Source organism: Camellia sinensis, chromosome 10, assembly GCF_055761805.1.
Source record: "Camellia sinensis isolate YWXY chromosome 10, ASM5576180v1, whole genome shotgun sequence".
In the NCBI taxonomy this organism is placed as follows: domain Eukaryota; kingdom Viridiplantae; phylum Streptophyta; class Magnoliopsida; order Ericales; family Theaceae; genus Camellia; species Camellia sinensis.
In genome coordinates this window covers 16,830,819-16,902,907 of record NC_138970.1, presented here as the reverse complement: position 1 = coordinate 16,902,907, position 72,089 = coordinate 16,830,819, and the positions used below count along the sequence as shown (strand labels likewise).

Here is a 72,089-nt window from a genome sequence, read left to right as displayed (position 1 = left end):
CAAAGGCCCTTGTTTTGAAGAAGCGAATAGCCTTGGCCCCTTATCTTTTAGGCCATGTCTATAGAGCCTGCTCCCAATTCTGTAAGAAACCTCTTGATATCAAGCAAGGAGGTCCCCTCTGGGTGCTTCGACTCTGGCTCTTTGCTTACTTCACTGATTTGCATCCCAAGTGCTTGAAGTTCTTAGTTCAAGACCCTAGCACTTATGGAGAAAAGTATGCTAGAATTGCCCTTTATCCTACTTCTTTCGCCTACTATCTTATTTTTTTTTTACCAGCTTCTTGTTTCTCCAGCTGCCACCTTTACCCCTTCGATGCCAATAAAGAACCGACTTGGCCAAGGACATTCTTGGCTAATAGATAGTGTTACATCCCATCGCACAAAGATATGTAGGCTTCTATTTTGTTACCAAGGGAACTTTTTATTGGCACTTTAAACCCTTGAGCTTATAAATTCATATCTGAGGTATATTGCCCCTCTCAGTTTGCCAGGCAATTTGGGCTTACCCAAGGAATTCCCATTCCACTCTGCAGTCTCTCGAATATCCATCTTACAGCCAGAGACCTGAGAGTATCCAAATCTAAACTAGAGGAGGCAACATTTAAACTGTTGAAAGATTTGAGTGAGTTTAAATTTACCCCATTCCTTCCCTCTGGCTCATTTTTAAAAAGATTTCAAAATTGGTGAACAGCCAACATTGAAGTGCATCTAGCAATACATCCTCATGATTTACTAATAGGGCTAGGTGTGCTTTCTAAGGCTAAACCAAAAGAAGCCGGGACCATCCCCTCTCTTTCTACAGCTACCAAGACTATTCCTGCAATCTCATTCCTTCATTCCAGAGTCACCAGAGTTGCTTTGAAAAAGGGTATGCATTTTTAGGTTTCCTTTCTTTTAGAATTTTCTGTTTGTTTTCTTCATATTCATACTACTTGGTGTAGGGTCTCCACAAGAAGAATCTCCCAAGAGAGCTGAAGCTCTGGCTATTCTCAAAGACAAACACCAGTAGAGAAAGAAAAGAAAACTAATACTCACTCATGAGGAGTCTGAGTCTCAGATTAAAGAGAAAGAGACAAAAAAAAGAGCAGGAAATACCACTGTAGAGAAAAAAGAGAAAGAAGATAACTGTCTCTCCTTCTGATTTGGTCGAAGACCCTACTCATGAAGCAGTTGCCAAAACAGTGGAGAAGGAACACTCTAAAGAAATAATTGTTTTCTAGAGAGCTGAAAAAAGGCAGTAGTAACAACTACTAAGGGATGAAGCTGCTGCTGCTGATACAATCTAAAGGGAAACTGCAAGAAGGCAACACAATGCTGAGCATTATTTCCTTCATAGTTCTCCCATCATTGCCACCACTTCTAAAACCAATAATTTCCTTTCGTGTCTCTACTTTCCTTTCTCAAATTCTTGATATTGAGACTTAACATTACTTTCTATTTCTTCTTTTGCAGCAACAACTACTCTGTCTTCTCCTTCAATAAAGACTTCTTCAATTTCATCTGAAGTTGAAAGATCTCAAAATGTGGAGCCAATTCAAATAATACTCCCACTCTCTGGTCCTACATTTTTCATACCTTTCTTGAGGCAAAGTATTCCTGCATCCCTATCTTTTGACTTAACTCTATACTTTCCTCATTTATCTTTCAACTCTACTCAATATGCTCTCCCTTTAAGCCTTACTGTTCCTTCATCTTCTGAGGAAATTCCTACTATTACTTCAGCTATTACTTCATCTCCGGTGATAGCTGATTCCCGTATATAAGACACTGGTAGCTCACCAATTCCTTGTCCATTATCTCTACCTAGCTCCAGTTCTTCTTCTCTTGACCTACTGGTAGCTAAGACTATAGATACTGGTAGGGATTCTTCATCTTCTCCTCCTATTCATATGCAGCCATCTCTTTCTCATATCAGAGCCTTTTCTATGCCAACCATGTCAACAGAAGAAGTTGACATTTTTGAAGCTAGACTAGCTAGCCTTTTTGATGTGTCTTCCACCACTTCAATAGCTAGCAATGAAATTGAGCCATTAGTCCTAGCTGATTCTCTCTTAGAAATTTTTGAGAGCTCTTCCTCCACTAGTAAGACTTCCCTGCCTACATTGGACTTGGACAGTTGTTTGGAATTGCTGACATCTTTCTCGAGGATCCCTTTTAAAGCTTTGTAAAGGCCTATTATCAAGAATGGCTTCCTCCAGTGCTGCAAAGTTGCTGAGCAATCCAGCATGACTATTTCAAGCAGCAGCCACCATTGACTTTTACATCAACATCTGCCATGTCGCCAAGGCTGCAGAAGAGAAATTACTGAGAGATCAGAGTTTTGTTTCCAAAATACATTCTGAAGTGCCAGAATTGAAAGAGCAACATTCCTCTATCTCCCAATTTCGAGCTCAACTATTGGAGAAGAAAACTCAGCTTGAAGAAGAGTTGTCAACAGTCAACCAAGCTTTAGATCGAACTACCACCAAGCTACAAATCACTAACCAAGGACTGGCTGATCGAAAGCAGAAAATGACTACAGCCATTCAGTTGTTCCTATCTCTTAAGAGTAGAGAGTCTATTGTAAAGGAACAACTGAAACATTGTATTGACTTTTGGGTCAATCCATGGCTGCATGTATTCAACTCATTATGAAATAAAATCCTTATTTATCATTTGAGTGTTTTCATGTTCTTTTCATTTAGCACATATTATATTCCTTGTGTTTCCCACACGGTTGGATAATAAGGCTTCAAATATCTGCCATTAATCTTTTTGGGATGTATATATCCACTCAAAATTTTCAAATGATATGCTCCTGAAGGCAAGACTCTATGAACTTGATATGGTCCTTCCCAGTTAAGTGACCATTTGCCAAATTTGTGGCTTTAATCCTTATTGGGAGTATTGTCTTCCATACCAAATCACCTTCATCAAAGCTAATGTGCTTGACTTTCTTATTATAGTTTTTGGCTGCTTTCTTCTTTTGGAAAAGAATACTATTTAATGCTAGAATTCTAGCTTTATCCACGTTCTCTAATTCCAAGCACATACTCTGATGGTACTGCTCAGGAACTAACTGATCCTGACTTCTCACCCTTAAGGACTTGATGTTAATTTCTATAGGTAACACTGCATCATGCCCATATACTAAGGCATAAGGAGTAACTCATGTACTTGATCTTGGAGAAGTCCTATAAGCCCATAATACATCCAACAGTAAGTTATGTTAATCCTTGGGATTGTCTTCCATAACTTTCTGTATTCCTTTCTTCAAAGATTTATTGGATGATTCTACCTGACCATTAGCTTGTGCATAATAGGGGGTAGAATTAATAAGACTAATTCCAAATTCTGTCACAAAAGACTTTACCATTTTCCCATCAAATACAGTCCCATTATCAATAGTTATAGTCTGTGGAATGCCAAATCTGTGGATCAGATCTTTAATGAATCCAATAACTTCGCTCTGATCTACAGCCTTATACGGCTTAGCTTCGACCCACTTAGTGAAGTAATCTGTGGCCACTAAGATGAAACAATGACGCTTCGAAGATGGTGGGTGCATTTTCACTATTATATCCATAGCCCATCCTCTAAACGGCCAAGGCTTCACAACCGCATGCAGATTAGTTATAGGTATATGCCTTATTGTTCCATGCTTTTGGCATACCTGGCAACCTCTACAATATTCTATGCAATCTTTAAGGATGGTTGGTCAATAGTAGGAATGTCTTCGAAGCAGCCATCTCATCTTCACACCAAGCTGATGAGCACCACAGATGCCGTTATGAACCTCAGCCATGGCTGTCAATGCTTCATTTGGACCTAAACATTCCAATAATAACCCATCTGCCCCTTTTTGTAGAGAACATTGCCATACATTATGTATTGCATAGATTGCAATTTGATTTTCCTGCTGGCTTTCGAAGATGGGCCAGCTAGATACTATATTATTGGATGCCTCCAATCTTGTTCTTGTAAGTCATTATGATTGACTTCTAAGACCACATTCCTTTTATTTAAAGGTGGCATTACCTTTTGATAAGTTGTTTGGCTTATGTTCATTTAAGTGTTACCCCTTATTTTGAAATTCAAAGCTTTCTAAGCTATATCATTAGCTTTATTATTCAAAAATCTTGGGACATAAGTTACATTTGCTATCTAAAATTGAGAAAGCAAATGTAATGCAACAATATAGTATGACAAGATGCTTATACATTGATATTTGAAAATTCCTTTCACCTGGTTAACCACCAATTGAGAATCTCCAAATATATCAACTGCATGAGCTTGTAATCCAATAAGTATTTCCAGTCCCATTATTAAAGCTTCATATTCAGCTTGATTATTGGAACAAGTAATTCCATCCACTCTGAAACCATGTGTGGTTTCTACCCCTTGTGGTGACTTAATCACCACACCAATTCTAGTTAGATCATTGGCTTTTGATCCATCGAACCACATTTGCCACGGTTCAACACTAACCATACCAAGTTCCATTATCTCTTGGCTTTCTGTTTGACATGGATGGTTTGCCAAGAAATTAGCTAAAACTTGTCCTTTTACTGCCTTTTAGGAAACATATTCTAGATGAAATTCTGATAAAGCTAGTATCCATTTGTCAATTTTTTCTCTCAACATAAGTCTAGATAACATATATTTAACCAAATCTGTGGTTGCAATTACCAAGACAGTTGTAAGCAAAAGATAGTATCTTAATTTCATTGCAGCAAAATACAATGCAAGACACAGCTTTTCTACAACTGAATATTTACATTCACAAGAATTTAGAAGCTTACTAAGGTAATAAATTACTTGCTCTTTGCCTTCTTCATTGTCTTGGGCTAAGAAAACTCCCAGTGAATCTTCTGTTGTAGCTATATACAACTTCAAGGGCTTATCACCCTTTGGTGGCATCAGCACTGGAGGGTTGGCCAAGTAGGCTTTGATTCCTTTGAAAGCAGTTTGATGCTCTGCTGTCCACATAAATTTCTCTTCATCTTTTAACCTTAATAAGGAAGAAAATACTTTAGTTTTTCCTCCAGTATTAGAAATAAATCTTCGAAGAAAATTAACTTGTCCAAGGAATTTTTGTACGTCTTTCTTACTTGATGGAGGTTTGGCTTCAATGATAGCTTTGGCTTTGTTCTGATCAATCTGTATTCCCTTCTTGTGTACTACTTAGCCCAAGAAGTTTCCAGCTGATACGCCAAAAACACATTTGAGAGGGTTAAGTTTCAACTTGAACTTTCTCATTCTTTCAAAAGCTGCTTCCAAGTGAAACAAATGTTCCTCCATGGATTGGGACTTTACCATAATGTCATCAATATAACACTTTAAATATCCTCCAATGAGGTCATGAAAGATACTGTTCATAGCCCTTTGATATGTAGCCCCAGTATTCTTCAGACCAAATGGCATTTTCACCCATTTGAAGGTGCCAATGTTCCCAAGACATCATGAATGCTGTCTTGTGGACATCCTCTTCTGCAATGCAGATTTGGTTGTAACCAGAATGCCCATCCATCATTGATAAAATTTTGTGCCCTGCCGAACTATCCACCAATAAATCTACTATGGGCATAAGATACTCATCTTTTGGAGTTGCTAAATTCAGATTTCTGAAATCAATACATACCCTCATTTTACCATTATTCTGAACTACAGGCACAATATTGGCTAGCCATTCAACATACCTGGCTATCCTAATAAAGCCTGCCTAAAGGAGCCTAAGAATTTCCTCTTTGACTTTTTGAATCACTTCAGGACTCATCCTTCTTGGTTTTTGCTTGTATGGCTTAGAATTAGGCCTCATAGGGAGCCTATGTTCTACTAATGACCTATCCAATCCTAGTAGTTCATTATAAGACCATGCAAAACAATCTTTATATCTTTTTAAAACCACCAACAACTGGTCCCTGTTAAGAGTATTTAACCAAGCACTTATATAGGCGGGCTGCTGTATAGAACCTTCTCCTAAGTTCACTTCTTCCAAAGGGTCTTGCATTTGAGAACTTACTGATGCTTATTTTTTTATTTCTTCTGTCTTCGAAGCAATCTCCTTGCTTTGTCTTGCTCCCAGTTTCTTTGATTCAACTTCTTTGCCCTTTTCCTCATAGACAAAGTCTGTCCATAAGGTTTCAATGTCCAATGCACAGTATTTATACAAGGCCACAACCCTGACCTGTTGCTGCTTCTGCTTATAGCCAATTACCATGGCTTTTTTCTCTTCCTCTTGCACCCTCTGGACTATTGATTTTATGTCCAATACTAAGAACTTAATTAAAGCCAAAGATCTGGCCTCTTGAGTTCCATCTTTTTGCCTACAACTAGGCATCATTGTCATCCTCGGTGACAAATTCTTCATCAACACTTTCCTAGACTAAGTGCTTCAGGTGTGCTAATTCCTCATCAGCCGTCACTTCGGCTAATCCATCAGGTTTTCTCAGTATACTGAGTGGTGTCACTCCTTCAGTATACAATTTCGCCTCTGCAAAATCTGCACAAGCTATGAAGGGTTGAGGGTCTGCATTGATCTCCTTTGTCTCTCCATTGCACAAGGCTGTCATTATCTTCTGATGTAGAGAGGAAGGCACACATTTGCTGGTGTGAATCCAGTCTCTACCAAGTAGAGCATTATACTTAGCATTGCTGTCGATAACGAAGAATGCCGTCATGCAGTTCCTGGTTCCCACACTCAGGTTGATGGGCAAAATGCCTTGAGCCATCTGTTTGTCTCCAATGAAACCAGTAATGGTTGTGCTGGTTCGGATTAATCTGGGGTTCCTCTTTCCTAGTTTCTTCAAAGAAGATTTCGGAAGTAGGTTTACTGCTGCCCCATTATCCACCAATACTCGGTTCATCTATATCCCATCGAAGAAGGCCTTGATATACAAGGGTTTGACATACTGTGTCATGGATGTCGTAGGATACTCAAAAGGGTATGAGAGGTTAATACTCACCTCTTCGTCACTTTCGTCTCCAATTTCCATTGGTGTGGCCACTTCGGATTCGTCTTGCACCATACTGACTTGTGAGTCTTCACTAGAAATTGGAATTGGGTTAATCTCCTAACCTTCTTGGTTTTCATCTTTAGCTTGGAATTCCTGTGGTAGTATATGCACCATATTCACTAATATTGGAGGAATCGAGCCAAATTGGACGACTGGTTGTACCTGCTTCTCTTCTTGGCCAACATGTTCAATTACTTCAGAAACATCTTCCATGTTGTATTCTGGCACTTCAGTACTAGTAACTTTCTTCGAATGGTCTGTTTCTGTTAGTTTTTTGACCAAAAATGTCTGTTCAGCCATAAAGGCTTCGAACATTTTCTCCTCAACCATCTCCTTCCTTTGGCCTAGGCCAACTTCTTCCTCTGTCTCACTATCGCTTTCCATCAAAGCCCTTTCTAATCCTGCTAAACTGGATATTTTTTTGGCTTTTAGTTCGGAGTGAACTTTGGCCAATTGCTCTCTGCTATAACTCCTTTTGTCTTGAAGAGTCGATTTTGGACTATGATCTAACTTTGGACTCTTTATTTCCTTTGTCTGGCCCTTTGACTAGACCAATGAAGAGCTTTCTCCACTTTCTTTCAGATCTTTCCGGTACTGAGTATGCTTTTGCTGGATCTTCCTCCTTTGGGATCTAGAAATCACTAGGACCATGTTTGGTTCCTTTGTTTTTGGATACTTTAGTAACACCTAATTATTTGGAGCCACCAAAGGAGGTTTGACCATCCTACCCTGGTCTCCAACAACATTTCTTTGGGTAGGTATTTCCTTAGGTTTGTTCTGCATAACAAACCAATCTGGAGCCCCACGTATCCATGAACCCACTAACTCAGTTGTCAAACTGTCTCTTTCTTCCTTTGAAGCCAATTTCGAAGCTACCTGTGAAGGCCACTGCTTGGCCCTAACTCCTTATTTTGGGCCTAATCCAGGCCTTCCATGAAGGTGGCCACTTTCCATCTTGTGTGAAGCTGGTCTAGGGGGGCAATCTCTGGCTTTGATCCCATAACTTGAGCCACTTCAGGTCTCCTTTCAGGATGATTGCCATCCATTCTGTAATAGTTGGGTCGTCTGAACTCATGTAAAGGTCTCTTGCCCTTTGAGTGCACTCTAATGGTTGCTGCCTAGGACCAGTTGGATGTGGCCTTTTGTTATAGGCACTGGTTGGTTTAGGACGCCTTTGTACATCCTTGTAATAGTACTTCCCATCAATCGGAAACCCTTTCAACCACTTGTAGCTCAACCTGCACCTAGGACACATTCTTTGCATAACAAATGCCTCTAAAGAATCATCATCCAATACCTCCTCATCAGAGTTTTCCCTCTGGTCTGCAAAGCCATGTCCAACAGTTGGTGAACTTCTAGCATCTTTCTTAATAGTAGTCTGGCTGGCAACATGCATTTGCACATTGACCTCTCCCAATTTCTTCAAGGATAAGTTCTGAAAGTCTAGCACAACAACATTGGCTGCAACTTCTCCAACTTTTGGGAATGGATTAGTGTCAATCCCCATAGCCTTTTCTGCTTTAGCTAGGAATTTTAAACTCCCCTTTCGAATTTGTTCTTGGATCCTGTCCCGAAAAGCAATAAAGTTTTTAGTTGAGTAAGACCAAGAATTATGTCATTTACAATACACTTTTCCTTTAAGTTCCTTTGGAGACAAAATTTTGACTCATTTTGGTAACTTCAGGAAATTTTCCACAAGAAAATGATCAAAAATGTCATCTGCCTTTGTTAAATCAAAAGAGTATTTCCTATGAGGTCTTTCTTTTTAAACTGTTGGTCTATTGTTGTGTCTTTATGAATTAATGCCTCACAGATCACATGTTCTTTTCTTACAATCTCTGCTGCATCAATCTCATAATTAAGATCTCTATAATACGTCTTGTATGATACATTACTTCGATCTTGTTCTTCCTTTAGTAATGCTTCATACCTAGACACCTTATAGGTTAGTTCCACTAAGTCTCTAAACTCAGTTGAGTCAAACTTCTTTCGAAGCCTAAAGTCTAAACTATTTTGAGCCAATCTCATGAATTCAGGCTCTAGTAAGATGATCCTATATTTGTTTCAAGCTTTTTTGAATCTGGCAATAAACTGAGCAGCCTTCTCATCAGGCCTTTGACTCAATCTTGCCAAGTCTGCCATGGAAACATCTAGCTCCGTTTGGAAGAATTGGACATGAAATGCCTCCTCCATTTGTTGCCAAGTGTGGATAAAGCCAAGTGTAAGGTTAATATACCATACAAAGGCTGTCCTAGTTAGAGAATTTGGGAACAGTCTTAACTTTATGTAATCATTATTGGTAAATTCACTACATTGAGCGGCGAACCAAACAATATGCTCTGATGTTGACTGGCTTCCATTCCCATAAAAAGAGCAAAGTCTGATATCCTAAACCTTCTTGGGTATCATGTACCCTATCTACCCACTCTGGATATGGTTTCCGGTACACAGGAGTTTGAACCCCTCGAGCCATCGGTCCATACATCTCTCTGACAATATCAGCAATTTTGTCCCTAGGAACCATATTTTGTGCTTGTTAAACCATTGCTGGAGGAACAAACACAGGATTTGGCGGACAACCTTGTGCCTGAGGTCCTCTTGGTCCATAGGGCGGTATATTTGGGATTGGTTGTCTCTGTGGTGCTGGCTGCTGTTGAGGATATGGATAACCCCCCTAAGCCTGTCTTGAGAAAGGACCTGCGAAAGGTGTTGGAACAGGTGTTGTGTCTCTTCCAGTCGCAGAAAACCCCTCTAACCCCCCGAGTACAAATTCGAACAAAGGATTAATGAACCCCCTTGTGCCAAGTATGGCTTCGAACATGGGATTTGGGAGTATCCTTATGCCATTTTCTTGTGTTGGCCCGGATCCATCAATTTGCATGGTTTTATTATTAAGTAATGAGGTATTTTGATTTGTCACAGGCCTCGAAAGAGGCTAATACCAAGACTGAGGTGAAGGTCTTTCATAGTTTTGGTTACTAGTTTGACCATTAGTATGTCCATTACTTTGCATAGGCTGTTTATCTTTAGCCAATCTTTGCCGAGGGATATTTGAAATTTCTTCTATGTGCCTTGTGTTAGTTGGTTAATGAGTATTCATTCGATCCAAAAAGGATGTTGCCCATCTTTCCATTGTGTTTATTAACTGCTGTCCCATGGCATCTTCTAGGCCTCCCCATGGATTTATTGGTTGAGTAGATGGAATAATGGATGGTTCAATTCCTTGGCCTCGTCCAATACTTTGAACATATGGTAATTGCTCCGAAGTGTTGGTCTGTTCGACCATGGGTTCCGATAAAATAGGTACGTCCACAGAATGTGTTATCACATTACCTCTAGATTAGGTATTTCTACCTCTCCTTCCACGCCTTTTTCCAAGCATTCATTTTCTCCTTGTCTCCTACGTCTAGCCATTTCAATTAGTCCCACTGGGCGTGCCAAAAATATAAGTTGGGTTTTTGACTTTCGAAGGTTATTATTATAATTTTAAGCGTGCCAGCAAGGATCAATCAGTCCTTACAGAAGATTAATTGCCAACCAATTATCAGACGATCGTTTTTTAGTTCTTTCAGTCTCAATGAAGAGGACTTTTACTGGTGGTTTTGTTTAGGAGAATTAAGCAAATAACGATTAAATGAAGAATAATTGTAGCATTTCATTAAGTAAAAATGAAAGACTTACAAAATTTCAATTCATCCTCATAGAGATTTACAGCAACAAGCTACTTAAAACTACTCCTATGAACGAAGTGCAGTACAGGAATTTGAAGTACAGAAATGTAAAGAAGAAGAAATGTAAAAACTGAAAGGAAAATAAAGTAGATAAAACTGATTTTTTGGATCTGAGTCTGCGGTTTCTTTCTGGGGCATTCTCTGCTATTTATACTTCTTAATAATAATCGTCGAAATGAGCTTCCAACCGTCGAATCATCCCTCCATGATTACTGATCATGTTTCCTCACAGTTGGCTCCACTACGCCATGTCTGCAGTTAGGTTTCCCTCATGATTTTAAATTTAAATATATGAGTAACCATTAAAGCCACATCATCTTGCATCTCTTTGTTGATCCAGTGCTACGCAGATCTACAATAACCAATACTAACTGCCACGTGTATGATTACGATTGAAGATTTGAATTGTCTTCTCGTATTGCCCTCATCCTGCCACGTATTGGACTCTGATTAGTCTGTACAAAATATGCAGCCAACAGAGACCAAATTATTTTGCTCCTAAAAGTTTATTTATCTATGACATTTTCAAAATTTTGTTGCTAAAACTCTTATTTTTTACTTTTCGGGAGGACCTTTTAACGACTATCTTCATGATGATGAAAATAGGTCCCTAAATGTCTTTTGTAATAAAATTTTCACTTTTAGAGACTAAAACATCTAGTCTCTGAAACTCTTATATATTGTAATGACTCTTTAATTAGGGCATGAGCAAGTGTATATCTATTCCAATATATAAAACTTATAACTCAATAAGATTTTGTCACAGTTTTTTCATTCTCAATTTGTCTTGCAACTAGTCCATTTTTTTTATTTTAAATTTTTGGAAAAATTATTCACACACACAAATCTCAGAATTTGACCCTTACAAAAAAATAAATTTTTAATTTTTAATTCTATCAATTTAAATTCTAAATTTTAATTTATTTTCAATTTAAATCATCTATCTATTTCCGTTAAGTAAAATCAAAAGAAAGCTCAACGTAAAATTGTAGTTTAGATATTTTATGTACATTCATATTGAGTTTAATGATTAAAATATTATTTTTGTTTTTTATCAATTTTACTTAATGAAAATAGGCTAATGGTTTAAACTAAAAATAAATATAAAAAAAAACTAATTTAGATTAGTAAAATTAAAACTCAAAATTTATTTGGTTACAAAATTTAAAATTTGAGTTTGAGGTTTTTTCTTTCTCTATCTCTATATATTTTTTTGTCAACCAATAAAATAATTGTATGCCTGTCACATCAATGACCTAGAAGGCCATGTGCATGGCTTGGCTATGAGTCAAAAAGAAAGTGAAAAAAATGAAAAAGAGGGGAAGTTTGATAATCGAAACACCACACATATGTACAAAAAGGCAACCAAACCGCATGCATGTGAACCGAATGAATAATTGGGTTTGGGATTTGCTTCTTCCTTCACCTTTCTCTCCTCTTCTCTCGTCCCATCCACAACCCACCACACCACCATGTGCCTTCACTCATTGCTTCTTTGCCCTTTTTTCTTTTCCTTTCTAATTGTTTCTACTTTTGTTTGAATTCACATATTTTACTCAGAAATTTGCTCATGAAATTATAATTGTTTTGACTTGTCTTGTGCTCATCTCCATTTGAGATCATCGAACTTACAATTATTTAAAATTTAAAAATAATACCTTATTTGGTTAAATTTACAATTTAAAAATAATACCTTATTTGGTTAAATTTACAATGATTTTTTGAAAATTGATTTTTTAATGTTTTTTTTAGTGATTTTTTTTAAAAATATTTTAAGTAATTTTTCTTTAATGTTTTAAATGCACCTAATTTAGATAAACTTAAAATGTATAATATTTGTGAAAAAAATTTATAAAAAATTCACTAAATACCAAAAATATAAAAATATATAAAAATTTAGTACATTTTCATATTGTTTTATTTATTGATTTTTTAAATATATTTTTTAACAAATATTTTACTTTTTAGGTGTATCTATGTTAGGTACATCTAAAAAGTTTTTTTAAAAAAAGTTAAAATATTTAAAAATTCACTAAAAATAATTTTTTAAAAAACAAAAAAAAAATTAATTTTTAAAAAATTAATCAAAACTAAACAAGATATTTAAGAGAAAAAAAAAAAAATTCCTCTCATGGTGAGAGAATGGATCACTTCACTCTAGCCCCCCGGATTGGATAATCCAGTCCGAGAAGTTATTCAACGGATCTCACATTAGCAGTGTGTCTGATCAATAAGAACAATATACAGAGAAAGAAAAAGGTCATAATTAAGTAACTAATCCTCCCTGACTAGTACGATATTGTTCACTTTGGAATTAGGCGAAAATCAGTTGCTAACCCCTCACGGTTTAAAAGGCCTCATATTAGTCTAAAAGACTTAGTTCACTTATATACACTACGTCAAAACAGGGCATTAACGGCGGTTTTTTTAACGGCAGTAACGAAAACCGTCGTGAAAGGTACTATTAACGGCGGTAACGAAAACCGTCGTTAAAAAAACCGCCGTTAATGCCCACTTTTAACGGCGGTAACAAAACCGTCGCTAATGCCCAATCATTACCGCCGTTAATGACGGCGGTCTTTGCCGGCGAAACTCCGACGAAACTCCGGCGTGCTCCGGCGAAACCATCTACAATAAAGTAAAAGTAATGTTTAAATATTTATTTAGGGAATATATTTCATAAAGAGTGGCTATGGTAGAGTGGTTAGTGTGGGTGGATGAAAGGTTGAGGGTTCAAGACTTGGGGAGAGCAAGAAGAAAGAATTATTTTTTGAAAAATTTAAACCTATTTACGACGGTAAAAAACTGTCATTTTTGGTCTTATGTTACCGTCGTTTTTGGTCGACTTTTAACGACGGTAATTTACCTTTTTACGACGGTTATACTTTTTCCGACACGCGCATAAACGGCGGTAATAAAACCGCCGTTAATACCGCGTTAAAGGCTTTAACGGCGGTTTTACAGCCTTTAACGGCGGTAAAAAGCCGCCACTAAAGTCCAATTTTGACGTAGTGATAGTAGATCTATGATCTCTTAAAGAACGATATGGAATAGTGCACCCACAATAATATATAGAGTATTTTTAAGAACTTTGCCTATATGTTATTAATTCAAAAAAATAATTATCACATTCTTTACAATTTTATTGGTTTGGCGCACTATACCAACGTGATAACATAATATATCTTACCTATGGTACAATTTCTCGTTAAATGCGTAGGTGGGCTAGACTTCAATAATCTAATCTTTTATTTTTTTATAGACTCTTTTGGATAGATCATTCATTATTTTTTATCAAAATAATAATAATAATAATCAAGTTAAATTAATAATTGTAATCACATTTGTCTTAAAAAATATGACAAATAAAATTTTAAAAACAAAGCCATCTATTTTTTTTAAGGGTGAGGCACCAATAAATCTGAAAGTGTGATATTATGAACAGTTTAGTCATTTCTTTTTTTTATGAACCCAAAAATATAATTAAAGTGAAAATTACACAGAATGGTAGTCATTTACATGTTTGGATTTAGTTTTCTAAGGATAAAAATGAGTTTCTCTAAATATAAAATTACACATTTAGACAATTCGTATTATAGAAATTTTTGATTTTCCCTCCATGAACAAATCTCACATTACGAACAAAAAATTTAACGCTAACAATAACGTAACATCTAATGTAAAACACTAAAAAACTCTTTGGTGCACTTTTTCCAAACGTAACAACATAACACTTCAAAAAAACTTATTAGTGTATTTTTTACAAACGTAACACTCCAACATAACACACAAAAAAAACTCCTTAGTGTATTTTTTTTTCCCAAACACAACACTCCAATAAATGTAACACACAAAAAAAATTTCTTAATGTAGTTTTTCTAAACGTAACACTCCAATCAATGTAATCCTAAATGTAACACTCCAATGTAACACATATAAAAATACTAAAAAATTTCTTAATGTTCTAAACACAACACTCCAATAAATGTAACACACAAAAAAATTTCTTAGTGTACTTTTTCTAAACTTAACACTCCAATAAATGTAATCCCAAATGTAATACTCTAATGTAACACATACAAAAATACTAAAAAATTTCTTAATGTACTTTTTCTAAACGTAACACTCACAATTTGAAATTATACATTTGCTCAAAATTTACTAAGGAATTTTTATACTCCTTTTGGAATGGTTTGAAGAATCTCATATCTTTTTTTTGAAGTGTTACATTGGAGTGTTTGTAACGCCCCAACCTTTCATATGTCGTTGATATTGTCCAATTTTGACCATGCCCGCACATATTTGTTCTTCTCGGTGGGTCACCCATCTCATAACTACTCCAGCCTAAGCACACGTAACTAAAGAGTTCTGCTAAGGATTTCACCACCTAGGAAAAGGTCTCGATGGTATATAAAAGTCTAGATTTTTACTTTTATAGTCTAAGAAATGCCCCTCCATTCCCGACGTGGGATACTCGGACCTTACAATTCACCCCCTTTAAAAGCTACACGTTCCCGTGCAGTAGTCTGCTAGCTCGCAACCCCGTTATCATTTTTTTTTTTTTGGGTGAAATTTGTATGTGAACATATTAAAAAAGTATTAAAGATGTTATTAAAACTCTTTTAATATAATTAAATTGTGCTGGTGTAATTTTACTAATAACATGGTTTATTAAGAAATTAATTCGACATTGCTTTCATTAATTTCCTTTTAATTTTATAAATCATTGTTTACATCCCAATTTATTATTATTTTTGACACTTTTTAATAAATATTTTTGAATAAAAATCAATCACAAACATTACAATAAATGAGGACTTACATGTAGATCCTAATAGGTAAATTTATTATTCAATAAGTCCTATGAGAATTAATTACAATTTTTTATCAAATACTATTAAAAAAATTTCACTAATTATTAATTTTCAGCGGTAATTTGAAAATTGTCAAAAAATGTCATTAATTGTAAGTTTTAACAACAGTTTAAAAAAATTGGCGCAAAAAAATCACTAATTTACAACTTTCAGTGATAGTTTCAAAAATTTGTCATAGAAAAACGTCACTAATTGTAAATTTTAGCAACAATTTATAAAAATTGTAACAAAAAAATTCACTATTTGTCAATTTTCACGACATATGCAAAAAGTGTCACAAAAAAAATAATTTTAACGACGATTTTACTATGACCAACTTTCAATAGGATTTTATGAGAATTAAATTCAACTATTAGGATCTTGGTAGTTTATCCTAAAATAAGTAGGGTGAACTACCAATAGGTCTTAATAGTTTAACTTAATTCCCATTAAGTCCTACTAAAATTATCACTAAAAATAATTTTTTGTAACTATTTTTACATGTTGCTGAAAATTGACAATTACTAATTTTGTCGCTAAAACTTACAGTTAGCGACATTTTTCTGTGACGAAAATTTCAAATTATCGCTAAAAGTTGAAAATTAGTGAGGTTTTTTGTGACATTTTTTAAACTGTCACTAAAACTTATAATTAGTGACATTTTTTGTGACAAAATTTTTAAACTATCGCTGAAAATTAACAATTAGTAACGTTTTTAATAATATTTGATGAAAAACGTCGTTAATTATCATAGAACCTACTGAGCAATAAGTCCACTTATTAAAACTTAAACATAAGTCCCCAAATAAATAATGATATAAGATAACGACCAAAAATCCAGTAATGTAGACAAGCATTTTTGTATGACATTGTTTTGTTGGTTCATTAAGAAGAAGGCACCAATTATGTGCTTAGACACGACGCATGTAGGGATGTAAAAATAGCCCATGGACCACCTGAACTCTGCTTGCCAGTGGCCAAAGCATGCCCGACCCAACTAGGCTCGATCCCGAGACCTTGGGCCTAAACCGTGTGTTTTGGAGCCCGGCCTGGCCCGCCTGTCCCAACCCGTGGCCTGGTCCGTCAACTCGCTCAAGGCCCACTCAAAACTTGGCCTAAGGCCTAACCCGTCTGGCCCGCCTGAGACCCAGTGTCATTTTTTATGGAAAAGAATAAAATTTTGATAGAAAAAATAAATTAAAAAAATGTTCAAGTCCACCCAAGCCCTACTCAGCCCGCCCAAGGTCCGAATATTCCCTGGGCCTAACTTTTTTGCCTGTAGGCCGATCGAAATTTTGGCGAGAGCCTGCACAGCCTGACATGGGCTGGGTCAGGCGAAATTTACACCCCTACATGTATGTTGCTTTCGTCTGCAGCTCCTCTTGTATTCACAACTTTGACATTATGCCTCATCTTTGAGTTTGCTATATATATATATATATATAAATTTATTAGCGAAAGTCAATGGTTAGTTGTTAGATTAGCACTTCGACGAAGTTAAAACTCACACCCATACACTTTATAGGAAAATCTTACCCTCTCACTACACTCCTAAGAGTGGAACCTAGACCTCCCCCTATTTAGTGGCCAAAGGGCTAGCCAACTGGGCTAAAGCCCTTAATTCTGAGTTTGCTACATATATATAATTAGAGATATAATCGGTTCAGGACGGTCGGTGTTTAGGTGAAATTTATACCAAATCGATAATGTTGGTTCTATTATATTGAGAATCGATACAAACTGAATTTTTCACCAAATTGCACCAATTCAAACGGTTTGGCTCGATGTGATTTTCAATTTACAACCTTTCAAATTCGAGCTACTTCTTAAATTTTTAGTATAGTAAATAATTTATATAAAAATATTGAATTAGCCATTTGTACATTACTTCATTATCCAATCCACCCATTAACAAAAATATAAACAAAAGAATTAATAAATACTAAAGTGTTTAAGCTTTTACTAAAGTAGAATTAGGAACAAAATATAATCTAAAAACCAAAGTCTTGACACCAAAGTAAAACTAAAATTTAAAACTATCATTCCATAAGACTAAATCACAAATCTATCAAGTAGAGTTAAAACAAAAAATTGAAAACGACATAAACATCTGATATAGCTATATAGGTATAGTAGTAACAAAAAACTTGACTCAAGTACATATGAATGGCAAACTAACAACTTATTACATTGTCAATATCTATTGTCAAGCTTGGAATATTTTAAAAAAATAAATAAACAATTAAGTGAATCAATTGAACTTTGTACTCAACCAACTTCATTATATATTTAATATATATTATGTTTAATATGCCAAACTTTCGATCGGTTTCCATTTAATTCAGTACACAAGGTCCCTAAATTGGTACCAAACCAAAAATCAAAACAAATTAATTTAAAAAACCGCACAGACTAATTCATATTAAAAAACGGACCAAATATAGCCAGTTTGGTTTGATTCCACCGATTCGGTCAATTTTTTTGGTTTTTCTTACATCCCTATATATAATAAGGAGAGTGTTGTTGGTCCTCCGTGGGCCTACCACGAAACTCATATCAATAATCCAAATCGCTAAATTTATAAGAATCGTCAAGTGCTTTATCTTTTTAAAAAATCATATTAATCGGATATCAATAGTTACTTGATCAAATCACATTTGTGTTAACAATTTATTTTGAAAATCATACTTACCGTTGACACAAATATGATATAATCAAGTGACTATTGATATATGATCAACTTAGTTTTTTACAAGTATAAAGTACTCGACAATTCCTACATATTGAATAGTTTGGATTATCAACACTCTCCAACACCCTCCAATCTGAGACTCACCAACACCCTCCAATCTAATGTGGACCGAAAAGAAACTTTTTCATATATAATATTAGAAACTTATAATTCAAATTTTACAATTCACTCACAGTAACATGACAACCTTAGATGATACAATTTGCAACAAATTCAAAATCGACACGTATCATTATGAATAAAATTATATAATTAAATTATGAGTCTCAATCTTTTTCATATATATATATACCCAACAACTTATGTGTCGATGAGAAAAAAAATTCAAAATAATTATAAAAGTATGAAACTGCAAGTGAAATTTGTATTCTGACACAAAAACGAGTATACTTTCATTTACTCCACAACACATGTCCACTTTTCCTTCATAGATATATTTTTGTAATTGTGATAGGGTTTATTGACATTGAGAGGTTTAAACTATTGAAAAATATTATTTTGATTTTTTAAATTATAAAAATGTATAAATAGATTATTTAAATTATTGAAAAGTATCATTTTACTTCAGAAACTATAACAGTGTACAAATTCACCTTCTCAATTATAAAAACATATAAATTAGACTTCCTACGAAATGTGTCAAAGTGAAACACAATTAGACCCCTTGATAGAATTAGTCAAAGTAAAATATGTCAACAGTTTAGAAAGTCCATTTGTACATTTTTATAGTTTCAAAAGTTAAAGTGATATTTCTCACTAGTTTAGAGATTCTCTATTTAAATAACCCTTATTTATAATTATTCCTATTGAAACACAATTCCTTCATATATCTAAAATGTTAGAGATTCTTTATCCAAAATATATGTATATATATATATATATATATATATTTAATTATAGTCACAATCGTAGTAAAAATGTCAAAATAAATGATGCTCAAGGTATGATTACATAATTGAAAGTTTATTAAAATAAAAGAAAATTAAATAAAATTAAAGACATAAGATCCAGTATTGTAACAAACTATATCTACCATGCATTTACGGTTCGCAGTATATGTTTTATTTTTAAAATTGTCAATAAGATCCAAACTTGACATATGTTCTATAATAACTCTCATATTATTATAAGTAATTACATTTCTAGAACAAATAAGAAAATAAAAAATTATTCAGAATTTACAATAAAGGCTAAGATTCATTGATAATATAATCATAAGACAAGAAATTTAACTATATACCTTATTCTAAATAATTTTTTGACTTTTATTTATTTTGGTAAATGGACTTTCACCATTATTAATGGTCCAACTCTCCACTCATATTTTCTTGCTCATTAATCAAAGGTGGTGATAAGGATAGGGAAGGGGCTAGTCACTAGTGCACTTTTTAACTAGGTAAACTACTAGATCAACAAAAGTGTCCCACTTACCCAACCAACCAGATCTTGAAGATCAGCCTCGTCATCAATAATGTATTGTATGAATTTTGTTTTGGCAACAACAACAAACAGACACCAACATCTATCAAAAAGCCCACCATGCCAATACATGTGATTATGCCACCAATATCACTCCAAACTCCAACCCTCTCATAATGTGAGTGAATGTCAATGTGAAGGGCTTTTTGTCCACAGTTTGAATTTAAGAATAATTTGATATTTTTTACTCAACAATGGTATCTATTTAGAAAAAATTATTAAATATATAAAATATATAAATTGTAGGGATATATTTTTTGAATACCAACACGTGGCTAAGGTGACGCCGAGGTGCCAGCCGAGGTGCCACGTGTTCTGGTCGTGATACTGAGTTTATCTTGGCGAGACCGAGGTTATCTCCGAAGATATCGGAATCCGAGATAAGCGAGTAAGACACAAGAGTCCTAGAAAAGGGGAAAACTACAGTTGGAAAAGGATAAGACTCTTAGGGAGTTTATCCCAATCCTACTGGGAGTCCAAGATAAATAGTAATCCTAAGTCTATTAGAGCTAGGCTCCTATTGGGACAAAGATTGAGTTAGATACAAAAGAGAGACACCCTCGTGGGTCTAACGTACGCAATTTATATTCTGTCCAGTGAGTTTAGCACTATTGATTATTTTTGAGAGATATACTGACTTGATCGTCGGAGTGCCCCCGGGTGGACGAACCACCACCGGAATCTTCTCTTTCTACAGGTTAGCCATGTGTCATCTATTCTGCCAGTGTGATCGGAAAATCATTCATACAATTTGGCGCCATCTGTGGGAATCGAAAGTAGAATAGATGGCCAGTAACGGACAGAAGGAAAAGATTGGGAACGACACTCCTACTGGGAGTGGAAGACCTATTGACCTTGATATCATAGGAGACGAATGCAACGCAGAAACTCGTGACCAGAATCACGGAGTGAAAGACGTCGGCCAGACTGGCGACGCACCAAAGAAACCAGATCGAAGTGGATACTACAACGAGGACGACCTCCAGGTTTGGAAAGATAGGTGCCTACGGAGGGACGAAGAGATAAAAGAGATGAAAAACAAATTGGCAGACCTACAGTCGGTCGTCAATTTCGTGATGCAAAATAACGTAATGCAACCACCGTTCCCGCTATAGGACACGCCGGTTCCAGCGGCCAATGCCCAGAAGGGAGGGCAGAAAACAATCCCCGTAGCCCCTCAGCACAATGGGAGCGACAGATACTCTCACCGACCTTCTAGGGAAGTCGGACGAAGAGAGTCAAGAAGAAAAGAATCACGGAGGACGCATCGCACAAAGGAGGCAGACCCCAAAGGACATCGGAATATTCAGGGGCAGGCACTGTGCTTCGACACAACTCATGGAGAAGGGTCGAAAATGACTCACCACGAAGCTGAAAGTAGCGCACCAAAAAGATTGAAAGTAGGAGATAGCCGAGCTCCTGGGCGGACGAATGAGGACTTAAGAGATTACCTCAAGAGGAAGCAATAGAATGCCGACGCCGAGGTAACCTCCCCAGATAAGCCAAGGACACCATTCTCAGTGGAATTAGACAGGTTTGAGGCGCTGAAGAGATTCAGTATGCCGAGGTTTCAAATATACGATGGTAAGTCAGACCCCAACTTCCACATTGGACTATATTTGAACTCAATGGCATTGTATAGTGAGAACGAGCCGTTGCTTTGCAAAGTGTTCCCCTCATCCTTCGGGGAGATTGCATCAGATTGGTTCCACAAACTACCGAAGGGAAGCGTGAAGACTTGGGAAGGCCTGGCCGAGATGTTTGTGGCCAGGTTCGTAACAAACAAGCTGCAGCCATTAAGGGTGGACGCATTGATGGCTCTGAAGATCAGCAAGGATGAAGGCCTTAGGGCCTATGCAAAAAGATACTATGAGGTGTTCAATCGAATACCCGAATGCAATCAAGAGGTAGCGGTCGTATCCTTCAAGAACGGCCTGAAAGACAACTGTCCACTACGAAAGTCTTTGGCAAAGACATTGCCAAAAAGTATGACAGAGCTCATGGCAAGAATCTAGAAGTATGCCAAAGCCGAAGAAGATACGTCGGGAACTAGGGAGATAAAACAAGAGAAAGGAAACGGCTCGCCGAAGCGAGGCCGAGGTAACAATGGATCAAGCAAACAAGAAACAGAGCTGAGGGCCACACAAGCAGTAACAACTGTGTTCCGAATCCCGATTCCCAAAGTCCTGGACCGGATTCGGAACCAACCCTATTTCAGAACACCAGCAAAGGCACTAGGAGAGTTTATGGGAAGGAACGTTGGCAGACATTGTGCTTACCACAATGAAGATGGGCACATGACTCAGGGTTGCAGAGCCCTGAAAACACACTTGAAAGAACTGGTGAGGCAAGGCCACCTGAGAGACCTCATCGATGAGGCCAGGACAAGGGAAGAACAAGCAAAATTATCTCAGGTGCCAGCAGCTCCGCCTCTCCCAACACCACAACCTCAGGCAGGAGGACCTCGGGTAGTCAATGTGATTCACTCGAAGGTCAACGAGAACGAAATTAGGGGAGAGACCCAGAAGGTGAAGCACCTGGAATATGTCTACCAAGTCGGGGAGAAGAGACATCAGGCAGAGGAGTGCCAAGGATCAGTAGTGTCCTTTTCAGAAAGCCGACCTTGAGATGGTACAACATCCGCATAATGATGCCTTGGTAGTATCCCTCCAGGTTGGGGAGTGCTAAGTAAAACGCATCCTGATTGACCAAGGCAGCTCTTGCGACATCATGTACGTTTGATGTTACAAGGAGCTCGGTCTTCACCCAAACGATATGGAGCAATCCAATAGCCCAATGGTTGGGTTCAATGGAATGCCGACATAGCCATTGGGAATAACCAGCTTGGAAGTGCAGGCGGGCACCAGGAAGGTAACAACAGAGTTCACTATAATCGACACACCCTCCCCTTATAACATCATCTTGGGAAGGCCATGGTTGCATGCAATGGGGGTAGTTCCCGCAACATTACATCAACTATTGCGATTTCCAACCGAGCATGGGTTAGAGGAAGTCAGAGGCGATCAACTGCAGGCAAGAATTGCTCCATGGCAGCAATGAAATCTATCTGCAGCATACGAGAGTCAGAAAAGGCAGAAATTGAAGATGAGGACGTGGAAGTCCTAGAAGACGTCGGTAAGGAGCCAGCCGAGAAGAGTGAAGAGGCACTAAAGAAAATCCTCATCCAGGATGGGGATGAAGAACGCTTCTTTCTTCTCGACTCGGGCTTAGCCGAAGAAGAGGAAAAAGAGTTGGAAGCTTTTTTGAGTGCAAATATTGAGGTGTTTTCTTGGACACCTTACGAAATGCCTGGCATTGACCCCGAGGTCACTTGCCACAAACTGAACGTTGACAGGTCGGCCAAACCTGTAATTCAACGAGCCAGAAGACCGACGTTGATGCACGTCGAAGCAGTGGAGGAAGAAATAAACAGACTTTTGGAAGCCAGGCCCATTAAAGAAGTTCACTACCCGACATGGCTATCCAATACAGTGGTGGTAAAGATAAAGAACGGTAAATGGAGGGTCTGCGTAGACTTTACTAGCCTCAACAAAGCCTGTCCCAAAGACAGCTTTCCTCTACCCAAGATTGACCAGCTAGTAGATGCCACTTCAGGGCATGGAAGAATGAGCTTCCTAGATGCCTACAGGGGGTACCACCAGATAGCCATGTACCCTCCAGACGAAGAGAAGACCACGTTCATCACCCCAAAAGGCCTGTACTGTTACAGAGTAATGCCTTTCGGGTTGAAAAACGCAGGAGTAACTTACCAAAGGTTGGTAACCAAAATGTTCAAACACCTAATTGGCCAAACAGTAGAAGTCTACATCGACGACATGGTCGTTAAGACCAAGGAACCTGAGGGTCATCTCGCCGATCTAAAAGCAGTCTTTGAAATCCTTAAAACATATCGGCTCCGACTCAATGCATTGAAGTGTGCATTTGGAGTTGGAGCTGGTAAGTTTGAAGTGTGTATTTGGAGTTGGATCTGGTAAGTTTTTAGGATACCTGGTGACCAGAAGGGGCATCGAGGCCAGCCCAGATTAGATAAAGGCCATCCTAGAGTTGAAGAGCCCGACGTTGGCAAAACAGGTGCAGATGCTAACTGGAAGGGCCGCAGCCCTGAACAGGTTTATAAGCAGAAGCTCAGACAAGTGCAAACCTTTCTTCAACTTGGTAAAGAAAGCCACAGACTTTCTTTAGACAGAAGAGTGCGAAGAAGCATTAGCCGATCTAAAGAAGTACCTGACCACAACTCCAGTTCTTTCGAATCCAGAACCTGGGGAGGAGCTGTTCCTGTACTTGGCGGTTTCAGAACATGCGATAAGTGCAGTACTAATCCGAGAAGAAAAAGGGGAACAAAGGGCTGTTTACTATGTAAGCAAAACCCTGGCCGATGCAGAAATGAGGTATCTACCCTTAGAAAAATTGGCACTGGCTTTGGTAATGGCTTCAAAGAAGTTGAACCATTACTTCTAGGCCCATAAAATTGTGGTGCTAACAGAACACCCCTTGAAGTCCTTACTGCAACAAGGAGACCTGACAGGAAGAATAGCCAGGTGGGCAGGCACTTTAGGCCAGTATGACCTGGAGTGCAGGCCAAGGACAACAATCAAAAGCTAGGTTCTGGCCGACTTCGTGGTCGAGTTCACGCCAGAATCCATCGAACATAGGGCTCCGTTGAGCCAAGATAAACGATGTCCGAACAAGCAAGGAGAAGCTCAGCTAAAGGCGAAAGAACAAAGAAAAGAGGAAAAACTCAGACCCTGCAGTATTTACATCGGCGACTCCTTTCGACTGTTCGTTGATGGGAGTTCAAACCGACAGGGAGCGGGGGCAGGAGTAGTGCTGATATCTCCAGATGGATAGATAGTGGAACAGTCCATTCGTTTGGGGTTCAAAGCCTCAAACAACGAAGCAGAATATGAAGCATTGATTGCAGGACTAAAGCTGGTAGTAGCAGCAGAGGTAGACGAGGTAATAGTCTTCTACGACTCCCAGCTCATCGTTAACCAGACAATGGGCTAGTTTGCTGCCCGAGATGAACGGATGTCGGCCTACGCAAAGGAGGTCATCAGGCTAGCAACCTTGTTTCAGAACTGCCGACTACTTCAGGTTAGCCGAGATGATAACAGCCACGTCGATGCGTTGGCCTACCTAGCTAGTGCAGTACAACCTGGAAAAACAAGGACAATAATGATCAACTATTTGTCGGGCCCGAGCATCGAGCCACTATCCACAGAGCATGAAGCGGTATGCATGGACATGGGACCAAGCTGGATGGACACAATTATTTCATTCCTGAAAGAAGGGAAACTGTCAGACCATCACAAAGAGGCACACAAGATCCGATTGAAGTTGGCAAGATTCAGTCTGACAGTAGAGGGGCATCTCTACAGAAGGTCCTTCACTGGACCCTTTTTAAGGTGCGTATATCCTTTACAAGTTGAAGATTTTTTTTATGAAATTCATGAAGGAATTTGTGGAAGCTGCGCTACGGGCAGATCACTCGCGCATAGGGCCATTATCCAGGGGTATTGGTGGCCTTACATGCAGAAGGATGCAGAAGCCTATGTAAAGAAGTGTGAACAATGCCAAAGGTTTGCACCTCTGATACACCAGCCAACAGCAGACCTGAACCCGTATCCAGTCCTTGGCCATTTGTCCAATGGGACATGGATCTCGTCGGACAACTGCCCCAAGTAACTGGACAAAGGAATTACTTGCAGGTAGAAACAGATTACTTCACTAAATGAATAGAAGCTGAACCTCTTGCCAAGATCCGAGATGTGGACGTGAAGAATTTCATTTGGAAGAACATTATCACCAGGTTTGGAATTTCAAGAGCAATTGTTGCGGACAATGGAACTCAATTTGACAGTAACCTAATCAAGAATTTCTGTGCAAAGTTCAAGATCAAGAACTACTTTTCAACCCCAAGCTTTCCACAAAGTAATGGACAAGCAGAAGCATCCAACAAAGTAATTCTGGACGGGATAAAGAAGAGGCTGCAGGTAGCAAAAGGAAAGTGGGTAGACGAATTGCCCAATGTACTCTGGGCATATTGAACTACGCCGAGAAAATCAACAGGAGAATCCTCCTTCGCCATGGCTTATGGCATAAAAGCAGTCATTCCGTTGGAGATCGGCATCCCAGGAATCAGAACTCAAGGAGTAGAGAACAGAACTAATGATGTACTCTTAGCTCAAGATTTGGATCTTCTAGAAGAACGAAGGGAGAAAGCTATGATTCAGCTCGCAGCGTACCAGTAGCAGCTTGCCAGAGCTTATAACAAGAGGGTTAACCTAAGGGAGTTCCACGTCGGCGACCTGGTCTTGAGAAAAGTTGTTGGCAACAAGAAGGATCCCAAAGAGGGCAAGCTTAGCCCAAATTGGGAAGGACCCTACAGAGTCATCTCGGTGCTGGGCAATGGGGCATATCGACTTGAAGATAATGAGGGCAAAGAGTTGCCAAGACCTTGGAACACTTGCAATTTGAAAATTTTCTATCAGGACTGGATATGATAAATGAACAAAAGTCTATTTTACCATTTTTTAATTGTTTACTAAGTAATAGCAACATTAAACATATCTTTAAATATTTTAATTATTTTTAACTAGATTAAATAAAAATTTAGTTTATTTTATTTTTTTAACAATTAAATAAATTTATTTTTTAAATTAAATAAATAAAATATCAATAAAAATATATGTTATTTTTTTAATTAAAATTTTAAATAAATTTGTTTTTAAAAATAATAATAATTAAACAATGAAATTAAATAAAACATCTATTAACATTTAAATAATGAAATTAAATAAAATATAAACAAAATTTTAAAATAAAACAATAATAAAATATTTATAAAAAATTATTTAAAAAATAAATAAATAAAACATCAATAAAAAGTTAAATAAAATTATTTTATTTTTAAATTGAGACATTTAAATTTTGTTAAATTTTACTAAATATAATAAATAATTAAATAGTAAAGGGTCAAAATGGTCATTTTATCACATAATCTCAACAGTAAATAATCCCTCTAAAATTGTCCCACACCCTCCTTAGGATAGTATAGTATAAACCTCCATATGGGGGATAAGGAGTCCGGCTGGACTCTATATCTGGCAGACTAAAAAAAAAAACAAACGTCAGATTGAATCCTTCCTCCAAATTACAATCTGCAGAATAAATAATCTCCCTTTATCCCCAATCAAATACGAATCAGGATCCTCTCTTTGCATTTCCTAGTTGCAAGTCCATTGGGCCCACTTTTAGGCCTAATTTTGATAATTCAAACCGTTCATATTTTAAAATTTGTTCAGTATATCATACCTGTAAAAAATCAAGTAGATTACATATCAGAAAATATGTGTTCGGAAAACTCGAACTGAAAACTATTTTTTTAAAGAATTTAATAAGCAGTTTTCAGAATACATATTTTCTGATATCCGATTAATTTAATTTTTTACAGATATAATATACTGAATAAATATTAAAATACGAACAATTCAAATTATTAAAATTAGAACTAAAAGTGAACCTAATAAATTTACAAGTAAAAAATATAAAGAGAAAATGTAAGGAAGAAATCCCAATTCATCAAATACACCCTAATAGCATTACTCATTTGCTACCCTGCGTAGGAGGGAACAACCCCATTTAATGGTGGGCCATGCTTGCTTGGCTGGCTGTCAGTTCTATATTTTAGCGGTGGAGTTAATAAATTAAATTAGAGAAAGTATTATTAATTATAATTTTTTATTTAAAAAATTTATGATCAATATTAAGATAAAAATAATTTTATGAGTTAAATTTAAACATAAAAAATTACATATTTATTATTAATAGGGATAAATTAAAATTCTATAATGGTGTAGAATAGTTTGACGTGGGATGGTAATGTAAGTTTATAATTATAACCCAAAAAATTATGAATCAAAGTTCTTAATTTTAGAAAATAAAAACATATAATTTATAACACAAATTATTATAAAATCTATTTAATTTTTATTTGACAGAAAAATATTAAAGAGATGACATTGCTTATAAATGATGTGTTTTGAATGAAAATTATTAAACAGTCTTAGAATATCATATAGCATTGCCTACATGATGCTTAAAGTATGGGAAATTACAAATCACACTAACTGTCTGAAAATAATGAGTTCATTATATTCAATCTATGAGTATGCAAAATGCAACTTTAAAACAAGCTGAACCAAGAATCGTGTATGCAATTAACAAATGGTCATGCCGAGATGATGCACACTTTGTCAAATAGCAAGCAATATGACGTGATCCTAACATTTTCTAAGGGAAATCCTATGCTCTTTAGGACTCAAGTGTGCGAATAGTGCACTATGAGAAACTTGTGCTTTGATACCAATCTGTCACGACCCCAAACCGTCCCTAGTAGTTCGGTGCCGTGATGGCCAGTAATCCGAGATTACCGAAGGCCGACTTTCAAAATTCACACACGATCAGAGTATAAATATATGGGGCTCACAAGTGCGGAAGCAATAATTTAAAAAAAATTACAAGTGGTCCATAAGAGCAGTGCATAAGTCAAATGGAATGGCATACATCTTTACATAGGTTTACAGCTTGGATACAAATAACATGGAGTATCAAGAATACATATTACATCTTGATCAAAAGGCTTCTCAAGCCGACATATGAAAATTACAAATGTTATAAGTCGAGAAGCATGATTTTCAAGACAGCCGGCGTGAATACAAGTTAAGCCGACATAACAAAAGACCCAAAACAAGCTCGCGAATCACACCTAGGCGCCACCGCCTCCCTGCTCATCACCTACATATATATAGAGAGAGGGTGAGCTTGGATACTCAGTGAATGGTATAAATAATAAAGGGGTTTGCATGACTGGTATACAAGATCTTTATCAAACAATACATAACATAATTAGTACAAGTCAAAGGATGAACCAATCCATCTAGCAAATCTGTCAAGTTTCAAAGGATGCTTACTAGCATCATCATAATCCAAGTGATGACATCTCGGCAAACAAACCCACACGGTAAACCGTCAGTGGCAAACAAGGCAAGGCAAGACAAGACAAGGGAGATATCTCGATTCAATGGTGTCGTAGCATTATAGTCCCCTGACACTAAGGACTTGTGCTACTAAAGCTTATAGTCCCCTAGCACGTACGAACTTCCAAACTTTGTGCTGCCAATGCTTAGAGTCCTCCAGCACGTAAGGACTTCCAAACTTTGTGCTACGAATGCTTATAGTCCCCTAGCACATACGGACTTCCAAACTTTGTGCTGCCAATGCTTAGAGTCCTCCAGCACGTAAGGACTTCCAAACTTTGTGCTACAAATACTTATAGTCCCCTAGCACATACGGACTTCCCAAGAATGTCATCCACAAGATAGTATATACATTCTAGCTAGGAATAACCATTCATGCTTATAAATACTTTTCAAAACAAAGCAAAACAAGACTTTTATCAAAGCGTTATAACATAGTTTTATTAAAAATACCACTCACTTAGTTCTTCAACTGTCGGGGTCAAGGCAAATCTAAGTCCTACAAACACATGGCAAAGTCTGTTGAATGCATTTTCAAACAAGTTTCACATGCATGCAGATGATCTCGGCATTCCTCAAGACTAAGCCGAATTAAACAAACACAGTTCTTTATCTCTGGAAAAACATGCTGGGTAACTACCAGGTCCAGGACGAGGTCCCACACCTCCTCGCCGAGGTGTGGCCTCGATGGCCACATTCAAGGGAGAGAGGTCGGAAAAATCTGGGTTTTTCCTTCACTCGAAAAACATGATGAACATGAAGAATATGAACATGAGGAAAATGAATGCAAAGATCATAATTTGCTATTACAAAATCTAAGGTTTCATGCTATGGATTCGGAAACATGGACCTGGGTACCCATATTCAAGGATCTTATCAAAACAAACACAAAAACATGCATCTCAATGCAAACTTTCGAATCAAAGCAAGACTTCTTCTTCAAGAACACATGAACACTATTTTCTCTTTCTAGAACCAGCTTTAAATCAACGCATGACGTGCAGAACATGTTCGATCGTGCAATGCAGCTAGATAAACGTAAAGAACAACAAAAGAGAATCAAGAATCTAACATCAATACACGAATCTAACGGTACGATCACTAGGAATTAAGCTCGAAAGCCCACTCTCTCACTCTAAAACTTCTTCTTCTTTTTAGAGCCTCTCTCTCTCTACAAGGCAAAGATATAATACAAAATGTATATTTTCTGGGTCTGTCGGCTGACTTAACCCTCTGCAGGGGCACGTGGCAACGGCTGGTTGGTTCTATTCAAAAAGGTGACTGAGTGAAAAGACAAGTCTATGACAAAGTGTGTCCAACAAGCTAGGCGGAAAGGTATTCCGGCGGGTAATGATCTTGGCTAAGACAAGACATCGGCAAGTGGGGGAACAATAATCTCGGCTAGGAAGGACAACACTTGACTAAGCTGTGCCACACCATAGTCTAGGTCGCTCCACTCCAAGACAAGATCACTTAGGTGCAAAGGCAATATCTCGGCCTAGTTAATACACATCTCGGCCTTGGTGATGAACACCTCGGCCTAGATAATGACATCTCGGCCCAGATGTTAGGACGAAGGTGGAGGTCAAACAAAGTGGTTCCAAAGAAATTCTAGACTAAAGATGACCTCGGCTAAACTCACGCCAGACAAGATACAAAACATGCTGTAACACTTAAACGAATAAGGACAAGACTTGAAATGCAAGCTCACAAGGCAGAATCACATGAATGCATGTGAGTATGGTTAGTATAGTGTGAGGGTTATTACAATAGTAGAGGGTCAAAATGGTCATTTCATCATCTAATCCAAACAGTGATTAGTCCCCCCAAAATAATCCCATACCCCCCCAGGACACAATAGTTCCCCATATGAGGGATAAGGAGTCCGGCCGAACATGGAGGATTTACTGTTTGGATTAGAGGGGTGAGATGACCATTTTGCCCTCTGTGATTGTGGCACAAATCATTTATCCCGTGCTGCTGCTGTTGTGTAATAAGACCATGAAGTGCTGCTGCTGTTGTGTACATGTTTCAAACATTGAAAAAAAAAAAAACGGTGCTAAAAAAAAAAACATTGAAAAAATTTAATAAAATTAAATATTTTATTGATGTTTTATTTTAAAATTTTGTTTATATTTTATTTAATTTCATTATTTAAATGTTAATAGATGTTTTATTTAATTTCATTGTTTAATTATTATTATTTTTAAAAACAAATTTATTTAAAATTTTAATTAAAAAAATAACATATATTTTTATTGATATTTTATTTATTTAATTTTAAAAAATAAATTTATTTAATTGTGCAAAAAATAAAATAAAATAAATTTTTATTTAATCTAGCTAAAAATAATTAAAATAATAAAGATATGTTTAATATTACTATTACTTAGTAAATAATTGAAAAAGGGTAAAATAGTCATTTATTCATTTATCCTATCCAGTCCGTCCAACCAAACGTTGGATTCACTAAAAATGATCCTTTCCAGACATCTAATCCCATGAAAAAACAAACACAGCATATATATCCAATCCAACCAAATAGTCCGGGGGATTCACAGTCCCAAGACTCAAGTCCGATGGATTCTAATCCCCCTTTATCTAATCCGTCCAATCAAACACACCCTAACTGCCTTACCATAAGTAAATCCACGAAATATATGAACATGTATCTGTCATCAAAACAGTATACCAGCACAATTTATCCCATTTAAAATCACTAAACTCCTTAAGGCTTCGTTTGGAAAGAAGGTTTGGGTGGGTTTGGAACTAAAATAGTCACAAAAAATAAAATAGATTTTTTAACCAAATAAGACAAAATATCATATCTAATTTATAATCATTACATTTTTCTCTCACAAAAAAATTTACAAAAGTTAAAAAAGTCAACCCACTTTCCAAATTGAAAAACAAGCGAAACCTTGAGATGTTTTTTATAATTTGCCCTTATATTTTTTTTTCTTAATTTAATTATTTAAGTTATCAAACAAGGGGACCCTTCCTTGTCCTTGGTTTCCATCCCCTCACAACTAATTATTTCCTTCACTTCCCCTCCTCTCAATCCAAACATTAGTGCTAACGATGGAAGATTGTGAGAAGAAGGTAACTCTGACTGAAAAAGAGCCATCTCTGAGGAGTATAGTCCAAGGAGAAGGGAGCAGCAGCCACGACCAACCTGTGGCCATTGCCGACGAGAACAATGTGCCGCTGAGTGTAGTAGTTGAAAGCCCTCCGCCCCTGCCTCCGCCCCCGCCACCGCCCCCGTCACAGTCACAGCTCTACATCCGCGATGCTTTCCGAAATGACATAATGAACGAAGGAGGCGAGTCTGGCGAGGCCCATGGTGAGTCCTCAAACAACACAAAGCCAGAGCATAAGATACAGGCGGTCCCCCATATGCTTTCGCAGAAAAAGGAGATGCTTTCACAGGAAAAGGAGACCCAGAAATACTACTATCCGCAGCTGGTTTCCATCGGTCCCTACTGTTGCGGATCGTGGGCACACCAGGGGACACTCACAAGCAAAAACACAAGAGTTTTAACGTGGTTCGGCAAACCGGCCTACGTCCACGGGAGCGATGTTGTTATATATCAACAAATGGAGGAGATTACACACTCTCAACTCACTGTCTCTCTATATAACACACTCACTCACACTCTCTGACAAACAGAAAATAGCTCTCACTAGCTCTCTCTGTTTTGTGCCTTCCTCTCAGCAATGTGTTTTGCCATTTGCCCTGTCTACAACTCACCATCACCATTCCATTTTATACACCTTGGAGTAGGTGGGAGTGCCATTGGGTAGCCTCCATGCTTGACTTCGGTAGCCTCCTTCTTTGACATGGTTGGTAGCCTACTTCCTTGTTGACCAACCAAGGTGTGTTCACAAGACAATTTCCCCTTCACATGGGGTGAATTCAACACCTACCACCACAATAATAGAAACCTCAAATCATTCAAGAAATTCAAAATTCAATTCACAAGGGAATATGTCAAAAGCTGTGAACCACACTCCATAGATGATTTATATAAAAAGGTTGCAGAGGTGGCAGGTAAGGCAAGAAGCTGCTATGCTGAGGGCACAATGAAGCGCTTACGCATAGGTGACAGAACCTTCACTGAGATGATGTTCCTCGATGGTTGCTTCATCCTCCAATTTATTTCGTGCATTGTGGAGAATCAAGAAGATCAATTGAAGATGATGAGGAGTAACGAAATAGCTTTGGTACAACGGGACTTGTTCTTACTTGAGAATCAACTTCCTTTCATAGTCCTCCACGCACTAATGATGACCAGAGATTTCATGCCAAACATTTACAAGTTCCTTAACACCATAAGGGACACACATCTACCTCAAACACCAAGAGGTTACTATCAAATATATAGAGGTTGTAGAATGCCAATTAAACAAGAACATTTTTTCCGCGAACTATTGGTTGAACGTGTTCATCTTCTAGAACAAATGTGGCAGATCATGAATTATTACAACCGCACGTATTCCAGGAATAGAAATCAACCAGGCAGGGGCAGCAATAGTGGTCGGTTCGCATGTCGTTCAGCCATGGACCTTAAGATGGTGGGGATCCAATTCAGGCCTTCCTCTCGTGGTGATGACTTGTCATACGTAGGATTCACGTCTACATGGAATGGTGGGATACTGACGCTTCCTAAACTAAATATTGACGACACAACCATTTCTTTCCTTATGAACATGGTTGCCTATGAACACTGCCCTGATACCCATGCTCGTCCCTTATGTGTGACCAATTATATATGCTTTCTAGATTCAATCATTGTCTCTGCTAACGATGTTAAGGAGCTGAAATATCCAGGTATCATCTGCAGTTTTCTTAGGACCGATGAAGAAGTTGTGAAAGTAATCCATGGAATGGCTTCTGGGTTGGTGCCAGATTGTAGAGATACAACTTATATTTGGGTCAAGTCTAGAATTGAAGAATACCACAGCCACAAAAGGAAGACCCAGATAGCATCCTGGATTTCTGAAGTGATGCGCGACCATTTTAGGAGCCCCTGGACTGCCATTGCTGTCATTGCTGCAGGGTGTGCTCTTTTTTTGACCGCTGTTCAAACATATTTCACCATCTTCCCTTATAGTGCCAAAAATCCATTTGCAAGTACCTGAAAAATAATACACTTCAAAGCAATGGAGGATAAAATGTAAGTTCTCTTGATTTCTTTCTTGTTTGTAGCAGATATTTCATTCTATATATATGTATATATAAACTTCTTCACTTATCAAGCATATGTTTCCCAAATCATGCTAGATAAATGAAATGTTCGAATTCTCCTCGGAAATGTCTTCTTACTTTAGGTATGTCTCCTACTTGTATGCCAGTTCCTCCTTCAACATACAATTCTTCATCTTACACAAAAACTAATCATAAGACCGGATACAACGATACAGTTTCAAACTTAAATATTATAAGATTTGTTCATGTACCATCAAAACCAACAATACAGTAAAATATGTTAGAATCTATTCAAGCTGCTTTGCTTTTGATACTCTCTCTCTCTCTCTCACACACATCTGTTGTTTCAATGACATTTTTATTTTATATTGAAGGTGTTTGATGTTTGAAGTTCAAGACATGATGGGATGACAATGCTTTCAGAAAGGAATATAGGACTGCAATTGTGGCATTGCCTTAATATCAAGGTGCTCTGTTTTACTCTGCTCAGAGTGGCATTTCTACTATTGCTTCTCATTTGAAGTTACAGTCTTGGTGTGTTTATTTATTTGCTGACTGTTAATCTGGCATTGTTCTATAATAAGGGTACTCTGTTTCTGCTTTGTTTCTACTTATTGTTGCATTGTGGTGTATTGTTTTGTTTGGTTTTGTTTTGATTGATACTTTGATGCTCCACTGCAGTTGGTATCTTGCCAACTGAGAGTTCGTCTTGATAGGAGATTAGGAGAGAGGTGTATTCTTTGTGTTTTTCTGGAGATTTAGTTGATCAGTGATATGTTCACTTATAACGTTTATTAATAAAATTTTGATTTTTTTGATAAAATAAAAATGAAAATGAAAAAACACACCCTAACAAATTTTTCCTTGAGGGTATTTTTTTATCACTCCACAAATATTTTATTTTTTATTTCACTCAATTTCACAAATTTTTCCTCGAGAGTATTTTTGATCACTCATAATGATGTCTGAATTTTTTTATTTTTGTTGTATCTGAGTTTTTTGATACCTAACATTAATGTTACTGAGATATATAGTAGGGGGGAAAGTCTATAGTACATTTTGTTCAAAAAATGTACGGTACATAAAAAATCAATGGCTAGGATTGAGCCACATCATTAAAAGTGACCTGCTAAACAGGTCACTTTTTATAGTTATGAGTTAAAATCATATTTTTTCATAACTATAATCAAATTGATCATAACTTAGTTATAACCACATCTCATAACCAACACCATTTTGTTTATAACTAATATCATATATTTCATAATCATAATCACATATCTCATAACCAACACCACTTTAAACATAACAAGTATCACACATCGCATAACCATTGATCACATATCTCATAACTACTACCCACATAAATCATAACCACATCTCATAACTAGTCCCTTTGAGTCATAACCAACATCACATATCTCATACCCACTAGTCACATATCTCGTAGCCAATACCTTTTTGTCATAACCAACATTACAAATCTCATAATCACTAATCACATATCTTATAATTAACACCTTTTTACTCATAACCTCACCACTTTGATCATAACCAACATCACATATCTCATAACTACTAGTTACATATCTAATAACCAACATCACATATCTCATAACCACTAGTTACATAACCAATATCTTATAACTCATAACCATTAATACATATAGCATAACCTCATCCTTTGACATCACTTTGCTCATAATCATTACCCACATATCTCATAACCACTAACACATATAGCAAAACTAAACACCCTTTGACATCACTTTGCTCATAACAATTACCCACATATCTCATAACCACTAACACATATACCCACATATCTCATAACCACTAACACATATAGCATAATCAAATACCCTTTGACACCACTTTGCTCATAACCATTACCCACATATTTCATAACCACTAACACATATAGCATAATCAAACACCTTTTGACACCACTTTGCTTATAACCATTACCCACATATCTCATAACCACTAACACATATAGCATAGCCAAACACTCTTTGACACCACTTTACTCATAACCATTACCCACATATCTCATAACCAACATCACATATATCATAATTACTAATCACATATCTCATAACCAAACACCCTTTGACTTGTAACTATACCATTCTGCTCATAACCAAAATCGCATATCTTATAATCACTAATCATATATCTCATTACCTTTACCCACATATGTTATAACCACATCTCATAACCAGCACCCTTTGTTTCATAATCAATATCACATATATCATAACCACTAATCATATATCTCATAACCACTACCCACATATAGAGGTGTAAATTTGGCCCACGAGCTCGCGGCACACCCCAAGTCTACTCGTGTCCTAGGTAGGCCCAACTAGGCTTGAGGCTAAACCCAACCTAAGATATGTGTTCTAGAGCCCGGCCCGACCCTGGTGTGTTATGGAGTGTGACCCATCTCGTGAGCTCGTCCCGAAATTTTCTTCCCCATCTGGCTCGACCCGACCCCAATGGTTCCCTACCCCCTTTGTCAGTGCAATGGTAAAAAATTTAAATCAAAACAATTTGAAAGAATCATATAACCGTTAATTCCACCAACAATCAATTTTTATTTTATTTTATTTTATATATATATATATATATATATAAATTAACTCCTCCCTCCCAAGTCCTATAAATACCACCCCTCTCACATTTTATTTCTCACAAACAAATCTGTCTCTCAAACTCTCATTCTCTCCAAACTCTCAACTCTCTCAATTAATTTTGAAGTGTCATCCCTAAGTGACAATTGCAATTGATCACCTATCTCTATTTTAGATTTATTTTTAGTCATGGCATCTTCATTAAAGATAATAGAAATAATAATATACAAATGATATACTTTTTAAAATATCTATATACACTTATAGACATATATATATATATATATATATAATTTAACTAAATTTTAATAAAAAATATGCTGATAAAAATTATCTATGACGTGATTTTATTTTGTTGCACTAAATAATTTTTCTCCTAAATTTTTTTCCCAACTTTTCTTCATTTTTTTCTCCACTCAATTTTCTTTCTCTTGATTTGTCCTAGTTGTGCCTGAGCTCTCTCTATTTCTTAATCAAACTTCTCTATTTCGCTGAATCATCGAACGACCATCGTTGATAGTTCTTAATCAGACCTAGTTGTGCCACATTGGGGTCATTCATTTTAAATGGGTTGTTTCAGTTCAATGCAAAAAGTACAACAAGCCTTAGTGTACTTACCAATGTTGTGGCACCCAACAAACACCCTAAGCATGCCACGTGGTGAGCCTTGTTATTGTCGACCTCTTGTTTACTTTTATCATCGATGTTCTATGATTCGAGAATTTTATTTTTTTCATCTTGAAGAGTTTAGTTGGTACACCCTTCTTAATCTAGAGTCTTGGCCTTTTACAGCAATGAAAAGGATAAAGAAAGGTGACAGGCCTTTTACAGCTTTTAAAATTTTTATAAATATAAACTGAAAACTAAAAACGGAATAGTTACCAAACAGACCATAATATTGTAATCAAGTCACAAAGTTTTGTGATATAAAATAGAAAATACATAACTGCATCACTAATTGGCGTAACGAAATTGTTTAAAATTCTAGAAAATCACAAATGTCGTAACTAAAATTTCATAACATTAACCAAAAATTATGTAACTATCCACTAATTGGTGTAACAAAAACATCTAAATTTTTTAAATAATTTGATCACCAATCGGGATCTCTAATGATACAGATAAACACAGAATGTAATGACAATAATCAAATAATTTAATCCACAACTTATAGCCATGGAACAGAAAATGAGAGTTAGAGAAAATTAACCAATAGAGCGAAAGGAAAGGGAATATGAGTAAGAGAGACTGAACGGACTTGTCGTCTGTGAAAATAATGTCAAAGATGGTGTTGTTTCCGATAAGGAACATCGGAGATATCTACAGTGACAGTAAGGAATGAGAGAGATGTTTGATAGATGAAGAGAGCTGAGATAGCAAAACAGTACAACAAAATCGTAATATTCATTTTCAACAGTTCTATAAGATATGTACAAATTGATAAAATCATAACTACGGCCAAAGATTTGTATATGTATGAAAGTTTAGAGAGAATGAGAGTTTGAGAGACAAATTTGTTGTGAGAAATAAAATGTGAGAGGGGTGGTATTTATAGGACTTGGGAGGGAGGAGTTAATTTATATATATAAAAATAAAAAAAAATAAAATTGATTATTGGTGGAATTAACGGTTATATGACTCTTTCAAATTGTTTTGATTTAAATTTTTGACCATTGCACTGACAATGGGGGCAAGGAGCCATTGGGGTCAGGTCGAGCTAGATGGGAAAGAAAATTTCGGGGCGATCTCACGGGATGGGTCACACTCCATAACACACCAGGGTCGAGTCGGGCTCTAGAACACATAGCTCAGGGTCTTAGGTTGGGTTTAGACTCAAGCCTAGTTAGGCCTACCCAGGGCACGAGCGGACTTGGGATGTGCCGCGAGCTCATGGGCTAAATTTATACCCCTATATGTGGGTAGTGGTTCTGAGATATATGATTAGTAGTTATGATATATGTGATATTGGTTATGAAACAAAGGGTGCTAGTTATGAGATGTGGTTATAATATATGTGGGTAAAGGTAATGAGATATATGATTAGCGATTACGAGATATGTGATTTTGGTTATGAGCAGAGTGGTATAGTTATAAGTCAAAGGGTGTTTGGTTATGAGATATGTGATTAGTAGTTATGATATATGTGATGTTGGTTCTGAGATATGTAGGTAATGGTTATGAGTAAAGTGGTGTCAAAGGGTGTTTGGTTATGCTATATGTGTTAGTGGTTATGAGATATGTGGGTAATGGTTATGAGATATGTGGGTAATGGTTATGAGCAAAGTGGTGTCAAATGGTGTTTGGTTATGCTATATGTGTTAGTGGTTATGAGATATGTGGCTAATGGTTATGAGAAAAGTGGTGTCAAAGGGTATTTGGTTATGCTATACGTGTTAGTGGTTATGAGATATGTGGGTAATTGTTATGAGCAAAGTGGTGTCAAAAGGTGTTTGGTTATGCTATATGTGTTAGTGGTTATGAGATATGTAGGTAATGGTTATGAGTGGTTATGAGATATGTGGGTAATAGTTATGAGCAAAGTGGTGTCAAAAGATGTTTGGTTATGCTATATGTGTTAGTGGTTATGAGATATGTGGGTAATGGTTATGAGTAAAGTGGTGCCAAAGGATGTTTGGTTATGGTATATGTGTTAGTGGTTATGAGATTTGTGGATAATGGTTATGAGTGGTTATGAGATATGTGGGTAATGGTTATAAGCAAAGTGGTGTCAAAGGGTGTTTGGTTATGTTATATGTGTTAGTGGTTATGAGATATGTGGGTAATGGTTATGAGTGGTTGTGAGATATGTGGGTAATAGTTATGAGTAAAGTGGTGTCAAAAGGTGTTTGGTTATACTATATGTGTTAGTGGTTATGAGATATGTGGGTAATGGTTATGAGTGGTTATGAGATATGTGGGTAATGGTTATGAGCAAAGTGGTGTCAAAGGGTATTTGGTTATGCTACATGTGTTAGTGGTTATGAGATATGTGGGTAATAGTTATGAGTGGTTATGAGATATGTGAGTAATGGTTATGAGCAAAGTGGTGTCAAAGGGTATTTGGTTATGCTATATGTGTTAGTAGCTATGAGATATGTGGGTAATGGTTATGAGCAAAGTGGTGTCAAAGGGTATTTGGTTATGCTATATGTGTTAGTGGTTATGAGATATGTGGGTAATGGTTATGAGCAAAGTGGTGTCAAAGAGTGTGGTTATGCTATATGTATTAATGGTTATGAGTTATGAGATATTGGTTATGTGACTAGTGGTTGTGAGATATGTGATGTTGGTTATTAGATATGTGACTAGTAGTTATGAAATATGTGATGTTGGTTATGATCAAAGTGATGTGGTTATGAGCAAAAAAGGTGTTAATTATAAGATATGTGATTAGTGGTTATGAAATATGTGATATTGGTCATGACAAAAAGGTGTTGGTTACGAGATATGTAACTAGTGGTTATGAGATATGTGATGTTGGTTATGACTCAAAGGGATTGGTTATGAGATGTGGTTATGATGTATGTGGGTAGTAGTTATGAGATGTGTGATTAGTGGTTATGAGATATGTGATATTAGTTATGACAAAAAGGTGTTGGTTATGAGATATGTGACTAGTGGTTATGAGATATGCGATGTTGGTTATGACTCAAAGGGATTGGTTATGAGATGTGGTTATGAGATATGTGATATTTGTTATGATCAAAGTGGTGTTGGTTATGAGATATGTGATTATGATTATGAAATATGTGATGTTAGTTATGACTAAAATGGTGTTGGTTATGAGATGTGGTTATGAAATATGTGATATTAGTTATGAACAAAATGGTGTTGGTTATGAGATGTAGTTATAGCTAAGTTATGATCAATTTGATTATAGTTATGAAGAAATATGATTTTAGCTCATAACTATAAAAAGTGACCTGTTTAGCAGGTCACTTTTAATGACCTGGTTATGAAGTAATATGGTATAAGTAAATAATTGAATATAACTAAATTATGAGTTAATATGGTGATAGTTATGACTAATATGGTATAGGTTATGATATAAAATCATATAAGTTCATAACTAAATGTATGGTACACCTAAATGTACCATAGCATCACCCTATAGTAGGGTACCTATATTCACCGGTCGCAAACACTTCCTAAATAATTATGTGACAAAATTTTCATATGAATTTGAATTTGTCATTTGAATTTGGATCATGGTTTAGAATAAGAGAAAAGTTAGGGATTATGAAATTTTTTTCATGAAAGTGATCATGAAAGAGTTATGAACCTTGGATTACCTTGAATAGTGTGCGGTGCTTTATTCTAAGTATAATCCAAGGGTCACAAAGCTTTCATGATTATTTTCATGAAAGATTTTTCATGATACCTATCATTACTGTTAGAATAATAGTATTGGAAGAGGTGTCAATGTCAATCTCAGAATAATAGTATTAGGATACATATCCGGAATTGGATGTCGTGCTTATGAATTTTTTGAAATCGTCAGCCTCACACAAGAACTTCATTGCAGCGGAATTGGTTGTATTAGCTGTCAATCAGCCGTGTCAACAGTAAATCAGCTATGAACCAATAATACATGTTGTTGGGTACTGACAGATATGTATTGGGTTAATCGGCCGAGTTTTTATTTTAGAACAAAAACTCGTTGGGTATATATTGGTCCATATTTAAAATCATGCTCCAGATTTGGACAACTAGCTGCTACACTGATCATGGAATTTCAACACACACGTTAAAATTAACATCCTTAATCTGATCATGAGTAATGTAGATGGCAGAGGTTGATAAAATAGGAACCAAAATATCTGTTTTCAAAGCAGTAATATATCTTTTGGTATGTATGTGAAAAACATGTTGCTAGATTTACATAAAACAAAAGAAAGGGAACAAAAACCAAGGGACAGGATTCTTTTGCAGAGTAAGATGAACACCAAATTTGAAATTAGCAATGTTAGGTGGCCACAAATTCTGTGGCTCAAATGGCTCAAAACACCAAAAACGACGTTATTTTGATAATTTCGGGCCATTTGAGCCACAAAATTTGTGGCCACCAAACATTTTCCATTTGAAATATATGTGAAACAAGCTTGTGACTTTAGGTCATGTTTGTTTGGACGGACTGTATTAGGTTAGATTAGTATTCTCATGACTAATAGTCCTAAGATTATGAATTTTTTTGGATTATGTATCCGATTCTATGTTTAGATTGAGTTAGGATTATAAGGAGGGATTAACAAAATATTATTCAATTTGATATTTGTTTAAGGGAATTGGAATGGATAGGGTATGACAGGACATGGGACATCTAATATATTGATCATAATACCCCTATTATAATTATTGTAAAATTTTGCACTAGCATGTGTTATAATTTTTAAAAAGTAAATTTCCCTATTGTTGCTCCACATCCATTTCGATTCATTTGAACAAAATTTAGTCCACTTTTTTTTTTAATAGAAAAAATAAAAAATCATTTAACTATAAAATTTATATATACATAAACAACTATTAAAAAAATACACTAATCTTTTAATCATCTAACAATTTATTGCCCAAATTCAAAAAAGTCTATGGTGGTAATTAATGATATCAAAAAAATAATGATATCAAAAAATATAGAAAAAGGAGCAAATATATTTATGAGAAGATACACACAAAATACCAATTGTAGACATGTTAAATTAAAAGTCTATGGTGGCAATTAATGATTACTACCATTCATAATTGTTATAAATAATAATATTATTGTTCTTCGATCATCTCTAGCAAGGAATATGTCAATATCGTGTTCTTAGTTACATTTTGAAATTATTTTGGGTTTTTTTTAAAATATTTAAAATTTTTCTTAATTTTTAAAAATATTTACAAATTAAAAGAAATATTTTATGGAAAATTTTTAAAAATATTTCACATATTTTTAAAATATTTAAATGAGGTAAAAAATGAAATCTATTAGTTATGATTTCCCAAGACAACAACAACACAAGATTACAGTTGTAGTGATATTTCTTAGGGGTGAGCATGGTCCGGATTGGACCAGATTGGAGTAAAATCAGGACCAATTCGTTATCTACGAATCCTGAAAAATTGGAACCAATCCAATCCGTTTAAATCGTGGAACTAATTCGAACCAATCCATTTAAACACAGATTGGATTGGTTTAGGACCACGGATTTACATAGTTAAATAACAAAAATATATATATAACACTTTAATTTCATAAAAATATAAATATAGCACCATATTAGTTTCACAATAGTAACATGTCTTTTCATAATAGCGACAAACTGTTCTAGAATTTAAATAACTATAAGAAAACTAATTCCACTATAAGTATTTAAGACCATTACAAATTAACACTAAAAACTAGCAAATAAAAGTAATAAAAGAAGATACTATGCAAGTTTAGGCTTGGATTTAAGTTTTATATGAAATAAGAGAATATACTATGTAGGATGGTGTATAATAAAAATATAGACTATTTGTATACGGTCCGGACCGGTTCCAATTCGGAACCGTGGGGTTCAATCCGGAATCAATCCGTGAATTATAGATTTTTAATTTTTCAATCCAGAACCGAACCACGGATTCAAAAAACCAATCCAAACCTACTGGATTGGACTGGACTGGATTGGATCGGATTACGAATTTTACGGATTCCTTGCTCAGCCCTAATATTTCTTCTTTGAAAATCAGCACTGGTTCTGGAAAGATACAGAAGGTAGAGACAAAACTTTGCAAAATCAAATTTCTTCAAATATATATATATAGTCAGGGTTAATTTGGTCATTTGATGAGCTAGTCCAAATTTTGGTTTAGTCTCCCAATTTATATCACATCCCCCTCTGTGAGATTGAATAGTCCATCATATGTGAGATACCATATCTGGATAGATTGTTAGGCCGTACTATAATTTTTTAACTAAACATTGGATTATTAATTTTATTAGACTATTAGTCCAATCCTAAGCACATGCCCACCCAAGAAAACATGGCCTTATATACATAAAAAGAAAAAAAAGAAAAAGACTAGAAACATAAAAAATGAATGCTCTACTTCAATTTTGTTTTCATGAAGATTCTCATGCAAATAATGACACTTGTAAAGTGTTTTTTGATCTAATACAATACGAGATAATTGCTAATTAAAGTACTTTTAAGGTGTCCTATAAATTTCAAAACTGCAAATCTTAAGCAGATAAAGAATCATAAGATAAAAATTGTATTACCTCTTGCTAGATTGTTTATATCCTTCTACCTACCTGCTGATAATGTCGGCTCCATCTTCTGACAGTGAGCTGAGTGTTGTAATTCATAGCCCACCAAACCCACAACCTCCACAGCCACAGCCACAGCCCAACAATTTGTGGCTAAGTTCGATAATGAATGAAGAAATTGAGTCTAGTGAGTCCTCAAACAAAACAATGCCAAAGCATAAGATATAGAAGGTCCCTCAAATGCTTCTGCAGAAGGGGACCGAGTCCAACAAGAAATGCTATGAGCCACAACTAGTTTCTTTTGGTCCCTACCACCACGAGAACACAAACCTCAAAACGTTCAAAAAATTCAAGTTTCAATTCACGAGGGAGTTGAGAAATGCTTCTGTTGGTTGTGATATGATTTTGTGTTTGGTGACGTGAAAGAAAATAAGAGTAGATCCAAAACAAAAAGAAAAAAAGAAAAGAAAGTCAGCAAAACAACGGTTGATGAATTATACAAGGAAGTGGTCAAGGTGGCCGATGAAGCCAAGAAATGCTATGCCGAGGGCTTAACAGAACGGTTCAACGATGAGGAATTTGCCCAGATGATGTTCCTTGATGGCTGCTTCATCCTTCAGTACATTTACAGCATTGTAAAGGAAAGTCACAGAGTTTAGAAGATAATCCACCATGCTCCTTTAGTGCGGCGAGACTTGTTCTTGTTGGAGAATCAACTTCCTTTTATAGTCCTCCAAGTGCTAATGTGCTTGAGATTTGAAAATCATGATGGGGAAAGCATGATCACTGTTTTCATTAAGCGCGTAAGAGGCGAGTCTGTGTTGAGAGTTGGACTAATAGAACAATCAGAATCTTCTTTGACAACAATGTTTGGGGGTTAGTACATCATGAGAAGCAACAAAAGAATTCTAATGATGAACCCCCCATTCATCTTCTTGAACTCGTTCGCAGGTAATATATTGACCCAACAACTTTTGCCATTGGGTGTTACATAACCGGTGGTTGGTACTCTTGTCGATCTGCCAAGGACTTCAAGTCAGTTGGGATACAATTCAAGCCAAGCAAGACATACCAATTGACAAACATAGATTTCAACCCAACATGCACTTTAGGGATTCTAAAACGCCCTCTGATGATCATTGACGACACAACAAAATCTATTCTCTTGAACTTGGCTTCCTATGAGGCCTGCCCAGATAATGTAACCAACTTTGGGGTGACCTCTTACATATGTTTCATGGATTCTCTTACTGATCATGCTGAAGATGTGAAGGTGTTGAGGTCCAAAGGTATATTGCTCAACTTTCTTGGTAGTGACCAACATGTGGCTGATATTTTCAATGAGATAGCTACTGAGTTGGTTCCAAGCCCTCATGCTTATGTTGAAGTGAAAACAAGAATTGAAAAGCATCATAGAAACAGCATGAAGATTTGGATGGCAGAGTGGCATATACATATTTTAGGAGCCCTTGGACTTTCATGTTGGATTAATTTCTAATTGGGACCATATATTTAAATGTGTGTTATCATTTATAAGAAGCCTAAACTTAAGTGATCTAATTTAGTTATAAACAGGCTTAAGGGTATGTTTGTCATGGAATTAATGTGCAGATACCATTGTGTAATTTCTATTTCTATGAGGGGCAGAAATAGAAATTATGATAGTTTCTAACCGCCCAACCGCCCAATCGCCAGATGGAAAAAACTATAAGTATTTAGGGGTAATGGTCCCCAATCCTGTCCAAGATATAAAAATTCTCTAGATCCTCTCTTGGAGAGAAAAAAAAAAAAGCATTAAAGTAAGGAAAAGGATTGGAAGGCTATCCTGTAATCACGTTTCCATTCAACCGTCATAATGGATTCGGGTACTGTTGGCTTTTTTGGCTTTCGAAAGTTAGTATTATAATTTTAAGCGTGCTCGCAAAGATCAATCAGTCCTTACAAAAGATTAGATGCCAACCAATTATCAGACGATTGTGTTTTAGTTCTTTCTACCTCAATGAAGAGGATTTTTACTGGTGGCTTGTTTAGGAGAATTTAGCAAATAACAACTAAGTGAAGAATAATTTCAGAATTTCAATAAGTAAAATGAAAAACTTACAATGATCTGACCCAGCCTTGTAGAGGTTTACAACAACAAGCTATTTGAAACTACTCCTATAAATGAAGTGCAGTACATAAATTTGAAGTACAGAAATGTAAAGAGTTGTAAAAATTGGAAGGGAAAACAAAGTAAATAAAACTGGGTTTTTGATCTAAGTTTGGATGCTTCTTTCTGGGGCTTTCTTTGCTATTTATACTTCTAAATGATAACCATCGAAGTGGGCTTCTAACCGTCGAAATGTCTCTCCATGATTGCTGAACATGCTTTCTCACAGTTAGTCCCACTACGCCATATTTACAGTTAGGCTTCCCTCCTGATTTTGAATTTGAACCTTGTGAGTAATCGTTAGGCTACATCACCTTATATCCCTCGATCATTCCAGTGCTACACCGACCCATTATTACCAATATGGCCTGACACGTGTTTGACTATGGTTGGCAATTTGTATTAACTTCCCAAATTGCCCTTTTCATGCCACGTGTTGAATTGTGATTGGTTCATACAAATTATACAGCCAACATTATGCCCCGCACTAATATACCCAATACTTGGTGATATTAGTAGATCAAAACACTTTACCCATGTCCTAAGACGTGCATGGGCTTTGCATCCTTTTAGAACTGCGACCGAATGCATTAAATTCTTTTCTACACCTTGAACATTTCCTACTATTTGAGCATTCGAAAAGACTGATATATTTTGTATGGCCAAACAAACCTTCTCTGACATAGATCAAGCATACGAAGAGTTGTTAGATAATGAGGTTCGCCCTCAAAAGAATTTTCATGCATTTATTAGCCACACCTATCTATCTTCATTTATTCAAGTCACGGAAGCTTTCGCAAATTATCGACCTTTGGATCACGAACCTCTTGTTCACAATTTTTTAGTCCAAGACTTTGCAAAAATGGATATTGGAAGCTCTTCTTCTACCCCAAAACCTTCTGTGTGGGATGAGGCTGCGACTTCCTCTTCTTCTTCTATAGCTTCTGGCTGGGGAAGCTGGCCAGAACCTGAGGAATCCAAGCTAAGAGAGCGAATTAACTATCGATTCATCGAATTCGCTGATACTCTGTCTTTGCCTCCTTTTGCTCAGAGCTCGGTGGTTTACCCCTATGTATCCATCGATCACCGATGCAGTTTGGAAGACAACTTACTTATAGCACGGTATACATCTTCCACACCTACGAAGATAGTGCGAGCCACTCCTCGTCCAGAGGAAGCACAAGGATACAACTCGTCATTCTTAACCCAGAGGGAAAAATTTTGCTCTTCTGACTGGCTTGAATGTGTAAATAACCCCCAGTTTCCTTCTTCCTTTAGGATGGATCCTCCTGCACCTCCTCTTCTTCAAAACCCTCACTGGATGGAAGAACTGAGACTTACTCTCTTTGTGAATCAGTTTCTTCCTTCCTACTAACCTCCAGCTCTCCCCACTATATTTGAGCGCTATCAAGCTCAACTTCTGCTTGCAGCCTTTTCTCACTTGCCCTTCAATATTCTTGGAGGTGATGTTCCTCTTAAGAACTTTTGATGGGCTTGTGACATTATGACTCAGGGTCATGTCCTCAACCCTATTGCTCAAGCAAAACTTCAGCTGTTTTTGGATTAACTCCCACTGCTTCTTCATTGGTACCAAACTTCTTTAGCTACCACTCAATCTTCGGACAAAATCTCAGCCCATCAAATTCACACCCAGTATGAAGCAGAGAATCTTATCGACGAATATAATGACTTCAAGAATAAAGATTCTGCATACTAGGATGGTCTAGATATGGATGAGATGGAACAAGGATTGAAAGAAATAGAGTTTGAAATAAAAGCTGAACAATTTTTTCATCACATAAGAGCATATCAGCTACAACAACCTAGCTTGGAGAAGATAGAGGACAGAATAAAAAAGGAACATAAATTCATTGACCACTGTTGGAACAATTCCATGACCTTGTTATTCTTGCTATTCCTTACTTTTATGAAATTGAATTTGTAGCCAAGAAGGCTTTCTAATGTAATTACTTTCATATTAATAAAGCTAAGTTTTCCTTTCTTTATTTGGCATGGTCTGATTTTATTCTATTCGCCCAAAGCAAACAAAATTAGAGCTTCGAATTTACCAATTTTGTCTTTCGAAACCGGATTTGAACACTTCCAATGGAATATTGGAAACCTAATTTGAATTTCCCCAACATATGGAGTGTAATTGACAATGTTTGCCTTAGGTCTTCTCATTCCAATCATATGATTAACACAATCAACAGTTTCAAATTAACTATTTTTGCTTCAAAAAAACAGTCTACGTTTTTCGAAGTATGGAAACTTCCCTTAGAGATTGCACTGTTTTATTCTAAAAGAGTGAGTTCCTTTGTGTTCTTCACTGCTTAACCAAATATTGGTTTTGTTGCCACTTCGAAGTCTAGAACAAACAAATTCTAGTTGCAGAGTATTTCAAATTTTACTTCAAAGGATTTTACTTTCAACAAGAAACCTAAAAGCAAGTATTTAATCCCCTTGAAGTAAACAAACACCCGAGCATTCTTGTACTCTTAGCTATAAAATGTTCTTCGAAGTCAACTTCCTGCTTTCGAAGCCCTAGCTGGATGTTTGTCACCTGGCTTTGGAGCCAAAGTTGGGCTTCGAAGCCAAATATTTGATTTCGAAGCCAATATAAGTGTTTGAGATACGTTTCCCTCCCAAATTATCACTATTGAGAGAAACTCTTTACATCTGTACCTTCAGTACTGCTTTATGAATTCTACCTATTTAAAATAATTGGGCATTTTTCGGACAGAAAGGTTTAAAAACCCTTTCCTTTCGTGCTTTTAATTTACTTGCTCGCCCAACACATAAACCCTTCATCTCTATTGACTTCTTCTCTCCTTTACCCTCTTTCTCAACTTCATCTTCTGAAAACTTCTGTTAATGGCTTCTTCCTCCTCGAAGATACCAGTTGTGGAGCGTGTGAGTTCATCCGTAGCCTTAAAAAGGATCATTGCTGATGAGTGTGAGAAATACAAAGCTGGCGAGAAAAGTGCTATTGATGGGCATAGTTTCATTCCCTGTCACCATGAGCAATAAGAATATGTGCTTGGACCTATTTTTAAAAAGGTCCCTACTCAGCTTCTAGCTCTGTACCCACGTTTGGAGGACCATTGCCTCATTTATGAAGGCGGCCTTGATTGGGGAAGTTGGAGAGTGAACCGACCCTATCGCTGCTGGCCCACAGTAAGACCAGAATGGGAGGAATGGTATGATCAGGTTGTCCCTGCTAAGGCACTAGATCTTCAAGAACTTTGCCTCTTCGACGACCTTCAACTGTCCAGGTTGACCATTTCAGAGGACCCATTTTTAATACCTACTGCTCTTTGTTTTTGGAATTCTGCTTTCAATTTCTTCCAATTTAGCTATGGGATGATGGCTCCTACTGTCCTTGACATCTGCCATCTGTTAGGATTATCCCTTATTGGTACTCCATTTGGTCCAGACTACCCTGACCTCAGCATTCCTTTTTCTCTTCCCCCTCTGAACTCATCCTATAGTGACTTTGTCAAGATTGAGAACAAAAAGGAAGGCCCTGTGACTGATAGGGAATTCTTTTCATTTTTATTGTATTGGCTTTGGAAGTTTCTCTTCTGTACTTCATTTCAGAGGATTATGCTTGAGTTCGCCCCTATTGCCAAAGCTTTTGTTTTGCATAAACAGATGGCCTTAGCTCCTTATGTCTTGGGCCATGTCTACAGAGCTTGTTCCCTCTTTTGTGAAAAACTCATGGATACCAATCAAGGAGGCCCATTTTGGATACTCCAACTCTGGCTTTTTGCATACCTCACTAATTTGCGTTCTAAGTGTCTAAAGTTTTTAATACCAAACCCTACCACTTATGGCATGAAGGTAGCCAATGTCTCTCTTTATCCTTCCAACTTTGCCTTTTCCTTTTCTTTCTTTCACCAACTCCCAGCTTCCCCTTCTTCTCACACCTTCTTCTGCCTCTTTGAAGCCAATATTGGCCCAGCCAATATTGGCCCAGCCTGGTTGAGGACCTTTTTGAACGATAGGTCCTGCTCTAGGCCTCAGTGCAAAAGTATGTGGGTTTCTATTTTGATCCCGAGGGAGCTATTCATTGGCACTATGAACTCTAGAGCTTATAAGTGTATGTCTGAGCCCTATTGCCCTGCCCAATTTGCTAGGGAATTTGGACTCTCTCAAGGGATCCCTATCCCTCTCTGCAGTCAGTCCAACTCAAACCTTACAAACAGAGAACTGAAAGTTCCCAGATCCAGATTAGAAGAGGCAACCTCCAAATTCATCCAAGACTTGATTGATTTTGAATACCTACCCTTCATTCCCCAAAGCAATACACTGAAAAGGTACCAGAATTGGTGGATGGCTAATATGGAGGTGTACTTGGTCATTTCTCCTCAAGATCTATTAATGGTACTAGATGTACCTCAAGCCAAGTCCAAAGGGACTTGAGTTGTTACTTTCTCCACTGCTCATGCTACCCTAGCTCTTACCCCTGCTACCACAAAGTCTGCTCTCACTGCCTCACCTCTTCCTAGAGTTGTTCGAGCTATTTCGAAGAAAAGTATGCACTGCTGCTTCTTTTCTTTTCTCTTTCTTTATAATGCTTTTGCTTTTTTACTTATAGTTCATTCTTTGGTGTAGGTGGTGTAGGTGCCTCACATAGAGACTATCCTTAAAGAGTTCAAGCTTTAAATCTCATCAAGAGCAAGTAACAACAACAAAGGAAAAGAAAGCTCTTGCTTGATCTTGAAGAAGAGGTACCTGAGGCTCACGTTGGAGAAGAGGAAGCAGAGAAAGAGCAGGAGACACCATTAAAAAGAAAGAAGAAAATGACGGTCTCTCTCTCTGATTTCACTGGGGATCCCATTCATGAAGCATCTGCTAAAGCAGTGGAAGCGGAACACTCCAAAGAGATCATTGTATTCCAAAGGGCTGAGAAGAGGAGACAACAACAAATGCTTAGGGATGAAGCTGCTGCTGCTAATGCACTCGAAAGAGAAACTGCAAGGAGGCAACAAACTGCTAAACATTATACCCATCGCAGTTCTCCAACCATTGCTACAACTTCTGAAACTAGTAATTTCCTTTTGTGTCTCTAATTTCCTTTCTCAAGTTTTCGATACTGAAACTTAACATTGTTTCATATTTCGTTTTTTGCAGCAATAATTATTCTACCTTCTCCTTCAATAAAGACTTGTTCAGTTTCATCTGAAGTTGAAAGACTATTAGAAGCATCCTCAAAAGAGAAAAAAAAGACCGACACTAAAGTGCCTCAAAGTGTAGAGCCCATTCAGGCAATGCTACCACTCCCTGGTTCTACACTTTTCTCACCTTTTTTGAGGTAAAGCATTCCTATATCTTTATCCTTCGGCTTAACTCCATACCTTCCTCTTCTAACCTTTAACTCAGCCCAATTTATTCTCCCTGCAATCCTTGTTGCTCCTTCCCCTCCTGAAGAGATCCCAGTTATTACTTCATCTCCAGTGATAGCTGATTCTCTCAGAGAAGATACTGGTAGCTCACCAATTCTTTGTCCACCATCCCTATCAAGCTCCAGTCCTTCTTCTCTTGACCTACTGGTGGCGAGGACTATGAAAACTGTTAGGGACACTTCATCCTTCTCTCTTATTCCTATGCAACCATCTCTTCCTTCTACTAGAGCCCTTTCTGCACCACCAATGTCAATGGAAGAGATGGACATTTTCGAAGCTAGACTGGCTAGTCTTTTTGACATGCCTTCTACCATTCCAACAACCAATAATGAAATTGAGCCATTGGTTCTGGCTGATTCTCTCTTGGAAATTTTTGAGAGCTCTTCTACTATCAGTAGGGCTTCCTCGCCTTCACTGGATTTGGGCATTTGTTTGGAGTTGCTGACATTGTTGTCGAGGATCCCATTCGAAGCCTTGCAAAGACCTATTATCAAGAATGGTTTCCTTTAGTGCTGCAAGGTCATTGAGCAATCCAACCTGGCTATTTCAAGTCACTTGTCTCAGGTAGCAGCTACCATTGACTTTTATGTTAACATTGGCCATGTTACCAAAGCTGTAGAGGAGAAATTGTTGAGAGACTAGGAATTTGTTTCCCATATATATGCTGAGGTGTCTGAATTGAAAGAATAACATTCCTCTGTCTCCCAATTTTGAGCCCAACCTTTGGAGAAGAAAGCTCAACTAGAGGAAGAGTTATTTGCAGTTAACCTAGCTTTGGATCGAACTGCCACCAAGCTACAAATCACCAACCAAGGACTGACTGATCGAAGGCAGGAGATGGCTACAGCCATCCAGTTGTTTCCATCCCTTAAGAGTAGAGAATCAATTGTAAGGGAACAACTGAAACATTGTACTGACTTTTGGGCCAATCTATGGCTGCATGTACTTAACTTCTTATGAAATGAATTCTTTATTTATTATTTGAGTGTTTTCATGTTTCTCTTGTTTAGCATTTACTATACTCCTTGTGTTTCCCATACAGTTGGATTATAAGGCTTCAAGTACCTGCCATTAATTTTCTTAGGGTGTACATACCCATTCAAATTTCTCAAATGGTATCTTTCCCATGGAAAGACTCTATGGATTTGATATGGTTCTTCCGAATTAGGTGACCATTTGCCAAACTTATGGCTTTTAATTCCTATTAGGAGTATTGTCTTCTATACCAAATCACCTTCATCAAAGCTAATGTGTTTGACTTTCTTATTATAGTTTTTGGCTGCTTTCTTCTTTTGGAAAAGAATACTATTTAATGCCTAAATTCTAGCTTCATACACATTTTCTAATTCCAAGAACATGCTCTGATGGTACTGCTCAGAAACTAACTGATCCTGGCATCTCACCCTCAAGGACTTGATATTAATTTCTACAAGCAATACTGTATCATGCCCATATACTAAGGCATAAGAAGTAACTCCCGTACTTGATCTTGAAAAAGTCCTATAAGCCCATAGTACATCCAATAGTAAGTCATGCCAATCCCTAGGATTGTCTTCTATAACTCTCTGTATTCCTTTTTTCAAAGACTTATTGGATGATTCTGAATGACCATTTGCTTGTGCATAATTGGAGGTAGAATTAACAAGGCTAATTCCAAACTCTGCCACAAAAGACTTTACCATCTTCCCATTAAATACAGTCCCATTATCCATAGTTATGGTCTGTGGGATGTGTAGACCCGACTTTCTTTGCGCCACCCCCTTTCGGGGATAGCTCGAATTGGTCCTTACAGTTCAGACTCTTGTCACGGTTCTGAATCTAATCTCACAAAGTGCAATGTGAAACTAATAAACACTAAAGAGTCCAATCCGGAAAATTATTTTGGAAAATCAGATTTTAAATCAGAAAAATGCCAAAATTGGACTGCTTTGCCAGATTACAGAGTCGTCACCTAAATATTTTATTTTTGGAAAATTTAGGAAACCCTGACTCGTGCTAAAGGCCACGTGTCTGTCATCATCAAAGTTGCCTCGGCTCGGGAACTTGAGTACGAGAGGGAAAGGTCTTGAAATGAGCACCCCCGCTCGCCTGATTAAAGGATCGACCTCTACTAAGCATGATATGCTTTTTTTAAAAACAGATGTGTTCTTGTCTGGTTATTAGCTAACTTTACAATGTGATGCGCACAACATACAAGTATAGACTAAATCGCAAGAATTGGAACAAACCGACTCATGTTTGTTTTCGAAAATGATTTGAAAGTGCCACTCGCAAGTAGGCTAAAGTGTAGATTTGCCACCCTCAAGTGGGCTTAAAACATGATTTTGCCACTTCGCAAAGTAGGCTTAAAAGTCACAATTATCGGATTATTCCAATTCAAGCAACAAAGCCTTCACCCACAAGCATTCATGCAGTTAATCACTTAAGCAAATAGCCTCATGGCAATCATGCTATCATGGGAACACTCACACTCATGCAAGTATGCTAAAGCGTAAACACTTACAGTGTACTCCAAGCCAAAAACAAAAGCTAGTTAGAAACAATGCATGATCCTAACTATACAAGATGCCTAACGCAACACATGCAAAATGCAACTAATAGGCTCGGCTATCTAAGATGGCATGTGAATGCAACAGTTTGACACACGTATTCAAATAGGTATTGAAATACGATGTAGTTTGAATGATGCACCGAGCCCAGTGCATGCAAGACAAATGAATGAAGCAAACATGCAAGCATAAGGTATGCTAACCAAAACGTGCCCCTAATCTAACCATCGAAAGCGGTTAAATAAAGGGGAGAAAAAAGTGGAGTCGGAAGACATGCACACACACACGCACCCTTATTATAACATTGTGCCCTCGCGAAGGAGGGTTCGAATAAATAGGCTAAGCTAATCTAAGCTAAGCTAATTATTACAAAACGAAGCTAATTAACTATTCTAGCTAATTAAGTATTACAACCCAATTGAATAACTAACTATTCTAAGGTAATTAAAATATTACAAAACGAACTAATTAGCTAAACACATTAACTAACCAATTACATAACCAGCAAATTAACTAGCTAAGTAAAGCAGTTAAATGGCCTTGAGGGCGAGGGAGACATGCATGCTCGGTTGGCTTCATCCCGGAAATCCATTGCCTTGCTGTTGGTTGTCTCTGTTTGCATTCGCTTCTGTTTTTTTTGAACATTGTGCCAACTCCAAACTGCTTTTGCCTCAAAACAGGAACATTTTTGCACCAAAATGGACTGGTGGCCGGTCGGCCAACAAAAGTGGCTGCCGGCCACTTCAACTGGCTGGTCTTTTGGTGGCCGATCGGCCACTTCAACTGGCTGGTCGGCTAGGGCATGTGGCCGGTCGGCTAGTGCATATGGCCGGTCGGCTACCTCCTTTCCCAAACTCTTGGTTTTGTTGTAAGAGAGAACAATAGAGCCAAGGCAAGGTATTTGCAAGGAAATGTGTGTACTGTCGCTCTCCTCATCATGTCTCAAGCTCAAAAGAGAGCGACACTCGGCTCTCAAGTCACCAACCAAGCATCTCAATGCATGATGGCCCAAAAACCAAGCTTTCCCAAACTCTTGGTTTTGCTGCAATAGAGAACAATAGAGCCAAGGCAAGGTATTTGCAAGGAAATGTGTGTACTGCTGCTCTCCTCATCATGTCTCAAGCTCAAAAGAGAGCGGCACTCGACTCTCAAGCCACCAACCAAGCATCTCAATGCATGATGGCCCAAAAACCCAGCTTGCACAAGCTTAGTGAATGCACAAACAATACACAAAGAGCCTTCACCCTATCATGCATGATCAAGGGAGTTGGCGACCAAGAAATGTGACACGTTTCATCACTTTGAGTATGAAACGTCCCACCACTACTACAAAAATAGTTAAAGATCACACTTTGACAACAAAAAATATCTCACTTTTATTAGAAGTGTGATAAAAAAAATTAGATTGATATTTTAATCACACTTGATTTGATTAAGTGTGATAATATTTATTTTTTATGTCACTTTTCAATTAAGTGTGATTATATATATATATTTTTTAATCACACCTTCTAATTAAAGTGTGATTATATATACACTACTACTTTTTAATCACACTTTTTAAATAAATGTGATTGTATATATATTTTTTAATCACAGATTCTAATTAAAGTGTTATTATTTATATATTTTTTAATCACACCTTCTAATTAAAGTGTGATTATATATACACTACTACTTTTTAATCGCACTTTTTAAATAAATGTGATTGTATATATATTTTTTAATCACACATTCTAATTAAAGTGTGATTATTTATATATTTTTTAATCACACCTTCTAATTAAAGTGTGATTATATATACACTACTACTTTTAAATCACACTTTTTAAATAAGTGTGATTATATATATATATATATTTTTAATCACACGTTCTAATTAAAGTATGATTATTTATATATTTTTTAATCACACCTTTTAATTAAAGTGTGATTATATATACACCACTATTTTTTAATCACACTTTTTAAATGAGTGTGATTATATATATATTTTTTAATCACATATTCTAATTAAAGTGTGATTATTTATATATTTTTTAATCACACATTCTGATTAAAATGTGATTATATATAGATTATTACTTTTTAATCACACTTTTTAAATAGGGTCTGGCTTTGGTTCAGTCTGCCATCGGACTGGACCATTGGGCCCGTGGGGGCCCATCATGGGTCCCGTTTTGAAAATCTGAACCTTTCAATGTGTAGAACTCGTCGAGTACTATATGCCATGAAAAATTACGTTGATCGGATATCGATAGCTATGTGATCAAAACAGTTTTTTATCAACCGTTAATTTATTCACCGTCCATTTTTTTTATACAAAACTGATTTGATCACATAGCTATAGATATCCGATCAACGTGATTTTTAACAGGCATATAGTACTCGAGGAACGGTTCAGATTTTCAAAAAGGGACCCGTGGTGGGCCCCCACGGGCCCAACAGCACGGTCCAGTCCGATGGCAGACTGGACCAAAGCCGGACCCTTTAAATAAGTGTGATTATATATATATATATATATATATTTAATCACACTTCCTAAATAGGTGTGTTTGTATAAAATATTCCAATTTAATTTTTATATAAAATATACAATTCCCATTTTTTTAAAAAAAAAAAAAAGCCCCAACACCAAAATACAAATTAAAAAAAATATATTTGAAAATACATTTAACTCTTTGGCTACTTCTAATCAAAAGGAAATATATATCCTTTATAATTGATCCTTTCTATGAAAATATATATCATTTATAATTGATTAAAATGGTCCACAGATCTTACAATAAATAAATGGCTGAGATCATTTTACACATTAGAGAGTTCCCACCCATCATACACGCACAACAGTTTCTTCTTTTCTTCGTCTCTCTCTCTCTCTCTCTCTCTCTCTCTCTCTCTCTCTCTCTCTCTCTTGGAACGATAAACACCTCATCGGCACAACCTTTGTGTCTCCTCCTCTTCCCCGAATTCGGATCCTTTTCCTCAATAGACACCCACCCTCTTCGCTATAGACGGTGCTCTTCATTTCCCTTACAACCTTTCGAAACTCATTGGCTTGGGAAAGACCTGCAATTTTGGTAAGGTTCTAAACGTAGAGTTTGTTTCTTTTCTTTTCTGAAACCCTTCCCTTCTTAAATTAGGGCATTTGATTAAACTATTTGGATTTCAATTCAACGATTTCTGGTTGGGGGTTTTGATCCTTTTTTTTTTATATTAAAAATATGTATGTATATATGTATAAGCTCAAATCAATTACAGTAGATGTTTGTTTATATATGCTTTTGAAGGTGGCAAGCGATCGATTATGCTCGGTTGAATCACAGTACGATTACATTCTTCAATTTCTCCAAACCAGAGACCGCAGCTTCACGCTGGAGTCGAGTCAGGTTGAATGCTTCCAAGGTCATCTGCTTCTTCCTCTTTTTCTAATCTAGATTTTTCAATATTATAGCAGAGTACTGTCCCTGATTTTGAAATAACCAAGTTACAAATCACAAGAGAAACAATGTTCAACTAAAATCTTTCTCGGTCTTTCCTTTTGGGTTATTGGAATAAATCGAGTAGAAAGAAGATTCACTATGCAATTCGAATTTAAGACGATTTCCTTTCTTTGGTTTGAAATAGGATGAGACAGGGTATAGTCTGGTTATAAAGAAAGAAACCGCTAGAGTTGGGGATTATCATATCCTTAATGGATTTCTTATTATTATAAACTTGAAATTATTTAATGACATTAATGAATTTTGGCAAGTGTCTAATTGAAAGAATTCATGGCAGACACATTGCAAGTGCTTAACACTTTTTAATTGTTTTTTTAATTTTTAAAATCACTTTTTTAAGGGGGACCAAAAATGAAATTAGAACAGCCTACAGCCTTGAAATGAAAACTAGTATCCCTCAGTTTAATTTATATAAATCTGTAAACATATATATAATCCCATATTTTGTCATCATCATATAGTAGCATAGCAACCACCCCCCTTTGGGCCATATGATCTCCTCCCCTTCAATAATAAATTAATCTTTTTTATGCATATATGTACACATTTTTAATTAAGTTTGATTATATCTTTTTTTTTAAAATTATATTTTTTAATTAAGATGTAATTATATATATATATATTTAATTTTATTTTTAGATCAAATATTCCCATAAGCATCCTTATTTTGAATACGACGGAAACCGATCGACTCACTCACTCACTCTCTCTCTCAATCTCAACCTCAACCCTAGGGTTCCAATCAACAGATTCAACACAGAGCCCTCATATTCAACACAGGGTTCCGATTTAGATAATTATGTTGTCTGTATATTTTTCTCTCTGGCTTTGCTGTTCTTGTTCGAAGCTTAAATCTCTCTCTCATTGTGCTCGATTCTTCGTCTTTGCCTTTTGAATTCAAGCATCTGATCATTCAAAGGCCTAATTCATTTATGGTAAAGATTCTAATCTTCTTTTTCTGGCTTTGTTGTGTTTGTTCGAAGCTTGAATCTCTTTTTCATTTCTTAAACATGTTCGATTTCTCCCATTTTTGCATTTGAATTCAAGTATTTGATGATTCGAAACCCTAATTCATTTTGTAATGACTCGAGATAAGGAGTTTTCCATGGCTACACAATAGACATTTTGATTTGCATTCGATTTCAATTGTTTTTGTTCATTTTCGATTATGAAATTGCTTGGATCTATATTCAATTAGTTTGTATTTCGTTAGTTTGTTTGATTGACGTATAGTTTCGATTTTGGGGTCTTGAAACATTTGTGTTATCGATGTTTTGGTCGTGTAGAGATTTTTAGGTTTTTCTTTTTAAACATTTGTGTCGATGATGAACAACTCTGATTCTTTCCCAATAAAGGTTTTGACTTCATCTTTCTTCAGATCTTACGTTAACTTCTTCTTCTCTTATATGTATATATATCTATAGACTGGTATATATGTGTTTATAATACATACATACATATGTATGTGTGTGTGTGTATGTATTATACAAATGATTGAATTTGTGTCATTTTTTCTAGTTACATTAAACTGTTTATTTCGGTGGACTTTATGTGGTCCAATTAATGATGATTGAGATTCGATTTGGCTATTGATTTTATAGATTTTGTGTTTCATTTTTTTCGTAACCAGGAGTCCAGACCCAAATTGCCCAACTTAACTTTTTATTCAGAGAACATATGTTGACTGGTGAGACTTGAAAGAAAGGTATGAAATCTTTGTCTTGCTTACCATTCGAGCTATTGTTTGTTATTATTTTAAAGGTTTTAAAATTAGAATGGGAGTTTCTCTTCACTATGGATTTTATCAAGACTTGATGTTTCATTGCTGATATGAATATTTAAAAAAAAAAAAAAATTTGTGTGTTCATTTTGCCACTTTTGGTTTTGTTTGCTACCTTAGGATTTTATGTTTGATGGGGTGTATGTTTAGTGGGAATGGTATTTTTGGTAGGGATAATTCAATCTGGTTCAGTAATGTTGTCAATTATAGTTCAATGCTCTGTTATCTTTTTGTTATTTTTGGAGGAGTTCTGATAAAATAGTTTTTGATGAGATATGGTTCTTTGATTGGTGTTGTTCATATGGGAGTTTAGGATGGTTTATTTATAGTTTCCATTGGTTGAGATTAATCCAAAGGTTAGTGGATAAACTTGAGCTATAGACTATAGTGTTAGGCATGCTTTGAATTGGGGTTGAGAAATTCCTATAGGAGATTTGTGGGCTGACAGTGTTTAGAAACTATATTATTGCATGTTGATGTTATGAGGAATTTGCAATTACAATTAAGGAACACACACCCTATGTAAGAAATTTCTTGGAAAGTTCTATGCTTGGCTTAAGCAATCCACATTACCTTTCTCTCTTTTTCATTTCTGCAATATGAAGATGATTAAATGTGCAACGTTAAGGTATTCTTTTCAAATGGGTTTATCTATTTTCTTTCATAGAATTTGTTACAAACATTTTTTGGGCTGATTTGACTGTCTCTTGAAGGTCTCAAGGAAAATTGATATGTTCCAATTTCTTTTATTTTTCACCATCTATATCTACATGTTTAATTTCTTAAATAGTTCACTTCCTTCATGTTCCTAATTGACAGGTCAATGATCTTATTTTATTGAATTTTAGATCCTCTTTCTTCATTAATTTACATAACCATCTAAAATCTTGCTTTTATTGACATTATGTTTCAGTTACTAGAAGAGTTGTGGAAGCAAAATTCCATTGCTGAAGTCCACCTATGTAATGCAAGTATTTTACCTTGGTCCTTCTCTCTCTTTTGATTGCTCTTAGTATTACTTCTTTTTTTTTTTTTTTTTTTTTCCTTCTTTCTGTTCACTTAGTAGTACTCCCATAGATGAATAAAGTACTTGACTAGATAACGCAAAATTTAAAACTGCGATCCATCACCTATTGGAGGGAGTATATCCTGCTATTTAGTATTCTCCCAAGTGATCCATTTCTGCTATATTGAGGTATGTATACTTAAAAACATAGGCTTTTGCAATTGAAGTATATAACTGAAAACTCAAACCCATTGAACCAATATACTATTCTTCAATTGATATTCCCTATTCTATTAAAGAAGCTGTATAAATAATACTTATTTTTTCTATTTAGTGGGAGAGTCCATGCAACATTTAATCTTTTGTGACACATTTTTTTCATTCATTTTAAAGGTGTCTAATTTAATTATTATTTTTTTAAACCTGTCTCTCATGGTATTATGGAACTACATATATGACATGCGAAATGAGTATAGTAGTTAGTGTTTGAATTTTGTAGAGTCTGTAGATATATTTATATCTTCATGCAACTGGCAAATCATGGCATTATTCTCTGTATTGCAGTATTTGCGAAATGTGAGTCAGACTCGATGGATTATTGATGATGAAAGGATGGGAGAAGCATCTGTTGAGGTACTATATTATGCTTCAGCTACAGTAATTATCATTTTAGAGGATTTGTTTTTATATGTTTCATGTCATGCTAGAGGTATTTAATGTTAAGACATTTGAAGGAGTGTGATCAGTCGGACTTTGTCTTTTGTAAGACAAGAACAGTCTCTACAAAAATAGTAAGTTTATTCATATGCTTTTAGCCGTTTCTGAATTAATTTGTATTTTTATTTTTTAGGTCAGAAATTTCTTGGAGAGGTGCAAAATATGGTCAAAGAATTCAAGAACGTAGTTTTTCAATTTTTTTCATTTTTTAATATATGTAAGCACAGTTTAAAACGTTTTATTTAATTCATTTGTATCTACTTTTAAACATATTTAACTTTCATTTATGAAATATATGACGTTATTCCATTCAATATATGGTTGTGATTCAAAATATAGTATATAGTGTGTATTGCATTCTTCAAATGCGCGTCCTAAGATAATATTGGTTATTCTTCAAATCAATATTAATCACAGGTTTTATTAGATATTAATCACACTTAAAATCTGTGATCTAAATGTTTATTATCATAGGTTTTATTAGTTATTAATCACACTTAAAAAGTGTGATCTAAATGTTATTAATCACACGGAAAATGTGTGATCTAAATGTTATTAATCACATTTAAAAAGTGTGATCTAAATGCTATTAATCACACTTAAAAGGTGTGATCTAAATGTTATTAATCACTCTTAAAATGTGTGATTTAAATATTTTTAATCACACTGAAAAGGTGTGATCTAAATGTTATTAATCACATTTAAAAAGTGTGATCTAAATGTTATTAATCACACTTAAAAGGTATGATTTAAATATTTTTAATCATACTTAAAAGGTGTAATTAAAAATGACCCATTTTAATCACACTCCCAAAGATCACACTTTAATAAAACTTAAAAAGTGTGATTAAATAACATACATCACACAAAAAAGCGTGATATTTATCTATTTTTGTAATAGTGCACATTTCTTGTGTTTGGACTAATGTCCGATCCAAACACATGCAATGCAACACACATGTTTATCTTGTCTATGTTTTACTTGGTTCAATTCTTGTTTACACATTTTACATTACCAAGCCATTCTTTAGTTGGTTTGTCCAATGTGAAAGTCCTCTAATGAGAGAGGGGTCAACCAAAAGAGGGTTTAAAACATGAGAGAGTTCATGCTTTTGGCTAGGAGGAACCCTTAAAGAGAGTTAAAGCCGTTTGAGCACAAACCCTAACTCATGCTTAAACACAACCTTAAGGCCAACAAACCCTCAAAAACAAATCAAAAATGAAGAAATGGGGAGAGATTGCAGAATTTCAGTGCTAAAATGGCATGCTCAAGACACTAAATATGCAAGCAACACATGCAAGACATATTCCAAAAGCCAAAAGCATTGAAGCTAGTGAAGGATACAACACTAGAGGCATGCAACACAATGCTCAAATGATCAAACTAGCTCTGGACAGAGCTTAAACATGCCAAAATAATAGCCTAAACATGCTGAGATAGAAGCTTAAAAGGAAAGAAAGTCATGCGCGCAAAATGGCTCACAAGCAAGGCATAAGGCACAACTCTCAAAAGCATTTAAAGAGTGACAGATGTGAGGGAGCGACAGAGGAATATGCTCTGAAATCACATACTAAATGATGCCACAACATGCAAATATCACATGCAAAACATGTTAAGGGCCTTGAAACACAAAGCTAGTAAGGACCGCTTACACTATAGCTATACAAAGGGAAGCACATGTGACCAAGACCACTTGAAACAGAGTTAAAGCATGCTAAATTAAAGCCAAAAACATGCTGGAGTGGAGTAAACACATGCTAGAATAATAGGCTAACTCATTATGCATGCTAGGCTAGTGAGCAAGATTGCACTACAAGTATAAGAAGCAAACAAGAAATGTTCCAACCAGCCAAAAACAGAGTTATAACATGCTAAAATACAGCCAAAAACATGCTTGAACTAAGCTAACAGAAGCCATAAAAAGACGCTACTTTGAAGTGCTAACAAGGCATGACATAGAGAGACAAGGAGGGTTAGCCACCATCTCCCATTTTGGACCTCAAAACAAAATTTCTACCACTGAAATTCCTTTGGAATTCAGTGGTTTAAAGGCCTAAACAAGATTGTTTAAAAAGCTTTAAAAGGTGGTAAAACACTTAGCAAACAAGCTATGAAGGAGGGTGGATCACCCCTAACTCCAAAAATACTTTAAACCACCATTTTTAAGCCTCCAAAACAGAGGTTTTTACAGTTGGGAACTAGGTCAAAAACAGCATGCAAAGGTGGCCAAGTAATGGATTAAACAAAGCTTAAAAGAGGGTAAGGCCTTACCCTTGAAGCACAGCAACAAAACAGCAATGTTATTGAGCTAAAACCAAGCTTTTGACTTCAAATAGGACCTCTAAGGACCTCAGCAACAAGGTAGAGGTATTTGATCAAGAGTCCCTTTGTAAAGGTGTAGAGAATTCCCACTTTCAAGCACTTTCAAGCACAAAAAAAATATATAGAGAGAGAATTCTAGAGAGAGAGAGGGAGGAAATTTTTGCTTTGAAAAATCTGAACCTCAAAAATGGAGGAGTCACCTCCCCTTATATAGAAAATACAAGCTTGCTTGAATCCATCTATACACGTGTATGGAGATGAGCCTCAGTGCTCACCAGCTGGCTCAAAAGATCTAAAAATATCTGAAAAAGGAAAAAATTGGCCGCCGGCTGGCCACCTCCCCTAGCCGACTGGCCACCTTAAGTGGTCGACAGGGGAGAAAAGTGGCCGACAAGGGCCCAAAAGTGGCCAACAGGACTGAAAAAGAAGAACGGCCACTTTAGGTGGCCGACCGGCTACCTCCCCTAGCCGACCGGCCACCTCAAGTGGCAGACAGGGGAGGAAAGTGACTGACAATAGCCAAAAGTGGCCGACAAGGCCCTTCTCCCCTCCAGGCAAGGGGAACCAAGGTTTGGCCCAAAAAGAAGGCCAAAACACAGAGAGTTTAGAGGTCCAAAGACAAGGCGCTTATCCAAGACCTTCGGGTACTCAAAACGAGGACAAACATGCACGATCATCACATGCGCGAACGATGACGTCTGAGTCTTAAGGTCGGTCAAAAATGGGGTGTCTACAGGATGCCAAACCTGTGAATCAGATCTTTAATAAATCCAATAACTTCAGTTTGGTCTACAGCTTTATATGGTTTAGCTTCGGCCGACTTAGTGAAGTAGTCTATGGCCACTAAGATGAAACAATGATGCTTCGAAGAGGGTGGATGTATTTTCCCTATTATATCCATAGCCCATCCTCTAAATGGCCAAGGCTTCACAACTGCATGTAAATCAATTATTGCTACATGTCTTGTCGTGCCATGTTTTTGGCATGCCTGGGAACCTCTAGCATACTCTATAAAATCTTTAAAGATGGTTGGCCAATAGTAGGAATGTCTTCGAAGCAGCCATCTCATCTTCACACTCGGCTGATGAGCACCACAGATGCCTTCATGAACTTCAGCCATGGCTGTCAATGCCTCCTTTGGCCCTAGACATTCCAATAACAACCCATCTACTCCCCTTTTGTAAAGAGCATTACCATACTCTATGTATTGCATAGATTGTAATTTGATCTTTCTGCTGGCTTTCGAAGATGGGCTAGTTAGTTACGTCATTATTGGATGCCTCCAATCTTGATTTTGTAAGTCATTGTGATTGACTTCTAACACCACATTCCTTTCAGTTAAGGGTGGTATTAATTTTTGATATGTTGCTTGACTTATGTTCATTTGAGTGTTATCCATTCTCCTGAAATTCGAAGCTTTCTGAGCTACATCATTGGCTTTGTTATTCATGAATCTTGGGATATAAGTCACATTTGCTATCTGAAACTGAGAAAGCAAATGTAATGCAACAACATAGTATGGCAACATGCTTGCACTTTAACATTTGAAAATTCCTTTCACTTGGTTGACCACCAATTGAGAATCCCCAAATATATCAACTGCATGAGCTTGTAATCCAATAAGCATTTCCAGTCCCATTATTAAAGCTTCATATTCAGCTTGATTATTGGAACAAGTAATTTCATCAACTCTGAAACCATGTGTGGTTTCTATGCCCTATGGTGACTTAATCACCACACCAATTACAGTTAGTCCATTTGCTTTTGATCCATCAAACCAAATTTGCCATGGCTCAATATTAACCATACCAAGATCCATTATCTCTTGGCTTTATGTCTGACATGGATGATCTGCCAAGAAATTAGCTAAAACTTGTCCGTTTACTGCTTTTTGGGAGATATATTCTAGATGAAATTATGATAAAGTTAGTATTCATTTGCCAATTCTTCCTCTTAACATAGGTCTAGATAACATATACTTAACCAAATCTATGGTTGTAATTACAAGACAATTGTAGGCAAAAGATAGTATCTTAATTTCATTGCAGCAAGATACAAGGCAAGGCACAACTTTTCTAGAGCTAAATATTTACATTCACAAGAATTTAAAAACCTACAAAGGTAATAAACTGCTTGCTCTTTCGCTTCTTCATTGTCCTAGGCTAAGAAAACTCCCAATGAATCTTTTGCTGGAGAAACTGTAAGTGAACACCATAATTACATATCTGCCATCATGCAAGAGGGTCCGAATAAGAGTCCGAGTATTCGAACCCGAATGCATGAGAAATTGTAAATAAACACCATAATTACATATCTGCCAAGAGGGTCCGAATAAGTGTCCGCTTTTCTCCATTTGCAAAAATTGAGAAAGTGACCGTAGTCACACATTCCATAACCCAACGGATCCAAACAGAGTGAAATCCCATCTTCTACAAGAGGGCTGACAAGAAATTCCATTCAACATGGTCATAGGCTTTGTTGAAATCAAGTTTAACGACCATGTGCCCTAGCGACCCTTTCTTCTTTAGCTTCAAAAAATGGAAAGCCTTATGGGCTACAATGATATTATCCTGAATCAAGCGTCCGGGAACAAAAGAAGATTGGTTTGGAGAGATAAGACCCTTTAAAAAAAATTTCAGTCTATTAGCCAGGATTTTTGTAATGATCTTTAAGTTAAAGTTACACAAACTAATAGGGCGAAATTGAGACAATTTTACAGGGTTAGCAACTTTAGGTGGAAGGACTAAGTTTGTCTGATTTAGTTCCTTGAGCAACTGACCTCCCAAAAAGAAACTTTTCACCGCTTTGCACACCTGACCACCCACAGTGTCCCAATATGTCTGATAGAAAAAACCTGGGAAACCATCTAGCTCGGGCGATTTTAAGGCTCCACGCTGAAAAACTGCCCCTTTAATTTCTTCATCACGGATTGGGGCAGTCAATTGGCAATTCATGACATCCGGAATTAATGGCTCAACCACCGATAAGGCCTCCCCAAAATCTCTCTGGCCAACACTAGTGAACAGATTGGTGAAAAAACCATACATATGATGATTAACCTCAGTGTCTGAGGAAAGCCCAGTCCCATCCTTTGTTTGAAGTTGAAGAATCTAATTTCTTTGCCTTTGTTGAATCATAGATGCATGAAAAAAGTTAGTGTTCTTATCCCCAAAGAAATCTGCCTTTGTTAAATCGAAAGAGTATTTCCTATGAAGGTCTTTCTTTTTAAACTATTGGTCTATTGTAGTGTCTTTATGAATTAATGTCTCACAGATCACTGGCTCTTTCCCTACGATCTCTGTTGCATCAATCTCATAATTAGGATCTCTATAATAAGTCTTGTATAATGCATTACTTCGGTTTTGCTCTTCCTCAAGTAATGATTCATATCTAGACACCTTATAGGTTAATTCCAATAAGTCTCAAAACTCAGTTGAGTCAAACTTCTTTCGAAGCCTAAACTCTAAACCATTTTGAGCCAATCTCACAAATTCAGGCTCTAGTAGAATGACTCTACACTTGTTTCGTGCTCTTTTGAATCTAGCAATAAGTGGAACAACCTTCTTATCAGGCCTTTGACTCAACGTTGCCAAGTCTGCCATGGAAACTTCTAGCTTCGTTTGGAAGAATTGGGCATGAAATGCCTCCTCCATTTGCTGCCAAGTTTGGATAGAGCCAGGTGTAAGGTTAATATACCACACAAAAGCTGTCCCAGTTAGAGAATTTGGAAAAAGTCTATGTAATCATTATTGGTAAATTCACCACATTGGGTAGCGAACCTAGCAATGTGTTCTGCTGTTGATTGGTTTCCATTCCCATAAAAAAGAGCAAAGTCTGGTATTCTAAACCCCCTTGGGTATTCATGTACCCTATCCACCCATTCTGGGTATGGCTTCCTATCAACTAGAGTTTGAACCCCCTGAGTCATAGGTCCACACATTTCTTTGACAATATCAGCAATTTGGTCCCTAGGAACCATATTTTGTGTTTGTTGGACTACTACTGGAGGAATGAACACAGGATTTGGTGGAAAACTTTGTGCCTGAGGTCCTCTTGGTCCATAAGGAGGTATATTTGGGACTGGCTGTCCCTGTGGTACTGGCTGCTGTTGAGGGTATGGACGACCTCTCTGAGCCTGTCCTACGAAAGGACCTGCGAAAGGTGCTGTAATAGGAGGAACATGTGTTGTCTCTCTTCCAGCCGCAGGAAACCCTTCCAACCCCCCGGGTGCAAATTCGAACAAGGGACTAGTGAACCCCCTTGTGCCAGGTATGGCTTCGAACATGGGATTTGGAAACATTCTCATACCATTTTCTTGTGTTGGCCCAGATCCACCAATTTGTATGGCTTCGTTGTTAGTTAATGAGGCATTTTGATTTACCATAGGCCTCGAAAGAGGCTCATACCAAGACTGAGGTACAGGTGATGGTCTTTCATAATTTTGATTACTAGTCTGACCATTAGTATGTCCATTACTTTGCATAGGCTGTTTATCGCTAGCCAATCTATGCTGAGGAACATTTGAATTTTTCTCCATATGCTTTGTGTTAGTTGGTTGATGGGCATTCATCCGATCCATAAAGGATATTGCCCATCTTTCCATTGTGTTCATTAACTGCTGTCCCATGGCATCTACTAGGCCTCCCCATGGATTCATTGACTAAGCAGATGGAATGGTGGATGGTCCAATTCCATGGCCTCATCCAATATTTTGGACATGTGGTGCATGTTTTGCATTAGTGGTCTGTTTGACCATAGGTTCTGATGAGATAGGTGCTTTCATAGGATGTGTTATCACATTATCCTCTAGATCAGGTACCTCTACCTCTCATTCCACACCTTCTTCTAGGCGTTCATTTTCTCATTGTCTCCTACGTCTAGCCATTTCAATTAGTCCCACTAGGCGTGTCAAAAATATATGTTGACTTTTTTGGCTTTCAAAGGTTAGTATTGTAGTTTTAAGCGTGCCAGTAAGGATCAATTAGTCCTTACATAAGATTAGATGCCAACCAATTATCAAACGATTGTGTTTTAGTTCTTTTTGCCTAAATGAAAAGGACTTTTACTGGTGGCTTGTTTAGAAGAATTTAGCGCATAACAATTAACTGAAGAATAATTTCAGAATTTCATTAAGTAAAATGAAAAACTTACAATGATCTAACCTAGCCTTGTAGAGGTTTACAACAATAAGCTATTTGAAACTACTCCTATGAATGAAGTGTAGTACAGGAATTTGAAGTACAAAAATGTAAAGAACTGTAAAAACTGGAAGGGAAAACAAAGTAAATAAAATTGGTTTTTTGATCTGAGTTTGGATGCTTCTTTCTGGGGCCTTCTCTGCTATTTATACTTCTAAATGATAACCGTCGAAGTGGGCTTCTAACCATCGAAATGTCCCTCCATGATTGCTGAACATGCTCTCTCACTGTCAGTCCCACTACGCCATATTTGCAGTTAGGCTTCGTTTCTGATTTTGAATTTGAACCTTGTGAGTAACCGTTAGGCCACATCACCTTATATCCCTCGATCATTCCAGTGCTACGCAGGCCCATTATTACCAATAGGAGCTGACACATGTCTGACTATGGTTGGCAATTTGTATTAACTTTCCAAATTGCCCTTTTCATGCCACGTGTTGAATTGTGACTGGCTCATACAAATTATATAGCCAACAGGTACACATCTCTCTTCGATCTCTTAATAATACCATATGATACGCGCTCCGATGTTTAAGATTCTTAGGAATTAATCCTTTCATATAGTATCAGAGCGGTCGTATCATGTCTATTGTTAGAAATCGATTTATCTTGATTATAGTATTCCGATTACTTGTTTGGTTTTCAATAGTATTCCGATTACTTGTTTGGTTTTCGATATACGGTTCTTTATGGCTTTGTCTTCTTATGTCTTCATAAAGGAATTGATATATCTATATATATATATATATATTCACATGCGGAGTCTTTGTAATAGATATATTGTTCTATGTTTATAAGACTGTTGGATAGTGATATAACTTGGTTGGTTGATCAATTTTTTGTGAGAATCTTTCATTGTCAAATGTGTAGAATTGTTTCCATCGTTTTACGATAAATACAAACTGTTTGTGTTTGAAACTGGGCCCCATTGTTTTATCCAATCCATGTAGAGTATTGAATTGATATGCCTACTTTTATGATCTCCTTTGCTGTTTGCCTTTTGATATATATATATATATTTTATTTTTGTACATACATGGCAACATGAATACTACATATATATATATATATATATATAACAAAACCGAGGGCTGTTGGTTTAAAAAAAAAAAAAAGACAGTTGAGAATATATATATATATATATATTTTTATATAACAAAATACCTTGGTTTTTTGTTTTGCTTATAGTTATATATATAAATATATATGGTTTATGGAGTCTTTAAATTTAAGTAATCTCATGCAACATCTACGTCAAATGATACCAATTGTCTAACATTTTGAATATAAGTCAATTAAAACAACATGTCACCAAAGTGATCTCTCTTGTCTAGATTGTTTTGTATGGAATGTTTGGATGTTCGTGTATGTGTACATCATGCGAGTATTAACCGGTCCAAAGAAAGAATTAATACTTGGCAAAATTGCACAAACACTTGTGGTGGTAAACATGTGACAATTATCAAGGTAACTGTAGACGTCCCCGTGGGCCCCATGCTACAGTTCAGACCCGATTTTGTCACGGTTCTTAATCTGAACCAAAGAGTCCAAATCCAGCAAATCGTTTTGGAAAACAAATTTTTAGAAAAGAAGTGCCAAACATGGACTGCTTTGCCAGATACAGAGTCGCCACCTAAATATTTTTTATGGGGAATTTAGGAAACCCTGACTCGGTGCCAAAGGCCACGTGTCCGTCATCACCAAAGTTGCCTCGGCTCGGGAACTTGGGTACGATTGGAGAAGGTCAGCTATGAGCACCCCCGCTCGCCCGATCCGAGGATCGGCCTCTACTAACCATGATATCTTGTTTTGAAAACATTACGTGTTCTTATTCTGGTTATTAGCCTAAATTTACTATGTTATGCGCACAGCAAACAAGTATAGACCAAATCGCCTAAATTGGAACAAAACATTTCATGCTTGTTTTGAAAATGGTTTGCTACTCACAAGTAGGCTAAAATGCAGATTTCGCCACCCTCAAGTGGGCTTTAGAAAAGATGGTTTTGCCACTATCTAGTGGGCTTAAAATTCGCAGTTTTAATGCATTATTCCAATTTAGGTAATTCGACCGCCATCCACAGGCATTCAAGCAGTTATATCACATAAGCAAATAACCTTATGGTAAGCATGTTGTCATGGCAACACTCACACACATGCAAGGATGCTAAAGCATAAGAACTTATCGAGTACTCCGAGCCAAAACAGAAACTAGTTAGTAATCATATGCATGATCCTAGTTCATGTTAAGATGACTAATGCAATACATGCAAAATGCAACTAAGATAGGCTCGGCTAATCTACAATGACATGTGAAATGCTACAACTAACACGTATTCAATTTGGAATTGAAATACAAATGCAGTTAGAATGATGCGCCGAGCCCGGTGCATGCAAAACAGATGAATGAATGCAAACATGCTATCATACTGTATACTAATTGAAACATGCCCTAATCTAACCATCATAAGCGGGTAAATAAAAGGGAGAAAGACGTGGGGTTGGAAGACATGCACACACGCACCCACACTTATTACAAATTCGCCCTCACTCGGAGGGACCGAAAGAATAATACAATTCAACTAACTAACAAGTTAATTAAATATTACAGACCACCTAATTAATTAAGCAAATTAATTAATCTAATTTAAGCAGTAAACAGCCTCGGGAAGAGGGTCCGATGCGATGCGTGCTAAATTCCGCTCGGAAGTCACTACCATGCACAAGCTGCCTCTGCTTTGACTGTTCTGCTCCTTTGAAGACTGCACAAGTCCCAGGATTGCTTCTTTGAGTGCTGTGGGACACCACCGGCTTAGGGGGTTGGCCATCGGCCATGGAGAACGATCATCGGCCACTGGTTGAGCTATCTGCCATCCATTGATGATCGATCGGCACTCTATGAAGCCGACCGGCCAAAGCTTTCTGCAGAATCTGGTTTGACAGCAGCAGAGGGCAAAACATGGCATGGTAATGTATTTCAAGCAAATGTATGCACCAATCACACCCCTTATCATATTCATGACTCAAAGGGATATGATTCTCGATTCTCGGACCACCAATCGCGCATTTCCATGCATGATGGCCCAAGGAACCAAATATGCATTTTGATAAGGAATGCAATGCACGTAATCAAGCAAAGGGGGTTCAACCTCTATCATACTCAACTCAAGAGGTAAAGCATGCATGCCAATGCAATGCATCCTAGGTATGGAGGCTAGTATGCAACATGGAAATGCAATGTGTAATGTACGTTAGGCACACAACCTAAGTAAAGAAGCATGTAAGGCATGAAGCAATGCAACCTATAAGTATGCAAGACACAATATGGATGTTCAAGCATGCAAGCAAACATGTGACTTCATTCAATCATGCAACAACACACTAGTATGCAACAACACACAAGGTGAGCATGCCACAACATGCAAAGGGGTGGACTTAAACTAATTTAGGTAGCCCTCAAACAAGCCTAAAACAGTGGCCAAAATGATACAACAAAGGCATGAAAACACTCACAC

The 72,089-nt window shown here is 36.7% G+C and overlaps 2 protein-coding genes and 1 long non-coding RNA gene across 4 annotated transcripts; all 3 read left to right on the top strand.

Moving 5' to 3' along the window:
- The first annotated feature begins 32,951 nt into the window (after positions 1-32,951).
- Positions 32,952-34,687, top strand: LOC145800978 (UPF0481 protein At3g47200-like). Of its 2 annotated transcripts, XR_014341705.1 has the most exons (3): positions 32,952-34,045; positions 34,153-34,199; positions 34,452-34,687. XR_014341705.1 is itself a non-coding variant. In XM_082890907.1 (2 exons), exon 1 carries the CDS (start codon positions 32,952-32,954, stop codon positions 34,008-34,010), a length of 1,059 nt encoding a protein of 352 aa, XP_082747033.1. In that variant the 3' UTR covers positions 34,011-34,045; positions 34,452-34,687. The 2 variants fall into 2 exon arrangements, 1 of the variants encoding a protein (XP_082747033.1); XM_082890907.1 differs by lacking the exon at positions 34,153-34,199.
- Positions 34,688-43,998: 9,311 nt separating this feature from the next.
- Positions 43,999-45,442, top strand: LOC114276716 (uncharacterized). Its single transcript, XM_082889824.1, has 3 exons — positions 43,999-44,131; positions 44,371-44,589; positions 45,057-45,442. Exons 1-3 carry the CDS (start codon positions 43,999-44,001, stop codon positions 45,440-45,442), a joined length of 738 nt encoding a protein of 245 aa, XP_082745950.1.
- A 15,367-nt stretch (positions 45,443-60,809) lies between these two features.
- LOC145800980 (uncharacterized) lies at positions 60,810-61,392 on the top strand. The gene is made up of 2 exons (XR_014341708.1): positions 60,810-60,972; positions 61,190-61,392. It is a non-coding gene; the product is annotated as an uncharacterized LOC145800980 (long non-coding RNA).
- The last annotated feature ends 10,697 nt before the right edge of the window (positions 61,393-72,089 follow it).

What these genes read in the sequence shown, in the direction of transcription:
- LOC145800978 (XM_082890907.1), top strand. Translation starts at nt 32,952, where the DNA reads ATGAAGCGCTTACGCATAGGTGACAGAACCTTCACTGAGATGATGTTC.
- LOC114276716 (XM_082889824.1), top strand. Translation starts at nt 43,999, where the DNA reads ATGTCGGCTCCATCTTCTGACAGTGAGCTGAGTGTTGTAATTCATAGC. An exon ending in GAATGAAGAAATTGAGTCTA is followed by an intron (nt 44,132 to 44,370) that starts GTGAGTCCTCAA and finishes GTGACGTGAAAG; the next exon opens with AAAATAAGAGTAGATCCAAA. An exon ending in TTACAGCATTGTAAAGGAAA is followed by an intron (nt 44,590 to 45,056) that starts GTCACAGAGTTT and finishes CATGCACTTTAG; the next exon opens with GGATTCTAAAACGCCCTCTG.